The following is a 72,089-nucleotide window of genomic DNA, read 5'->3' as shown; positions in this document are numbered from 1 at the left end:
AAAAGCTTTTTACTTTAACAAGACTTGGAGCAGATATTTCCAAAATTTTCAAAGGTGTTTATACATGAATACATACATATAAAAAATAAGGTATTTCATGAACTAGAGCATGCCACATCGAAAGTTTAACTGTGGTTTTTTTTTAATATCAGCCTAGTAAATTAAATGGAAACAAAATAATTGTGACTTTATTTAAACTACTCATTTTTCTAAAAAAATATACCAAAATTATTCCCCTAGGAAAAAAACTATTATTCTTCAACAACGGTGTAGAGGAAACCTACACAACTGGCATTTTCTCCAACAATTTGCAAGAAAGCCATTACATTTTTGCAAAATGCAAGCATTTCAAGTAGATATATTACCAGGTTCTCTGAAAACAAGCTAAGAACATCCACTCATTTGCCCAAATCAGCTGAGTCTGAATAACACAAAAAGATATCAGGTCATAAACTGCACAAATTTCAGTGCAAACTGATGTTTAGAGATCCATTTGTGAACCTGGGTTAAAAAGACACTAAGCCTGGGTGCACTGAGATACGGAATATTTTTGTTAAAATTGAATCACTGTTTTAACACTAAAACTGTATTAACAGGGTTTTTAAAAAGTAACACAGTGATGTAAGTTCTGATTAGAACATATCTTTTTAGTTCTTAACTGAAAAAAAATCAATTTAAGCTAATTTTCTTTTTAGAAACCCTCCAGAATTACCCTCTTCCAGGTCCTTCAGCTAGAATTTACAGTTGAATTGATCCATTAGCCACTTTTGACTGCATAATTATGGCCAACCTTGCAATTTGATTATGAAGCCATCTAATTAATGAGTCTGCACAGCAAAAACAAATTAAGTTAAATGGAGGAATAACAATAGCCCAAGAAAGTGTACAGTGAAGTCATTTTAGAAACTTCAGTGAAAACCTACTTTGTGAATGCAATTTTCCCTATCCACAATTAGATCATTAACCCAGTGCCACTTACAAGAGCTGAGATTCAATGACTGGTGAGTTGACAACACTGCATGATTTATCATCAACTGTCTGCCATCTGCCCAAAATTAATCATTTTAGTCTGCAAATGTGGAATAAGGCAATACAGCAGTAAGCTACAGATGACTTCCTTGCATTTTTGCAATGTAACACAGCAAGGCACTCTTCTTTAGGAGAATGAGCCTGATATCTGCAAAGTCAAAGCCAAGGGCACAAGCCCAAATCCATCTGTCTGAGTTTCCAAGTCAGTGCAGAACGGTTTGGGGCTTTTTTTATGTCTTTCTAAACATTCTGCTTATCTGAACAGCTGAATAATCAGCCATAACTTCATCCATAAGTGCACAGACAGCTATAGAAACCTGTAAGGACTACAGGCATCAAACTGTAGGACAGCTCCAGCTATGAACAGCCATCAGATTTACAAACACATGGAATAAGCAAGGGAGTTATTACAAAGCAAGCTTAAAGGATACTACCTGCAAGTTCATTATAGAATGCATTTGTGTTTCCAGAAACATGAGATAGTAAAAGAATTTCACATAGAAAGCTTTAAAGTTCAGCTTGGGCAGAGAGCTAGCAAAGACAAGAACAGATTTTCCAAACGCTCATAAATAGAAGATAAATAAAATCTTATTTATAAAGATAATCCAGCTGTCCTAGGAACTAGATAGTGGTGTTTGACTTCTGTGGTTACAATAGCAACCCTGGCAAATTCCGCAGGACTGGGAATAAATGGAAAAAACAGTGCCTCTCCTACATTAGTCAAAGTCACCAGAAAAGTTAAAATGTGTCTTCATGCAAGACCACGGCCCTCTTTGTAGTCCTCAATATGCCAGGCTTTAGATTATAAAATGCATAGGGTGTAGAGGCCCAGAGACAGGACACAGATATTCCGAGTGGGAAAAAGGATTTTGCCACAGCTGGATTGACACTGACACAACGGTTATCAGCTGAATTGGCACTAAAACCAGGATGGACATCCCATGACCTGGATTTACCCTAGAACCAGGACTGCTGATCTCTTTTTCTGTCTTTTCTCCTCTCTCTCCCCCCAGTTTCTCTCTCCCCTGTCACCCTACACCTTTATCCAAAAACCACTGCTGTGTGCTCATATAGTAAACTGGGGACTAATGTACCAATTTCTATCCTAAGTGTGCAATTTGCTAATGTATCTTTCTGACTGTTTGAAGACCTTCTGACTTTTGTCACTCCTGTGAACCACAAGCATTTACAAACCTTGGGTGCATCCTTCCCCTTAAGGGTGGGTCATCACATAGGGGAAAATAGGATGAAACAAATGATGCCAGGAGATTTTGACACTTTAATTAAAAATCTATTTCAGCTGCTATAGCACAGCTGACCTCTCTCAATATTGGATATAACAGTTCCTTGCTTCCTAAGGGTGTGAAGGCCTTTCTCAGATACAGTTTGGTCCAACAGATTTCTGGGCTATCTGGGAACTGTGTGACAGGGTCTACACTTCAACAACCCGTTCTCTGGGGGTAACAGAAAACTAGTAACACAAAGTAAAACTAGTAACAAAAAACTAAAAACTAGCTAAAAAAACCTAAAAACTAGCTACTAAAACTAGTAGCTTTGATGCTCTTGAATCCAGCCAAGGCCTCAAGCAAGTCCAGCAATGAGGAGCTGACTTTTCCAGGAGGTCATTTCTGGAGACTCATGCTTCGACACAGTGTACAGTACAGGGCAGTGGTGTTACTTGTAACACTGAGATAGCTTGTACCCTGTTACACCTTGTAGGAAAGCACACAAGGCACAAACTGTCTTTCTAAAATCAGATGCTTCAACAGCAACAAGCTGGGACATGGGCTTAGGAACCAGTTCTCCACCCAAGGCCAACTTTAAAAATATTGGTTTTCGTTTCTGCAGTGCACAGAAATGCTGCTAGAAGACAAAAAGCTGGAGATTCAAATACAGCTGCCAAGCAGTATAAAGGTTTTTTGTTTTCTGGTAATCCAAGAATATAAGGCTTTCTTGCTAATATAGTTTAAAAATGTCAAAATTTTGTATTTCAGATACAATTGTGATAGTTGAGCAATCAGGCCACTTAAAATTAGATATTAAGTTCACTTTTCTGAGTCTTGCTTCATCCGAACTATTTTATGATCGTTTATTTTCCTGTTGACAGTTGAGGTCAGTGCAAGAGCAGTAAGTCATATCTCACACTTCAGGAGTTTATGCAATAGCTGGCAACCAGACAATCTATCTGACATCTGGGAACTAATTTGCAAGAAAATCTGGTGAAATGAGGCCATCCTGTGTTATAAACACAAGTCTAATGATGTCTTCCAGCTTTGCAGATTGCTTTTTATAGAGTGGAAACTATGCAATTATGTGTATAGTTTCAATTGTCATGACAAAGTCTTTCCTACACACAGCTCGTACTTAATCAATGAAATAAACCATCAGTTTACAAGATTCCCTAAAATACTTGAACAAGTTACAATACTGGATAAACACTTAAGGAAATTAATAACGAAACTTTATCTCTCACACACGCAAAGGAAAACAAACCACAGGGAGATTCAGCCCTAAAGATCCAGCTCTGCAAATTTTGGAATTTATAGAAACCAGAAGCTGCTGCTGAATAATTCTTTTGTTACAACAGCAGACACTTACATGCAACCATTTGGTAACTTTCAAGTTATCTGTTGTTCTGGCTGAAGGATCTTTTCAGATATTTGCCCAGTTTTCTACTAGCAAGCCATCACACCTTGAAGTGTTATGAGCTACCTACGCATCACAAGGTAGCCTGCAGAAGTACAGTCTTGGCTAGGCCCTTAGGAGCCCAGTCATCCCTCCATGTAAAATTATTCCTAACATAAGCATTTTGTTGGAATGCCAGGTAAAGATAAAAATCCTCACCCATCACTTACAGTTTAGGCCCTTCCTTCAGATTCCTGTATCTGTTTTGTCATTGGTTATTAAATTAATCAAAAATCAGACTGACAGATTGTTATTCTGAAAAAAAAGTGTGGCTTTACTAGCCAAAAAAATCTGTTGAAGTCAATGAGAAAGCTCAAGTGACAGAGAAACCCTCATACATAGCCCAAGCACAAATTCAGCACATTCATTTCAGGGGAAAAACATCCTCTTAGTCCAGTACTACCCTGCAGCAGATCAGCAGCTTGGAGCACCTGGTTTTGCAGGCTCTATTGTACTGTACTCTTGGATTTCTGCTTTGGTTTATTTTGGTTCCTTGAGCCTAATGTCCTGACTACATTTGCAGTTTGAAGCTGTCTGAAGGAAAGCTATCCAAAGAGCCTTTGCTGCCTGCTTTGCCAAAATGCTATCTTGGCAGCTGTCATGTGCAAAACAACCCAGCAGCACATTAGTGCTTTCCCATATGGAAGCAAACCATACTTCTGCTCCTGTTCACTCAGGAGTGACACCATCTTGTGTGTCACCCCATCACGCAGTGACACCACACTCAATCTCACTTTGATGCTGAGCTCAGTTACCAGCCATGCAAAAGGAAAACACAAAGGGAGGAGTATCCATCATGTGCTTAGCTCACCACTTCACTTTTTCTGAGTGCAGGAGGTATCCTTGGGTGCCACTGTGGCCTTCTGAGGATCTGTTTGCAGGGACAGGAGACCTGGAACAGAGCTGAGCCTGCACTCTTCTCCAAACTTTTACATGCTACAGTGCCTTAAGTGTGGCTGTTCATTCACAGTGAGGGCACAAGATTCTGAGTAATCCCCAGATTCTGGGCCTTCAAGGAGGTACTGTTCATCATCTTGGACAGACAACTCCTGCCCCTCTCATTCCCCAGGGTACCAACAGGGTTGGCAGCCTCCTGATTCTGCTCCTACGCTTCCTCATCCAGAGCAGCTCCAGCCTCTCTCATGGCACACACCAATGAGCAGCAGTACCATTTCCTCAGTGTCCTAGGTGGATTTTCTGGGAAGTGTAGGTGCTGAAGAGCTGAGGGGTCAATTAGAAATGGGAAGAATTAATAATGGTCTATTCCCAAGACGGAAAGTTCCGAAAAGGACATTGCAAGGGCAATAGGAGGAGAGTGTAAAAAAAAAATTGAAACTATAGACTGTAAGAGCTGCTGCTGGAAGACTGATATTTGGTAGCAAATAAAAAGCTGCCCAAGTCATGTGGCTCCTTTAACAGTGTAAGGAGCCTTCTCAGATTGTCATGTCAAATCAGTAACTTGTATTGGCGAACACTTTTAGAATAAAATGCAGGGTTTCACTTATTTGGATCCCATGCTTTGATCTGGACCCCTGTATGCACAATCTGTGCAGACAAAAAAGATCTTCTGTTTTCTAATCTAAGTATATATTCTGTATATGCTTGAAACATCCTGCAATCCAAGCTCTGTTCCTACCCTTTCTCCTGTACAAGAAACAAAGACACAAAAAGATAGATACAGAAATATGTTTAGAAGAGAATGTTTTTTTCTTTTCAGCTGTTTCAGTTATTTAAAATGCTTATTACAAGACTAGCACAGATGACTAGGGGGTTGATCTGCTCTATCTTCTCAGTAGATGAAGAACAATGAAGTATCTGCAGTGTCTTTAACCCCTGCCAGAAAAGCACAGACCATTATGGGTGTTCATTCTTCAAGTGTCAGAGGGTTGGGGAAACTTGGTGATAAATTAGCATTTTCAACCAGCTGAACAGACCTCTCCTTTCCTACAGTTACTCAAAATGACAATAGCTCCCAAATAAGCCACAGATCAGAAAAACCTTAAGAAATCAGTGTGGTCATGTCACACTCAGTAATAGACCCCCTTTATTTTATCCCACTCAAGAATTCTGAATCAAGATGTTCCACAGCAAGTGGAGATATCCACATGACTTGGTCTGAAACAATAGTGCTGCTTGAACACAAACACGCTTATGCCAAGGAAACCTCCATGCTGCTCATAGCAGAATAAGGGTTCCCCTTTCCAAACTTTTCTTGGCAATCACATGCGATAAAAATTAGGGAAGCTCATGATCTGGAAAATTTCTCTAGAAGACAAGTTATTCTTGATGTATTTAGAAAGATGAAATTAGAAAAAAAAACAAGAATGTTCTACTTTACTTTCTCATTTTAGTACTATACTACTTACAAGTTATGTTTGGAATGTTATCAAATTGTTCCTTTATAAATATAGAATTTTTAAAAACATGTTTCAAAGTCTTATATATGTTTCATTATATCTCTTTATATTCTAGTGTAGGTGACTAAATTGACCACAGAACTAGTAGTTTCCAAATCTTAACAAAAAAGTTATTCTTCACGTTTTTTTCCAGAAAATGAAACCAAATTTCATCTATCATCCCCAAACTTATTGCTGTTTTAATCTTCTAGGGAATCACAGCCTGCATAAAAACAGGTAACAGCTTTTCCAGACCAACTTGATCAATCTTGCCTAGATCATTTTTTATTTAATTAGTTTCAGCTGTGTTTGGAACACAGATTTCATTGCACCAATAGGCTTTTTGTTCCTGTTTTGCACAATTTTCGCAGGGGAGTTTCCCAGCAATCATTTAATTCTCTCATCTATTATAAAAGTTTTGTCATGAGATACCTTTCTTACCACTGAGTCAGATCTCTGCTGATTACTGCATTTCCAAACCAGGACATAACTCTTTATTCTCCAACTGTAAAACACCCAGCTTCTACACACAGGCAAGACCTATTAACGCCTGTACAATTGATGGGAATGCTTTTTTCCAAGAATGCTATAGAATAGTAACACTTTTACATTATTAGCATACAGTATTGAGTTTTTCCAGGCTGTGAAACTGAGAGCCACCCTCCTCCTGTATAATCTCGTTAGTCTTCAGATTCCAAGCCCAACTTTTGATTCCTCCTTTGTCACTGTAAGAAATGACAGCCAGAGCCACTCTGCCCTTTTCAACAAAGTTCAGGAAATTCTTGACGGAGTCTGATTTCCTAACAAGAACTTTAATCAGGCAAGAACAAATCATTGGCCATTGGGAGAAAGCCAGAAATGGTTCTGCATATTCTGCAGATTAGAAGAAAGAGGGGAGTATGTGGTATCTGCTGGAGGGTACTCCCTGGAATATTTTCTTATCTCAGTTGTTTAGTTTGTTTTCCCTCAGTGGATAATTAACTGATTCAGAGCCATAGTGAAAGAGAAGGAGAGAGCCAAAGGGCTTTCCTCCCAATAAAACAACTGACCAGACGGAGGTCCCAAATATGGTGCCAGCCAGGGAGCCATCCACCATAAAATCCTTCTGGCCAGGCAGATGTCACTGTGCAAACTGAGCCTTTGTGGCATGTGTGGTGCATTTGACAGCTCACAGTGTCTGTCCAGCAAAGGAACTCCCTGCTGAACAGGGCAGCACATGTCCAGTGCTCCTTCCTCTAGTGTTTCTACCAATGCTATAGGCTGGATGCTATATATTGGGACACTCCTTATGAAACAAAACCGAAAGCTTTGACTGTTCTGCTTCCATGTTGGAAAGGAACCATTAGATGGACCTGGGAATGGAGTTAGATGCACGCAAAGAACTCTGCAAAGCACATTCATCAGGATTGAGAGGGAAACAAAGAGATCTCATCGCTGTTTACCAGTTGCTACACAATGAATTAGCCAGAATACTCCAAACTGTTTGGTTTTTTTTTTCAAGAAAGAAACTTGCATCAATTCCCTACTCTACTGTATCACTTCTGTACTATATCTCCCTCGTTACAAGAATTAAAGTGATAATAATAGCCAAGGGCAGGGGGGAAAAAGAAAAAAGGCAGGAGGGGTTATCTCAAACATTTCCAACAGCAGAGGTATAAAGGTAGAGGGATCTGTTTCCATTTTCATTTTTCTTATGTTTAGATTTGAAGTTTTGTGATATTAGGACCACAAAATCAAAACTGAAACACAACGATTAAAGGAGCCCTTAAAGTAGTTGTGCTCTCAAAGAACTGATACAAGACAAGCTGCAAGTAATTTATTACCAAAAAAGTAAAACTTTGATATACTGATCTGCAATCAGTGGAAGGTTTCTAACAGTTCCTGGTGCACAAGGAGAGCATCGCAAAGGAGTTGAAGTCTGATGAAGGTGGTGGATTTTTAAATTTCTTTTTCCTTTCAAAAAGTTCTCAGTGTAACCCAAATAATCTGCAAGTACAACATGACTCAGACTGCTATGATAAGTAGGCTTGTTTTTAAACTGTCATGAGTTTATAGAATAAGAATGTGCTTTTTGAAAATATTTCCAGTAGAAGAGGTATAAAGCTAGGTTTGTTCCCATTCTAACCATACCCAGGGATTTAGATCACACACAACACAGAACTCAAACCCTGGAATTTATTCTTCTCCATCACTTCAAAATGCAGTGATTTGTCAGACATTTCACAAAAGACTTCTTTCCATTTTTCTTCCTGCATGGTAATGGACGGCTTCAGGCATTAAAAGATTTCATGCTATTAAAGTTTAACTAAAGGAATTAACAACTTCATTCTAAAATGCTTATAAAACAAGTTTAAGGACCCTAAATATAAAGTCTCCTGATTTTCAAGTGTTAAGTACCTTTACAAATCCTGTCAAACCTTGGTTTAAATACACATCAGTAAGTTTATTTTCTTTTTCTTTTTACATAAAAAAGTAAATCTAACATACATTTATGTATTTGTATATCTTCCACTAAATTCAATCTTAAGCCTACTTGTAATCATGGTATGTCTTCGCACTTCACATCCACATCTTTTCACTCTTAAGTGGAAGATGCAGATAATGTTGCAGTCCCCCCTAAGCACCAGTGTTTGACCATTTATGTACTTGGTTAACTCTCTAGGAAAATATGCAGGTGTGGCAAATATGCCCCTATGAACACAAAGTCCTCAAGTAAATACAGGTTTTTCTCTTGCTTTGTTCTAAGGGCATGCCCAATATAATCCAGGTGCTGTTCATATCAAAAACCAAATTAAAGCCCACTTAACCATACAGAAAACAGAAACAAAATAATCCCATCTTGCATTTAAAGAGTGTTATTTTATAATTGCCCCAAAACTATTCTTCAAAACTTCCCAGAAGGATCAAACAAGCTGGGAAAGAAATATCCATTCCAGTTCTGCATAAAGATCCAAAAACTCATAGAATCATCATGGTTGGAAGAGACCTACCTACAAGATGATCCAGTCCAGCTGCCCACCTGTCAATACCACAGTAACCACCAAACCACATCACCCAAATCCAGATGCCTCTTGAACACTCAAGGAGTGGTGACTCCACCACCTCCCTGGGCAACCTATTCCAATGCTTGACCACCCTAACAGTGAAATTTAATTTTTTTTTATATCTAATCTGAATCTTCTATCTCAGCTTAAGGCCACGTCCTTTTTTGCTCTCACTCCAGGCATGGCAGAAGAGATGGGCCCTCACCTCACTACAGCCTCCTTTCAGGTAGGGAGGTGAAGTCACCCTTGAGCCTACTCTTCTCTAGATTAAACAAATCCAGCTCCCTCAGCTGTTCCTCATAAGACATAAGAATATTCCTTCTGTTCTCATTTGAACATTTCTTTCTACAAAATTGAAAACAGCCTAGAATTGGAAAAGGAAGGGTGGGAAGCTATTTTATAAGCACTGGACACCATCAGGTTTCCTAACTTGTCAGATTTGTAGTTTGTGCTACTTCCCTGTTGAAACTGCTGAAGAATGCATCTAGGATTTCTTTATCAAATCAAGTTTTTTTCTCCCAGTAGCAGAACATTTCTTCAGTATTTCTCTCACCAACATTCTCTAAATACAACACTGCTTTCAGCAATCAAACACTTAGTATCATTGAAAGTCTCCTCTTGTAGAATGACTTTTTGTTCAAGTCCTCTTGTAGAATGACTTTTTGTGCAGTCTCAACATGCACACTGGCAAAAAATGAGGCTAAAAAGCACAGTTGGATTGAACTCATTAAAGAAACTTTTAGATGCTCATTGAGGGCCTTACAGTTTGAACTGTGTTTTGTTTTCAGCAGGTAGAGCAAGCAATGGGACTTATTAATAGGTTTATATGAGACCAAAAAAAAAATGTATCCAACAAAATTCTAATTACTTCATCAGGAATAACTGAACATAAAGAGGTTGAGGTGAATTTAGTAAAATTACTTTAATAAGAGGTCATTCTGCCCTTGATGGTATATATTTAATTTAAATTGTAACTGATTTTAAAACTCACAGCAGTTCCTGCAATCCCAGCATTGTTCACATACACAAAACAGAAACCTCATCATTACTTTGCATGCAAGTATGATCAAGCTTGTGGAAAATATCTTTTCGAGTGAAAATAATGATTTTGAGCATGTCTCTGATCTTATTCCACATTGTTACATTAGTAGAAGCTTGATGAAATCCCACTCAAGATGACATAAGGCCTTGTGAGCAAGACCAGTAAAACTGCTAACTGCTGGCTTTCATACTCACACTGCCTCCAATAGACACAGAGTCTGTCCATGATTTGTGCAACCGTGGTCTTACACTGAAAATACTGCAGCAAACATTTACATTAATGGACCAAGGGAGTGCCAACAAGCAAGCCTGCAGCAAATCTTGCAAAACTCAAACTCAGTTTTCATTTGTAGACACAAATGAGTATTACAATATCTGAGTAACTTGGAAGGTTCATTTTATCAAGATCTCCACAGTATTTGTTGCATCTTGATAGAAGACCCAGTCTAGACCCTGATATAGCATTAAAAACAAATTAATTTCACACAGAAGTTAAAAATTAGAGCAGCAGACATGCATGTAAAACATTTTAAAACTAGAATTTATGCTGATTTACAGGTATGAATCTTTTATTTGTGCCCGGACTTTAAAACGCATCGGTTGCATTCTGAAGATGTTTCATTGTGATTGGTCTTATATTTTTTAAACTATTTGCATGCTTTGCAGAAGCTGTTTCACAGCTCTCACCCTTCATCTGGTTCTACTAACCCTTGTATTCCCCCTTTAATTGAAAATCCATACATGTAAATTACTGAATTATATGTTAAAAATTATTACTACATACAGACTTAACTGCTCTATCCGTCCTATTCACTAGCAGCTTCTTCCCAAAATTTTCTGTCAAACTTGGGCAACATACCAAATGCTCTCCCTTTAATTATGCTTGCTCTTGCAAAGTTGATGGGCAGATTTTCCACACGCTATCTCTTACAGCCCTCAGGCAAATGTTAGTTTAGCCATTGACTACTGTCTCACTGATTTTCTCTAGAATTCATGTCCTAATTCTTGTCTTCAAGGGTTTCCATTAACACAGCACAGGAAGGAGGGGCCTGGCTTTCACAAACAGAACAAAAAGTTCCTTTTCCTAAGTACATATAGTTCTGGGGCTTTTATTCAGTGACAGCACTTGGTGAGCTCTTACAGCCTTACTGGCACTGCTGGTCTGGACACAGAAAATTCACAGATGCTGCTGCTTTTCCTGAGATAGGGGGCAGCTGAAAGCAGGGCATTCATGTTAGGCAACTGCCAAAATATATTAAACATATGTTTCATCATAAGCCCAAGCTTTCCCAAATGCAGTGCCTCTGCATCTGGGCTGTCATGTACCACTACCATATTTCAGACATTCACCATGTCTGCCTGGAACACCTGACTCACGAGGCACAGGAGCATTGTGCCATTCCACGAGCCAGCAGCCATTCCCAAGAGGCTCACTTCCCTGGCAGCCCATAAAGCACACACAGTTCTAGCAGGAAAAATCTCCCCAAGGTTTTCTGTCACATCCCTTCATGCCAGAACAGAGGCACAAATTCCAGCTCTGTATGGGAAAGCCATGGACTGGCACCCTGTGGGACTGTGGCTGTCTCCATGCCACCCCTTCTTCCTCTTTCATTTGGGTAAGAAGCAAATGATGCAGGAGAGTGAGTGGAATGCTGACATTGGAATGAGTTTTGCTTGGAAAGTTGTTAGCATTTCTGGAGCTTTGAACTTCAGGAAAATCACCTTCAAAGCTACCTCTTTGGCTGAAAACCTGCAGCACTGGCACTGAAACCAGCTGACACGGTGCGCAGTGACTACTGCTAAAATCCAACATCCAAGTAAGGATCTATTCTTCCATACCTGTGCCATGGAATTACTGGTCCCCACATGACATCTGTTAACATTAACATAAATTTAATAAAAGAAATTCACATATGCCAGTGAGAGAATACATCCCTAAATTTCAAACAAACTATGCCAGAGAGGAAACACCCATTATTTCTTATACAAAAAGACAGTTGACTGAAAATTGGTTTGATGACCATGGTGCTCTGTGATTCCTCTGAGAAATTTATGATTCTTAACTATTTTCTAGCTTCTTCGTTAACTCATTTGTGAGTCTTCACTGAAAAATTGAAAGTAAAAACACAAAAAACACCCTTAGATTACATAGCTCACAAGCAAAAACCTTCCCTTCATGCACCGTGAACACAGAAGATTTAAATGTGTAATCAACAAGGTATGACTTCTACACAAAGCATACCCAAAACCTGCTGATTGTATCTTCAAAGAAATCAATGCCTAAAGGAGAGTAAGCTAAACACACATGAAACCCAAACCAAGTTTATTCTGGATGAAAAGATGAGGAAACAGGAATAGTACTTGTGACACAAATCACCTTGTTTGTCTCTGCAGACTTGAACAAACTTCTAAATGTGTTTGGCCAGCAGGAACAAAAATATGTTTTAGACCCTACTATCATGCAGTGTATATTTAAAGACTACCACAAAAAAAAAAAAAAGAATCATAGGAAAGGGGAATTGAAGTCAGAGCATGGGAATGCAGATGTCTTGTTACTGTACAGAACGGTTACATCCACAGAGGAGTTTTGTGCCAAGCCCTCAATGTATGCAACATGGAGTTTTTCCTCATGCAGAACATTTAGGCTAACAGGAGATTTCACACAAGTATAATCTGGATGAACTTCAGAAAACTGGGCTGCTCAAACCCCCTAAAGCTCCTGTGCTCTTCCATGGCGACTGGCCTGTTATTCCAGGGGATACACTCTTAATACAGCCTAGTTTCTTGCTGCTACATGCTACTGGAGGGGTGGAGGGAGAAAACACATCTGTTCTGTTCTAGGCAGAAGAACAAATTCCACAGAAAACCTTGTGACCTCTACCACATCAGTTTGAAGCACAAGAAAGAGTAATCTTCATAAGAAATCATAAAGAAAAATTCATTAACAGCATTCTGTATGCTTGGTCATGCATTGGTCTGTCCCCAGCTAATGTAAAAGACACATTAAAACATGACATTTCATTTGAAATGAATGCATGTAAGTAGGAGTTGGTACAAAGGAGTGAGACAGCAGCATTATCTCTCCAAGTGAAACATGATAACCAAGGGTTTATGATTATCAAACCATAAAGACTTTTCAGTGTAAAACATTAATTTGAGAGGCTTAATATAGTAAAAACAAAGAATTCTGGAGAAGACAAGCAATACATGGAAACAAATGCATGTTCACCACATATTAAAAATCACTCTTCAAGCCTCCTGCTCATCAGATTTGACTTTGTGCCTGCAAACAAGACATAACTTTGGCTGAAGAAGTAGCTATGGATGGTGTACACCCTCATTCCCTAGCCTGAAAGCTGAGGAATACATAAATTAACATGAAGCTTCCTTTCCCTGAAGGTTTTGTTTAATTTTAGAAGTGTCAGGAAAATGTTAACATTACATTTTGTTGCATATTTTCCAGCAGCATGTGGCATATGCCAAGAAGGGAAATAACAGTGTTTGTCATTATAACTTCACAGCCAAGGAGGAAGAAAGAAAAAATAAAAAGGAAACTAATGGAACCTGTAATTCATAGATCTGCTAAATACTGCTCTCTGCCACCCAAATTAGATCTAATAGCTTAAGATGAATACAAGGTTCTTTCTCTATTTCTCCAAACTGCTGACTTATTACAAACTAGGCAAAAAGAGTTTTCATCCAGAGAGTCTGCACGTGAAAAATTTCACTTATCAAACTGGGGGAAAAAACCTTCGGCAATGTATTTGTAATCTTCAAATAAATCCTCATTTACACAACTTTTAAGATTAAAAATCTAAGTGATAAAATCAGTAACTGAACCAGGACTTAGGAGCAAGAGAGGTAGACCAAGATATTTAAATATTTACGGATTCAAAATTTCATGAAGTGGGAAAACTGTTTCCTATCCAGCTCAAGTGCCACTCATGACTCTCCTGCATAACAGAAATAAATTTAGGGAGACATTTGCATGTATATTGACTGTAAATGAAGAATCCAATAACACTTTCTGGTTTTCTCCCTTTGCCTAAACATGAAGAAATACCTGTATTATTTAATTTCCCTTCGGTTTCATCAGAACAGACACTGGAGTTAATCTTAGCACTCAGTTTTGACAAGATTTCACTTTTTGTTTCTTTGCCCAGTTACCTTAAACCGGTCTCTTCCTTGCAAAAATCTTGTGTCTAAGTCACTAAAATATTTCCTCCTTACTTTGCTTCCTCTTATGGTCTGCATCCAATACAGAAAAATCTTACAGAAGAAACTAACATGGTGCTGGTAACATAAATTAATGCAAAGCTTTAGTTTCAACACTTTCTAAAGTAAAACAGAGATAAAACTGTAAACTTTTCAGACTCATAGCAAAGCTGGTCACTCCAATGAAGAGTTCTTTATGTTGAAATGGATAAGAAAAATAATATTACAGGCCAAGAAAGGGGTTATTATCTGTCCTTCTGTTTCCCATCAAGATTAGTAGTAAGTCTGACTGAGTTAAAGAGTCTGCATTGTCCATAATTTCTCCTGGATAACTGCATTACAGTCATTGGGGTTTTGCCAGAGAAAGAGCACCAGTTTTCGACAAATATGGATGTTTCCACAAAAACATGATGCCCTGAAAGAAAGTAAGTAAAATTCAAATTTAAACCAACTTGTTCTGCTTTGGTTAAAGCAAGTTGTCTGTAAGGAGCATCACTTCCATTTCCCCCAGCTCTAGAAAGATACAGCACAGCAGCACTGGAAACTGAACCCAACACACAGCTGGCATGGCAAGAAACACTCCAAGTCAGAAAGATCTTTCCTGCCCATATCATTACATGTTTTATTTTTCTACAAACACACTTTGGTATTCAATAAACACAGAGGTGTTACTACCTTAGTGTATCAAAACACAGTATCAGACCATTCTTTGCACAATGGTCTCACATTTTTTCGTCATTTTTGTTTCCCTTCTCAAGCCACCTGCCTATGCATGACCAGAACATTAGAGCAGGCAGATATTGACAACTAGTGCAGAAATGCCAGAGATTACAACTGGTACAAAAAAATTTCACATATAGACACTGTTGACTGCTCAGAACACCCCCAACTTCTATAAATGTTGAGATTTCAGTGCTCTTGTATTTGAGAGGCACCTTGCTTGCAAGCACCTCACATGTGCAGATGTGACTTGCCCCAGGTGTGTCACTGCCCTTTGACTGGGCACAGCCCCAGGCACCGAGGGAGAGCACAGCCCAAGGGAGCAGCATGGGCAGCCAGCTGGTGCTGAGAATGTCACCAGATACATTCAGCCCTGCTGCTGGGTCTCTCTCAAGGGGATCTGCCTGGCAGGTCTCTGACCCACCAGCACAGCATCAGTGTGCTACACTTTGCTGTTGAAACAGAAAATACAAGGAAGCCAGTTTTGTAGGAAGACTGGGGATTGAGGCACAAAGCCAGTATGTGGAAGTTCTTGCCAACCCTTAGGCTTTCAACACAGAACCATTAAATTGCAGCATTTATAAAATACAAATTAATAGCTTAGAGAAATAAAGAAAACACTGTTATTAGCAAGGCCAACATCCTACTGCCTTTATTTCTTCTCAGTAAAGCAGCTGTTTAGATGCTCTGCCGAGCTTTCCACAGAATACCTCCAATGGATGCAGAAACCAGAAATATGACCTTTCTCAGGCTTTCCAGCAGAATTTTCCATGAATTTGAGTATAGACATCACTAGGCTCATTACTGAAAAGATACTAGCCAGAAAGACAGCACAGCATTGGTATTACCATGAAACAGAAGTGCAAAAATAAGTTTTGCTTGGAGTCATATGAGGGAAGGGGAAGGGGGGGGGGGACACCAAAAGACTGAAAACCAGGACATCCTGTAATTGTAACTGGAGGACTGGGGAAAGAAAACAATTCGGAAAAGAAATGCTAATCCCATCCTGATCACTCTCTCATAGAAGCCAGAGAAGTTGCTTTTTGTAAAAATAAACAGAAATGAACACTTCAGTATTTACCATAAATGCCAGCATATTGAAGAAACAACCTTAATTTTGTAAAGACTGAAAGGATAAGTAATAAGTTGGCAGGGTTGCTTAGACATTTGTGAACTCTCATAAATATTACCTACCACAAGTCTAAATCACTGCCAGCTCTGGCTTATGCTAGCCTATTTTAATACCTTACAAACTCCTCTGCCAGGGGATGACTGACCTTTGAAAGAGTATCTTCTAGTGTGTACAAGATAGAGTCAAATAAATGGTTATCAGTTCTCAGAGAATTTCTCTTCTAATCTTTTGGATGGATCATTACCTCAAATCACGATTTATTAGCTGTTTAAGAGCTTTTTAGATTGATGAAATCACAACATAAAACTAAATATTACAGAGCAGTAAGTCTTGCAATTAAAACCACTGCCCAAAGAATAGATGAGCAACTATTTACCAAAGCTTTGTTATGGATTATTGAGAATAATTAACCCACATAATGGCACATTCCACTTTTCAGTTGGATTCTGCTATTTGCGAAGGTGACTCATGCACACATTAAAAAAAAATAAATCTATATGGATTCAAATATACATTGCACTCCCACTGATTTAGACTAGATTTAAACAGTATGATAGAATTTGAGAATCTTTCTGAATTTTCAAACTATGTATCAGTATACCTGAACTGGATGATGAAGAAAACAAAACCCAAAACCAAAGTAAGCACACAGAGGTGCATGGCTTAAGAGCAGCATGCACCAGGTAGCAGAGCATGTGGTTTAACACATCCAGTAGCTGTACTGACAGTATAGGAAGGGCTCACTGCTGTTTTATTCTCTCTACTAGAGGAAGGGAAAAACACCAACTGTAAACGAGAGAATGACTAAATCTTGGGATATGGCTTTAATTCTGTTGAGGGAAGAAAAGAGTAACAATAATATCAGTCAAATATAAAGATCTAATTTTCTTCCTGAAGCCATATGGTAAAGTGAAGAAATAGGCTAAGCCCCATATATGTTCCCCTATCTGCAGCAGAGGCCTGTGGCCAATGCAGGAATAACACAGCAATCATGTCCACTTTGATTTTTAACTGCAGGGAGAGGAGTGAAATACAGAACAGAACAAATCCACAGCTTCTCTGAAGGTCAGCTGAATCTGCCAGGTCTAATAAACAGAAGACAGTCTCTCCTCTTATTTCTGAGAAACCCTTGGCTCTGTAGATGTGTGCAGCCACAAGATTTGTTGGGTCTTCAGATCTGCATATCTTTCCACAGTAGCACTTCTCCTCAGTCCCTTTCTGATTTAGAGTTAAACACCAAGACAGGCATGGGGGCGGCATAATGTTCTTTGTTTCTCAGGGAAAATATTCCTTCAGGTTTATGGAGGGGTTTTGTTGTTCCCAGTTGAAGGGAAAGGTAAAATTGGTCCCACAACAGAATCAGATGGCCACGGCTTAAAATTTCAATGCAAAAGGATTACAGGTTTGATTTGTAATGAGGGTTGAAAGTAAAACAGTAATAAAAAGGTTCCATATACAAATATTTACTCTGATGCAACTCCAGAACGGAGGGAAAGAAGAAACAGAAAAATCAGCCACACAGTATTACCTAATATTACAAATTCACTATCCCAATTTACAATTTCACTGTTAAAACAAACTTTTGATTTCCCACATCCCACAAGGATAACAGTACAGGCATTGCCTCATATCTACAGAGTTCTTATTAAATGAGATTCAGATTGCCTGAATTTAGATATGAGACATGGAACTTGATTAAGATTTTAAAACAAACAGTCTAAAAACATCACTGAAAAGTACAGGCCTAAACAAATTCCAGAGCAATTCACTTTAAATACACAATTCCTGCTTTCATACTACAACTGAGATAACAGAGTGCTCCATTTTCTCATTTAGAAGCTGAGTCTTTGCCATAAAGATGCTTTCCTGTTGGTAACCAGGATCTTCCAGAAGATGCAAGCAGTTGTCCAAGAACAACTTTAAAACCTATGTTTCTAGAATAATAAGTATTACTTTTGTTATTCTTATTCCCACTGCAACATTTACATACAATTGCAGGCTACAGCACAACAAAACTGAAGGATTTTTGAACTGTAATAAGAAAAAAAAAAATCATTAAAGCAAATACTGTGTTTTATTCTTGCTCTGTTCTTACCAAGAGTTTAATATGCTAAATACTTGACTCCAAAGAAACAAAGATCCCTTTGCTTTTTGTGCTCTCCCTATGAGCAAGAAGGGAATATTATGTCTTTATTTTGAAGGATGCTAAAAGCTAAATCTGTGAAATATTTGTGGGAGGTTACAGCAGAGAGGTAGAACAGCCAACAAACAGAAAATGTCTGCAATTAAGAAGGACCACAGAAAAAAGCTTGACCTACAGCTTTAGCTGAAAGTTAACACTTGAAGGTTGATCCTCTCCATTTGCTCTATTTGAAAAATTAAACACTCCTATACATCATCTCTCACTGAGAGTAAAAAAGAAATCATTCCTGTACACAGAGCCAGAGTCCCAACCAGACCCTGCCATCAGTGATTTTTACAGTTTTCTTGCTGCTGACAAAACAGAATAAGTAATTTCTTTGATTCCATCAAACCTGAGTGGAAGATAGATGTTTTTGAAAACCTTTAGATTTCTTCATTCTGTAATATATAAATAACACTGATTCATATAATACATTGCATCACAACTTCATGCTGTTCCACTAAGCAGTAATCCTGGAAAGTGAAAGTCTCAGCTGGACTGGATACTACACCACCCACTCAAAAAAGGTGCAGCAGTGTCTCCCCAGTTTTCCAGCCTTTCCCTCTGGCCACAAACAGAAGCTGCTGCACACCTTTCCATGTGTCAGAACACCTTCCCACAGCAGAAGAGCTCCCTCCTCAGCAGCACCCCTGTGTCTCAAGGGTAATTTCTGCTCCAGAGGCAGGAGACAGCCCCTCTCACAGAGATGACCTTCCCCTTTAGCTCAGCAGCCCAACGCTTCCCGCACACACCCAGGCACTCAGTGCTGTGCACCTCAAAGCCTGGCTGCTCTCACCAGCTCTACCAACCCAACTGGTGAGGCACAACCTCTGTCCACAAAACTTGTCTTTCCTCCTCATGGCATTAAATACTTTTTGCAAAAAAATATTTCATTTTTTCAAAACTTTTTTTAAAAATTATTTTGTTAAATTAATTAAATTGGTAGTTTTCTTCCAAAAAATGGCATAGCCTTGTACTAGCCACTGTGGGGAAAATTAACGCTATCCCAGCCAAAACCAGCAACCAAATACACAACAACAACAAAAAAAATCCCAGAATGCCATAACTTACTTCTTCTAGAAAGATAAACCACATGTAGAGTTTTGTGAAACTATTTGTCCAATTTCAACATATTACCATATTTACAGTTACCAGTCCAGTTCTCTGTTTTAGCAGATATAAAGCTCTCTCCTTTTTCCAGACACTGAAGAGAGTTTTCCTAGCAGGCCATTAAAAGTCTTATTTTGAAGAAATGTTGGCTGTATAGGTCAGGAAATCACTTCTTTAGGCAAGTTCCAAAGTACAGAGGAACTGAGATGCTTTGCAAGCCTGTCTGCCAGTCGACTTTTTCCCACTTTGTAAACAAAAGCAATTCTTTAGAAAGCACGTTCTTAAAGATGTTAATCCTTAAAAAAAACCCACCCAATTCCTAAATTAGCTGTACTATAAAAGCAAGCAGAGCCAAAGGAGTCTATCTGAATGGTTTACATAGCTATTTAATAGGTTGCTTCTAAAATGTACACAACATGCAAATAACTGTCACAGAGCAGTAGCACATGAAAAAACATCTTTTATTCTGTTTTCTTGAACATGTAAGTGAGCAATGTTTACTTTGTATTCAGGAAACATAGACAAGAATGACATAATCAACTAAGAAATAAAGTATTTGGCAAACAAAGATCAATTTCTTTGCCTAAAAAACTGTAAGCTTATTTGCTATTAAAGCCCACCAAAACCACAAATTAATTTATTAGGAGTATTAAGGGAGGAACTGATGACATTTCCTAACATACTAACAGTATATAACCACTGAATGCTGAGTGTTCCACACAGAACTCGCATTCTACATCCAGTTACACACCCAGAACTTTCGCCATGTTATGGTAAGCAACCTCTAAATCACCTGGAGCAGTCCCTGATTACTACATCAGCCATATATCCACACATTCTATCCATTTACAAGGTGCTGCTCAGCATCTCAAAGATAAACAAGATCATTTAAGCTGTTTATAATATACTCTACAAGACCAGAGTCAGAAAATCCAGTATCCTTTAAAATATGAAAATATGTCATTCAGTGCTGAAAAAACAGAGATAAGAACATATCACAAATGAAGAAGACTATTTTTATCTTTCAAGTTTTATCTCAAATTCAGACTATGCTCTACAGAGATACTGAAGTGACACCAAAAATTGATGCACCATTAAAGCTGCTCTAGTCGTGGTGCAACTCTTCCTGATATAAAAGGTCTGAAAGACCAGAGCAACACAGAGTGGAAGACATTCTCACAGATAAAAGTGCAGTAGCAGAAGCCACCCAAAGCAGCTGCCTTCCCCAGAACTGCTCAAAGGACAACAGTACATGTAGCTGGAAGGACAAATCTGTCAAAGTGAGACCTCACTTCTGTGGCTAGATGTATTCCCCATTTTGTTTGGTTTTTTGTTGCCTTTTGGTTTTTTAAAAAGCCTTGTGTGTCATTAAAAAAAAAATAAATTATGCAACACGATGAAGTGACCCGTGAAGGCTGTCTTAGAAAGAGTGACTTATCTCACAAACTTAATACCCAAAAAGACAAGGGAGATGGATGGTCGGATTTAATTCCAAGACCAAAAAATCTCCTGACAGTTATTTGGCCTAGACCTTTGGAAGAACCGTGGAGAGCTTCTCTTCCCTCCCTCTTCTGGGGGAGGGGGATGTTACTTCACCAGAGATACAATCCTGGCTGCTTTTTTATGAAGAACACCTTGCTCCCTTGCATGAGAACAGAACAAACCTGTGTCTTTAACTGTAGGGATCAGAAAGTAATGCACGACTCAAAGTATCCCAAATCTTCACACCACAGCTTTAAAATGTGACCAAGATGAAAGACACCCAGTGATATCCTTTCACAGTATATGCACAGATGTCAGCAAGACCCAGTCTCTCAATGTGCCCTTAAGGATAAAATATTACATTTACTAATATTTTCAAAGGACTTCCTTCTGCAATATTAACCAACTTGTTTGTTTGTTTTGCTTTTTAACAGGCTTATGCAAACTCTGTTAAACCAATAACGAAGACAGGAAACTAGTTCCAAGTCTTATTACTCTGCTCAAGTTGCAATGGGAATCCAGCTAGATGAAGAAGTTCACTGCCACACATTGCTACTCCACAACACACAAGCTGTGTCCATTAACACCTCCATGCTGTTTGAGGGGAAAAGCAAGAATGCATTAGACTGACTCTAAATCTTCTGAAGATTTGACTGGAATGAGGACCCCTCTAACTCCAAAACACCAGTTCCCATGATGACGATGTTCCTGAAATTCTCCCATGAGTGTGAGATTTGCATATAGTTAATTTCTTCCAGAATACTAAGCTAGTCACATCCAGAGAGCATCAAAGCACAGAAACCATTCATCTTGGCAAACTACTCTGGTAGCTGCAGTATTTCTACTTTGACTAAAAAGCAAAACCGTAATAAGTCAATATTCCCATTGTAGTTCACTTGTATGACAAAAGGCAGAACAGTATTGGAGTGTAACCCAAATGAATAAGTGTGAACTTTGGCTTACCTATAGTATTATTTTGTTCCATAGGGGGAAAAAAGAAAGGAGAAAGTCTGAAGGTTCCTTCACTTACTCTGGAGCCAAACTCTGAAGAAGGTGCATAAAGCTTCCTAAAGAGACCACTACCTTCATTGATATCAATAAACTTGTTTCCATTCAACAAACTGCAAGTTTGGCAAGAGAAGAATGGCTTTTTATCACTTTCTGAAGGGCTGTAATGGCTGACCTAGTTTCTATTTATTATAGCTTGGTGTTTGTGTGATGCCATTTATACCAGTACTAGCTGGTTGCAGTGCAGCAGTCAAAGTGCATCTTGTGCCAAACCTAAGAATAGCATTATATTCTCCCTAAGAGAAAATACACACACAAAAAATCTCTCACACATTTTAGGATTATGCATAGAGTAGTATATCACAGAGAGATAACTATCTGGAAGTAGAAGGGTGTTTTCTGAAGAGGCCTCTGTACACAGCCCTTTTTTTTCATAGCAGGAACAGTTTTCATTTCCTCCAGAGTCTCCCTGGAACTCTGATGAATCAACAGTGAACGTGGGAGAGGTGGGAAGAACGTCTCTAACCAACGAGACTGAACATCCAATCAAACATGTGCTTTGTATACAAAGTAATATTATCAACTAAGTATTTACAAACAGAAATTAACTATTGCATCTGAACCTTTGAACACAGAGTTGATAACTTCTAACGAGGGTATGTCCACTTGTATGTCTGCCTAGGTATGGACACTGGTATCAGGCTGCATGGTGTTTAAAAGTATAGTACAAAAAGCATTAGGAAAGTCAGCATTTTTTTCTAAAAAAGAATGGGAGTGTGATGTAGTTTTAAGGACTGTATGCAGGAAGTCATTTACCAGCTCTCCACTCATGATTCTACTTTGAACTCTGAACATCTTTAAGGGATTTGCTAGTATTTTCACAAAGAAGAACACTTATCAAATAGCCTTCCTCTGTCTCAAAGTAGTTATTAAGAGAATTAACAGAAAAGATTTAGGGGTACTTGCACTGTTTTTAGTACATTTTCTTATGCAGCATACAAGTATTTTCCACATGAAACTCACGAGTCTGAAACAATACCCAATTATCATAATCTACCAAGACCTGTATTTCAAAAAATTTTAGAAGTGGTTTGGATTGCTACTTAGCCAGCAGTCTCCAACCAGCCCAAGGAGTCAGGAGTTGCAAAACCACTGACAAAAAAATTAAGTTACAGAGTGCAATGCTGCCATCTGCTGGAAGTTTCCTGTCTAATTGACGTCTAATTGAGTTGCAGGCTTTTGAGCACTCAGAGCAGTCACTCAGACATGTTTAATCCGAGAAATTTGATGATGAGTAACCAATATTTTTGGATTTGTGCGTACAGATAGAAGGTCAACCGTATTCAAGTCCAGTTGAAGTATTTCTGTATTCAAGCAAAGAATCTGTATTTCCCTTGAATGGGATGGCCACCCAGCTCTTGGTAATAACTGCTGTTTCCATTTGTTGCCAGCAGAGCAGCACCACAGCCTAGCAGAAGGTCCTCTGTCAACAGCAGACCCCCAAAGTAATGTTTCATGCCTAGGGACAAATCTGGGAAGATTTGGACATCCAACAAATCTGGACATCCAAGCTAGCAGCTTCCCCTGGCTATGCAGAAGGCAAAGTTATACATCAGGCTGGACACCCTTCCCTCCAGCAGACTGGGCTGGTGTTCCAGGACTCAGAGGTGGCTGACTTTTTAGGAAACTCCAAGTCCATATTTTTCCCTTGGCTTTTTATTTCTCCATAGCTATTCATGGAATAAAAAATTTGTCCTCTCCAAGTGATGGATACAGCCTTGCTGAAACTGCACAAATTCATCTCATTTGCCAAGAGACAAGACTTTTCAGGTCTGGGCCACGCCAAAGTTTTTCATATAGCAAAAGTCACTAAAGAGAAAAAAAAAAAAAATTCAGAAAAACTGGTGTGAAAGCACCACAATGTCATTTTCATTCTGACCTATATTAACCATGGTTAATATAAATTTAGGTAGGCATAGCATACAGAGCTGTCCCATGGCCCAGGCTCTCATGCACAACCACTACCCATGAAGAAGTTTGACATTCATGCCCTGTGCTCTGCTGTTTGATTAGCACTTCTCAGATAAATGAGACAAAGTGTTGCACCAGGATAAACTCTTTTAAGTGCGTGCCAGATATTTTTGTTTCCGTTTCAGCAGTATAAATCTGAAATAACTCTGCTTAGCTGAGTGGACATGGACCTCAATTGCTCTCAGCGTAAACAAATCAAGTGTGTGAGCCACTGCACAGAGTTCAGTCACCCGTGGCTTTACCAGATACAGATGCTTAACAGTACAAGCCTGATTTGCCCATGCCTCGCACTGAAGCAAGAGCAGAATTATAACATATGACTACTCAATGACAATAGTAGCTGATCATGACTTTGAACAGACTGTAAGCAATCTAATGGGGAATATTGTAAAGAAGAAACAGGTCTCTGCTGTGTACAGGAGGACATACAAACTCATCAAATGATGAATGCTACACAGCCTTCCTCTTTGTTACAATCTCCCATTTCTTCAAAACATCCACTGGAAAAATTCAAGCCTTTATCATACCATCTAATTTGGTGCAGCTCCACAGTAATTATAATGGATTCATACTGCATCACTTACATTGATAAAAGGAAATTACCAGGAGATTCCAGAAGCATTTTACTGGACTTAATTCCAAGCATAAACTTTTAAGTGCTCTACTGATGTCTGTCAGTTTGATTATGGTACAAATCACACACCCAGGAATATTTTCAACCACATACTTCAAGACGGTTTTAGTTCTAGCAGTAGCACTAAGAAGATGCAAAACAGCCTTTGCTCAGAGATGTAAACATTCATCCTTATCTTTATTTTCTCATAAGAAGAAGAAAGTGAAATTTTAAGAAAAAAATGTCAGTAAAAAAGATGACATAGAGTAAGCTGGCATTTTACACTTTAGTTGATAACTTGTGAATGCTTACATTGTTTAACACAGACACAAGATGAGAAGAGCTTATCAGTAAAACAAGACACAAACAGCACGCGTGGGAAACAGTCACAGGGACACTGAGCTACAGCAAAGACTCATTTAGTCAGAGTAGCTCATAAATACCCACTCAGTAAAGAATGAGCAAGAAGAATTTTTGCCACATCAATGCTCATGTTTACAATTCCAAGCCAAGGAACAGTAAAGTCAGTAGATTTGATTACACAAGAGGCAGAAACAGCGGTTTATTTTTTTTGTTTTTGTGCACAGAAAAATGAGCAACACAAGCTCAAAGTTGCAGCGACCAATACTACAGGACAAAGGTTTACAGGTCTGAAGTTTCCTACAAACCACCAGCACAGTCAGACTGTTAACTTGAACTGACCACCAGCTAGGACTTAGAGACCATTGGTGTGGTCCATGAACATCAAGAAAATATCTGCAGAACCAAATGACCACATGAGATCCAAGCACAGGATGAACAGCACACAATGAATGAGAACGTGAAAAGGCAGAGCCAAGTCCTCCTACGATTTCAATGGATGCAATTCCACTAACAGTGGTATTTTTTTTATTTAAACCTCCCACAGAAGCCAAGCCAGATGGCCAAATGCTGCTACTACTAATGCTGCTAATACCCCTGCAGGATTATTTATTGAGTGAGACAGCTAAGACCAGCATTTTCATAGTTAGTAATCACTACCAGTTTTTTCCCCACTTTGTCTGTATCAGGTATAATTTTCTTTCAGGATATGACTTGTTAGTCTCCAATGCCTATTGTTCACATCTTCTCTGAGATTATTACTTAGCCAATGCAAGTACAATTGAATTTAGCTGTGTTATTATTATTTCAACTGTATCCAAGCCACAATTGTTATTGGAAACTTCTGGTCTAAGTTACTTTCTGAACTGACCCTTAAACCCCAATTTCTGATATTCTCCAGCAGTCATTTAATGGAGTAAGTTACAGGAATTTTCACCCCATTATCCCATGGATGAGCTTCCTGAGAGAACAAACAACTTAATTAGCAGAAATATTCCATATAAAAGTTAGACACAGTCCAATGTGTGTTTAAAACCAGTGTTCACTGGAGACATCAAGGAATTGTAGTTTTCCAATTATAACACTACATAAGGGAGCGATCTTGAAGCAACAACAGCTCACCATGGTCACATCTTATGAGCACTGCTGGCTGTTTTCTTTAGCTCCTGTCTCTAAGGTCACACACCAGTAATACCCCATCACAGTTCTGAAAAGCCTAGCATACAACAAGCCAAGGCAACCTATGCTCTAAAAGCAATTAAAAGATGTCCAAACAAGGAATTTCCTGTGCTAATGGTTCATTCTGCTATTTGCTTTCATTTTCATTTCACTTGTGACAGGGACCTGCTACTCCCCATTCCAAATGAACAAATAGAAGCCAATCACTCTGCCACAGTGCCAGCCAAACACATCTGTTAAGACCACTTTGGCTACTCTGGGGTTTTTTTTACCAGAAGGTAAAAGTGTTATCAAACAGCACATAGGAATTTTGCTTGGGTGGCTCTCTATGTTTAGAGTAGGAACCAAGCACTACTTTATATCAGCAGCCAAAGCTATTTAAATAATAACTGAAATGCAACGGGAAAGCTCAGAAAAACAAATTAACACAAAGCTCTCTTCTTCCAGGGCACGAAGCCTCTACCAATGACAAAGAAAGAAAAAAGAAAAAAAGGCCAGAAAAAAGCTCTTAAAAGTCAAGTCACGGACATTTATTAGATGAAGGAGCGAAGGAGCATTGTGGCCATTACATCCTCCCACCCAGCAGCCACGGAACAGAAAGTGCTCTCCAAAACGAGGACTGCCAAACGCAGCAGCCTCACACGATTTACTGGGCAGTGTACACAAATGCATACAAAGGAGATCATTATGCCCCTCTCAATTCAGGTGCCATCCAGGAAGATCATTTCCACAGTTTCAACAGTGACCGTTCCAAACTGCTGGTGTTCTTCCCAGCAATTGTATTTTGCGGTTGTATTTCCATTTCCTTTACCATGTATGCATAAGCAGGCCTCTTTTTGGTCTGAATTATTTACCCTATAATTTGTGCTTCTGTTTTCAACTAGTATTTACTGCTGAATCATGCCAAAAATCACACATACTGAATATTGCAGTGGGTCATACTTTAAAGCCCCATAAATTTCCTGGTTTCCTTGCAGCCAGACATAAGCTTCCCATTACTTTGGGCCAAACTTTATCCTCTTAAGGAACATGAAGCAAATTCACAGAATTCAGTGAAAATGCACCCACTCATACTAAACATTAATACTACCTTTAAAAAACAGTCACTTCAGTCTTGATTCATTGACAGGTTGGCTTCTACTTTTGGAAGTATTCACATGACAGAGATTATTCCTGCAAGAGCAACTTCAAATACATGACATCTGCAAGAGGTCTGTGTGCTAGATATGCTTTACAACACCCAGAATCAGGCAAACACCAATATCAGGCAAGGACCCCTACACAGCTTGAAAAATTAGTCCAAGTGTTACAAGAATTCTGTCAAAGGGCTACAGTTATTAGGAACCTATAATTACCTTATTTTCTATTCAAGAAATTTGCCCTCAAACACAAGGATACACAATAGCACTTCTAGAACACACAATGAAGCAAAATTCCAGAAAAAAAAAAGGATTTTCAAAGATACTATGTGTTAAGAAATTGAGAAATAGTAGCTGACAAATAGTAGCATAATCAAGCATTTCCTTTATCGTAATAAAAAGCAGTATTTTTTTGGTTTGGTTACACTGAAAGTGTGGGACAGTTCAGTAAGAATGACAGACACAATCAGATAAATCTCTCTGTCACAGAAGTATTTTAAACATATGGAGGCTACTATAGGCCTTGCAAACATTTCAATATTAGGAATCAAACTTTCAAAACTATTAGAGCATTAAATACACATGATACATATGCAAGCTCCTACAAATCTCAACAGGTCTGAAGTAAGTATTTTTTACTGGCACTGATCTCAACAGGACACAACCTTAACTTATCTGCAAGTCTCAAGGAGGAACAAGCACTACTGAGGTGTCAGGGCAACAAAGGGCTTTGGGCACTGAGCTGGCTCAAGCTGCAACCATCCAGAGCCACCTGAGCTACCCCAGGAAGCACAGCACTTCCTGCCAGTGACCAGGGATTTACAGGAGCACAGTGACAGCTGTGTTGAGACAAAGCAACAGGGTGGACCTCCTGTCACAGTGGAAACCCCTTAGAGCACTTGACCAAAGTGGCAGATGAGCTGAACCCTTCAGGAAGGAGTTGGGAGTATGGGGAAATGCAGGTGGGGAGGGAAGCATCTGAAGGGATGTTCTCACTTTCACTAAACCAGTGCCAGCTTTAAGACAACTCTTTAGCTTTGTTTTTTGAGGTTGAATCAAAACTTCCTGAGAGGAGGAAGATGGGGCAGAGTGGCCCAGAGCATTTAAGAGATTAACTTCCCAAATCTGAATCCAGGCACTTAACACAGACACCCCCAAATCCAGAATAATTTTCCTACAAAATTCCCCTAAGCCCTGAGCATTTTACTACAAAATTAAAATTGCCCTAAGCCCTGAGGCAGATATATTTTCACTTCCAAGTGACACAACAATGTAAAAAAAAAAAAAAAAAGTGAGGCAGCTCACTGACAAAGCTACATAAACTTGCACTGTTAACAGCTTTTCTATATTAAATGGCTTTTAAGTGTGCTAGCACAAGTGTGAGGTGTCTTTCCTTAAAGACAGATGCATATCCTTCTTTACACAGCATATAAATGGTGCCTGAAATTAAGATATATAGTTAATCGAGTCTCATCTCCATTTCAGTGAGTAAGATAATTGGAAAATAAATGCAAGCAGTGAAGTCAACTGACTCTGAGAACTTGCAACTGGTTTTGAACGCTTATGTTTATTGACTGACAGCTTCTCTTCACAAAACTGGTAAACCATCTAAGTTACAACACGCAGCCACATGACTTCCAGCACAATTGCTTCTTAAGAATTTTCCACCATATTTTCAAAAGACAGGTTTTACAATTATTGCTTTATCTTCTTCCATAATCTTCCTAATGTATTTTTTATTATAAATACAGTTAAATTTCCAGAAGTATTTCTTCATACTGCCATAAATCTGCTACCCCATGTATGAAGATCTCTGAACCAAAGCAGTCTGTACATGCTCAAATGCCTACTTCAAGGGAGCATCCCTTCCCCAAAATTCATAATTACAGACTCTCTGACTACCCCCTTCCATTTCAGCCACTTCCCCAGCTTGTTCTTCCTCTGGGTTTGGTTTAGTTTGTTTTGCTGTATTTTGAGACTTCTCCAAGGTTTCAAATATTTAGGCTGCACCAAAACTATTTGAAGAAACCAAGAGTCTTTTTCCACCTTAAAAGCAGAGCCTAACACAGCAAACTCAGCACAAGCAAGAAAATTAAATGGGCACGAAATCCAGGACTGATTGTCCATTTCCTTCCTTTTCCAAACCAGAAAGCTGAGCTCTCTAACCCTCCCAACACCAGCTTCAAACCCTAGAGAGACCAAGGGGTCTCTTATATTGCCACACTAAAGTAACCACTCAAAACACACAGAGAAGAAAAACCTGCCTCTTGAGCTCTCTGTTTGCTCAAGCAAAACGGACAGGCCTATTTGCTTTCTACAGCAGCTCCATCTTAGCTTGGCTTGACTAGCTAACACTTACTCACTTGTTTTCCACTGCCCTAGGCAGCACACTCATGCAGCTATAGCCAGACAGGAGGATTTTTTTTAAAATTCTTTTTAAGAACTTCCTTACCGATGTTCTTCTATCTGACTCCTCCATCTTCTCCTTTTTTGTGCCCATACCTTTCTCTTTTAGTTCCCTCCTTGTAGCATCCCCTTCACCAGTTCCAGAGAGCAATGCATAAAGCCTTTCTCTTTGTGAGCTTGCTTTTCTACTCCTCTTACAAGTTCTTCCACCTCTCCACCTTCTATCAGCCTCCATCAGCCCCACTGTCCCACTCATCTCTCAGCCCTTCTCTTCCTCGAGGAGGCTTCCACATGAATTTTTATTTTCCTTTTCTCACCACCATTACCTTATTTCTCCACAAAAACAAAGTACTTCTATTTGGTTTAAGAGTTCTTCCACACAAGTTTGCAAGCACCTACACTTCATTTCTCTCCTCCCAGCTACTGTTTCCAAGCCTAATGCCTCCTCTCTACAGTGGGAAGCAGACACCTGGACTTCAGGTAGCCCTGCATGAAAACCTCTAAAACCAAATATTCCACAAAAAAAAAAAAAAAAAAAAAAAAAAAAAAAAAAAAAAAAAAAAAAAATTAAGAGAGTCTAAGTCAGGCTTGCTACACTGGAACTTTGACACAAGACTGAATTCATAGAGACTTAAAAAAAACCATGATACCATTCACCTCTGCTACTCCCAACACAACAGATCAATAAACTTTAATTTCAGAAAGCTCCTCAAGATGTTACATACAAAGGACAAAGGTGGTGGTGGTGGAACACAAAACAAAACCAAAATGCATCTATATCTCCAGAGGACTCGGTTTTCTAAGCAACCTTTGAAATTCTGGCCTATTGTTCTCTACAGTGCACAAGAGAGCATTCAGCAAGTGGTTTCTATTTTTAGGACGCCTGGGAATGTTTTGCGTTCATCTTTTTCACTCTGTGGGACCACAGTGCCATCTATTGGGAAAAGCTATAAAGAGCAGACATTGGCTGTTTATTATCTGCAAAGACTCCAAGTATTTATTACTTTGATTTCCTAACAATTAGGTAGGCCAAGTCCTTCCTATAGGCTTTTACAGGTATTTGCTAGGATATGCAAACCTCAATATTATGGAAAATTTCAGACTTTTATATTTAAAGTAACTTAAGGAAACACTTCAGACCCTCACAATCACAACTGTGCTAACATGCCAGAGACAAGGGTTGCCACTCTTAGAAATAAACATCAGGAAGGTCTATCCTGCATAAGCCTTTCTTTCTTAATCCTACACCTGGCATTGCAGTGAGGCTCCCTGTTTGAGTGAGATCATACAGGGATAAACACAAACCCTGCTCCCCAACCTGCTCGTTATTAATCCTCCAAGATCAGGCAAAAGATACATCTTTGAAAATTCTCTTTCCATCAATAAGCAGCACACATCAAACTTTCCTATATCTATAAGCAGTAAGTGGGAACTCAGAGCAGCCAGAATAAGCCTGTAGAGCACTCAGAGTCCATACTAAACATTAAACAAAGAGCAAGACAAACTTTAAGAAGAGGGACCTTTTTAAAAAGGATTGCAGAAGAATTCCAGAGGAGTCTGGGAGACTTATTTTGAGGAAAAAGTTGCAAATGCAAGCAACAGGCCTAGGCTCTCCTCATTTCACTCACAAGAGCTGCTGTGGCCATGCTGGAGCCCAGCTCAGCATCCCACAACAAGAAGCTCCTCACACACCCTGGAGAAAACCTGCCCAGGTCCGACTCTCGTCCCCTCCCAGGGACACACAGCTCACCTGCTCCCACGGCAGCCCCTGGGGAAGGGACTGAGGTGGAATCACTGAGCTGACCCCAGCACAGCACCCTTCCAGCCAGCAGCACCTGGGCCCAGCAACCTCACAGCCCTGCCTCCAGGGGAAGGCCTCGTGCTTTAGCAGCCAGCTAATACTTTATGTCATAAACAGCCATCAGATAAACAACATTCTCATCTTCCTGGGATTTCCAGTCAATCCATATATATTTTCCTGATTTAGCATGATTTTCAATGTGAAATGCCCATCTTGGAACATGTTGCCCTTCAGGTGTCAGGCACAAGTGTCTACCCATAAGGAGGAGCAGAAACTCAAGAGTTGCTTCACGAAATCATTGTTTCTTTTTACTTTTTTTCCAGAATCAAGACAAAAATCAGTAAAAGCTGAGGTAAAGACTGTGGGAATGAAGGAGATCTTGTGGAGAAGGTCAGGGCACTGTATGGTCCCACTGCATGTCCGGGCTGCTCTCTGGCACCACCATAGAGGCAGGTCACAAAACAGCTGTGCAGACAACAAACCTCATCTGCTTCATGCACCCTGAATGTGGCAAAAATTGTATAATCACTCGCCCAGCAGGCCAGAGCAAGACCTCAAATGTCAAACTAGCCATTCCTCCTTGGCAGGAGCTCCTTGGAGGGCAGCACCCTCCTTGGAGGGTGCAGGAGCTGCTGCCTGTTCCTGGAGACCCATCAGGGAAGAGAGAAAGGAAGCAGCACTGTCCCCACTCAGTTTCTTAAGAGGTCTCGGTCCAAGGAATGGAGTCCCTCTCCCTTTCTAATGATTTATGGCTTGGGTTCTTTTTCCCTAGTACACAAAACCAGCACTTTCATTTTTTAGTATTCCCAATACTTGTCCAAATACTCCTCTGTACAGACCTCAGCACTGAGACACAGATATCTGGCATGAAGGAGAAAGAATGAAACTCACTGCAAGCAAAAGATTAATTTTATTCATCCTTTGACACATTACAGATGTCTCTGGCACACTTACGCTTCCTTCTACCACTATGGCACCTGCTTCAGGGATTGCCACTCCAACATTGAAAGCTGAAGTTAATGCAAAATGCAGAGGGGACAAAGACAGAAAGGATAATTAAGAGCCTTAAAGTGGTACTTCTAGGAGTTAATGCCTGCAGTAGAGATAAAGGGCTGATATGGGCAATAGAGACATCTCTGTCTGCATGATCTCGAGGGCCTTTTTGAACTTTTTGGTATAAATTGCACTGTGAAAGCAGCAGACTAGATGTTAACGTAGAGGGGAGCTCGCAAGATCTGGGCCTAAACCTCCAGGAGGCGTCCTGCCTCATCATCCAGGAAGTGTCCTGCAGCCGTCTCCATGACAGAGCTGCCCTTTTCCCACGGCCCTGCTGCCTTCCTTGAGTGGTGAAATCAGAAATTATTTCAAATACTTTCCTTCCTGCTACAGTGTGTGCATTTGTTAAGCGCTACCCAAGCAATGAGCAGTTACAAACACTGTCCCCACCAAAGAGAAATATGTTATCACCATTGCAGCAGCTGCATACACCAGTCGAGCATTTACTTGCACTCTGTCTGAAACAACACGGTATAAAATAATCTTTATTTCCTGCAATTTCTCACTCACAAGCAGCTCTGAGATGACCACGTTTGTTTCTGCGCAGGGACAGGGTGCCGTGAATGCCGTCCCTTTCAGCGGGGACAGTCCCTGTAGGCACACAGACACGCACACAGGTGGCACTGAGGCACAGGCGCTGCCGGTGCGCCCCGCAGAGCCCCTCCCCGGGCCGCGCTGTGCCCACTCCAGCGGGCCCACGCTGCCGCCAGCGCTGCATAATTTTTCCCCGCACTTCTGTCCCTCTCCTTCCGGAGCGCCGCCAAGTCCCAAAAAAAGCCCCTTTTCTCTCCCAAAAAGCTGTGTGCTCCAGGTGAGGCTCGAACTCACAACCTCGGCATTGCTCGGCTTTGTACTGCTGTATAAGTACCGCGCGCTAACCGATTGCGCCACTGGAGCCCTGACACCATCCCATCCCGATCGGTTTATCAAGGGCTCGCCCGGGCCCGGCAAAAAAGTGCGTGGCATTCTTGTCTGCACCCCGCGTCGAGCGGCGGCCCGAGGCCGCCCCGGCACCCTGCCCGGGCCGCACTACCCCGTTAGCGGCGCGGAGAAGGCATGACGGCGCTGGTGGACGCCGCACCGTTCGGGGAAGGCGGCGCCCGCGAGCAAGGGAGAGAGGCGAGCGGCGGCGAGGCCCGAACAAACTCTCCCGCCCCGGCCTCCACGCGGGCGGGCGAGCAGGCAGCCGTGGCAGTGCCGGCAGAGCCCGGCCCCCTCCGCCGCCGGGCAGGGCGGGGCGGTCGTGGCCGGTGACGGGCGGCAGCGGCGCCGCCTGACCGCCCTCCGGCAGCAGCGGGCCGGAGCAGTTCTCCGTTTCATTCTCTGGGGACGAGACACACGGAGGCCGGCCCTGCGTCGTGCGGGATCGAGCCCGCTGACGGCCTTCGGTAAAGGCTTGGGCCGCTGGGTCAGCGAAGTTCAGGCTCTCGCTCACGGGCACCCTCGGTCATGCTCAGGACCAGGCCCCAGCAAAAAGTGACCGGTTACTGGCAGGGAGCTAAATGTTGATAGCTGTAGCATCGCCGCTATGTGTGACAGGAAGGGAGCCTGGCACTCTCAAAACAAGTGTTCGCTCAACACTGTGTCTGCATTGTTAAAGGATACCTCCAACATGAATTTATTCATCAATCAGATCTGTCCTACCTTATATGGCAAAAAGATGGTAAATGTAATCATCATCAGCAGATACTTAAACCCAAGTGTGACTCCACTGCCTCTCTTCCCCCATGATCGCCATGGTCAATGAGGCAACACTTTTTGGATGGAGAGCAGGTGCTTCACACTTGCCAAGAAAGTATTTCTCCTTTTGGTATTACTGTGGGCATTACCTAAAATATATTTCTGTGATATACACCATTGACAGGTGAAGCAGCATGCGAATGCTGTATGTGATCTTTGATGAAGGTGTCTGGCTTGGAGGAGAGAACTGGCTGTTCATTTCTGGAGAGAAATTTTTCATCATTTAGGTATACCTATGGCATACCAGAAAATGGCAGCAGCCTTCATTACCCTTAACATCATTATGGTAACAAAATAGTCTATACTACACAAAGATTGCTGTGGGGGGGAAAAAAGGTAGTATGGAGAATATACTTTAAAAAATATATAGCCCATTGTCAATATTTAACTTGTATTTTTTTTTTGTTAACATATCTTTCTTGCTGGACACAAGCTGGTAAATGTAAGTCTTTAATGGGTTTGGTGATTGAAGAAGGTAGAAAAAGAGAGTAAGTGTTGTCCAAAATGCAACTTTTCCTGTATCCTCAGTGCGATAAACAAATTATTTTTATGTAGCAGTTTTGTGCTTCAGTACTCTTGCACTCCTCTGGCAGCAAAAGGTTACACATTGAGTCCTTACCTTTGCATAAAAGGAAGGATCAGGACCAGAAGGGAGAACAGAAACCCCTGGTGCTGAACAGGCTTTGATGGATGTGAAAAGCCATCATGAAGCAGACTAGCAAGTAAAATCTAGGCCCCAGTCTGTTCCTGAGGTGTATGAGATGAACTTATTTACTTGGGTGTCCCAGAGACTGCAACACTGGTTCTTTCCTTTGTCTCTCCAATACCCTCCACAGAAATAGAGTTTTATAGCCTTTCATGTCATGCTGTTATCTGCATTTCTTAGCTCCACTATTATATGCATGAAGTGGAAATTAACTTCATTTTTCTAAACCTACTGATTTTCAGAAGGCTGCAGAAAATGCTACCATGTGATAATAGCCTCAGCCTTATATTAATGGTGAATTTTTTAAGTGAACTTTGTTTCCTCCTTGAGTAGATTTAACTGTCAGGTTTTCATACCTCATACCAGCCACAAAATGGATTTATGAGCCTGCAACTGAGAAAGTTTTCTCTGCAGGTAATAGTACCTTGTATTCTGCCTGGTGGGAAAAAGTGGAGACAAGGGATTAGAGCAGTGGTTGTGGACAGGAGCCCTGCAGTTAAAACCATGATGAACAAGGATTGGCTCAATCAATTCCAGGATCTGTGTTTCTTCCTGCTGTGACTCTGGAGATTCTCTTGGCTTTCATGCCCAACAAATGGAGTCCTGCTCTGAAATACAAGTTACTAATGATGGGGCAGAGCTTTACAAAACCACAGTCATTACCTGTGATGGTGTTCGCAGGGGTCCCAGGATGAGGGAAGAGACAAGAATCTTGACTCCATGTTTCAGAAGGCTGATATATTATTTTATGATATATATTATATTAGAACTATACTAAAAGAATAGAAGAGAGGGTTTCATCAGAAGGCTAGCTAAGAATTGAAAAGGAATGAATAACAAAGGTTTGTGTCTGACCGAGACAGTCTGGACAGATGGACTGTCATTGGCCCTTAATTAAAAACAGCCACATGAGACCAATCACAGATCCACTTGTTGCACTCCACAGCAGCAGATAATCATTGTTTACATTTTGTTCCTGAGGCCACTCAGCTTCTCAGGAGGAAAAAATCGTAAGGAAAGGATTTTTCATAAAACATGTCGGTGACAATTACCTAGTGTCTGCACTTCTCCAGTCCTGCCAATCTGGGTCATAATCCCCTAAGTGAAAGTGCATTTTAAATAGAAGTTCTCTTTCCTTCACAGCTAAGAACTGAACTGCTAGCAGCCCGCAGAACAAAAAGTACCGAAATGTACCTGTCTGTAAGTTCAAAACCAGGCCTTATGTGTTTGCTGTGTGGCAGTGTCTCACTGCAGCCATAAATTGCTAGAAATTTCATGTGCTACATAAGTGATGTAGTGGTGGTGTTTTGCAGTGGAATGAAACAATAATTACTTTGGGCTTATTTCAGAGGAAATTACAGCTAGTCCCATTGTGATTGTATCAATACAGTGGAACTGTAATCCACATGGGGATCTTTTTATCTCAAAATGAACGGATTTTTTCCTGTTCCATAAATTACATAATGAGTTTAAACTAAACTGCAAAGAAGTGATAGAGACAAAGGTAAGACAGAGTCATTCTTACAAATACTTGATAAAAGCACAATATTAGTTCAAAGGCGCACTCTGTTGCTTTCTTCTGGTGGAAAATTACAGCAGTACTAGTTAAAGAACTCCCAGTTTTGTACTGCTCCTCATGCTGAATTTTTGGGCCTGTAGCTGCACTGCTCATATGTGCAAGCCATGGAGAATGTACCACTCACTTTTAACCAGATCATTTTATCACCTTATACACATACACATCCACTAAGCACAGTGTAGATAAAAGTGGAAGACTGGGATACGTCAAGAGCAAAGTGCTAAGATATTGTAATGTCTTGGGATTTTTTTGTTTACCCACTCATCTCATGAGTTTGGAGTCTGTTTATAGATTTATTTATTAAAAAAAATTGGGGGTGGCAGGGAACCGAGTGAGCAGTTCTATAGCAACAGTGTACATCTTGAACAGCAACTTGTGAGGGAATATCGACTAATAAAGGTCTGGAAAGTCTGGTTCTTCTCAGTTTCTTTTTTGCCTGACAATTTGATGCACTTTCCCAAAGGGCATCACAGAATGAGGGTCAGCTCTCCACAAGCCCTGCCATAACATTGGCAGAGCAGATCAAATTAAGATGAGCATTTATGGACAGCTACTCTTGATCTTACAAATGCAGGAGACGTCTGTATTTTGGCTACTTGGCAAAAGAAGATCCCAGTATTTTCAAACAAATACACATACCACAAACATTCAGCCTTAGAATGTGGAAGGGAGGTTTCTATATTAGACTTGAAAGGAGTGAATGCCCCAGCCTCGCCCATTTTTTCTGACAGTGTAATAAGGCCATTTTTGTAGAGATAACGTTCACACTCCAGTTGATGCAATAAAGTGAATTAAGAAACTCTCTGTAGACAAAACCCAGTCTCCAGTAAAAATATATATTTTAAAAACACTAGTCAATTATTAGCCAAACTGCTGGAATATTAGTGCTCCCTATGAAGTAACCTTTGGCTGATGGACCTGTCCCTTTTGACACTGAAGCCTGAAGACACCTCTCCTACCAGCCAATCCCCTGAGCACTGGGGTTGGAATCACAGGCAGTCTGCTCACAGAAAAAGCACTCTGCAAATTCTGATATCTCGGGCAAAAGTTTCATAGGTGGTGGACCATGGAGCTTCTTGTGAATGTAAGAAAATGGATAGAAGAAAACAAGACTGCCTTTTTGCCACCTGTTTGCAATAAGCTTATGTAAGTAAATGAAGATTTTTTTTTACCAAGTTATCATATATAGAAATATTCCTAGCTATAAGAGGAAGCTGCAACAATGCATACATGGTAAAGATTAATAAGGAACCATAATTCCTTTCAGGCTGCAGCCAGAGTACTGTTCCAAAGAACAGAAAGTGAGTGAAATCTGATTTGCAATAACTCAGCAAAATCTGCAAAGATCAACTTGCATACAAGATACTTGTCTCAACTCAAAGTTACTTGTAAGCAGGGAGACTGAGTTAAGAGAATTTGTGTCAGGCTCTGTGACAACAAACTCCTAGAAATTGGAGGACATGACATCGCATCCAAAACCAAATTCAAACCTGAAGTAGCTAAAGCTGCTGAAAACCATTCCAACATCACAGAGGAGCCAAAGCTTCAGCAGCAATCAAAATCAGAAGTATATATAGCTGAAAAACAAGGAAAAAGGAAGAGCAGTGGTAGCAGAGGATCAGATTTCCAGGGCATTTCCAGATCTGTCAAGGCAGGAGGGTAGGGAGCCTGAAGGGGCAGTTTACAGCCATTTCCAGTATTCTGAATGAGACAGCCAGTATAAGGGAAAAAAGTGTGGGCATTATGCAATTTTATGTACGCCATGCATATGCTCTGTGTCAAAGTTTGTGAACAAATTCCAATGTAAATTATTCAATGTGTCTCAAAATATTAACGAGGATTTCTTTGTCAGTGAAGCTGAGGAGAAAATATTTTGTCTAAAACTCTGTGTGCAGAAGGCTTTCATTAGAAAGTATTCTCTCTAAGGAGTGACATAGACTCAGGTTTTATATAAAAATGAAAAAGCATTTTCTTTCTATAACTTTAATTAAAAAAAAAAACTTTCTTTACAATTTTAGTCATTAAAAAAAATCAAAAAATATGCCTCTCACCCTTCCCTTAAGTGCTATCTCTGATGAAAAGCTGAATGGGCAGTAATGTATCAGCAATATTAATTTCCATTCACAGGGGTGAGGGTTACTTTTCAAAGCAATGGTTACAGACAAAGAAAAGGTAAAGAGTACATCATTACTGCCATGTCTGTGTTGACATTACTACAGCTGTGTGTAGAACTGAAAAATTCTGAAACTTGAATCACTACAAGTGTTCTCATTTCTTTCATTTTCAAAATGGATTTAAGGAAGAATTTTTTGAAGCATCTTAATTTCTGAAGCTTACCAATGATAATGGGAAAATTTTAGTATTTTATGTATATGGAATATTCATGTGTTTCTTTCCTTATCAGCACAATGAATCTTCTTTGTGTTTAATACACTGTTCTCTATTACTTACTACTAGTTCTGTAAACCTTGAGTAAATCTGGAATGTGGCATCTATCATAGACCTTTGCCCATAAACATTTTAAGAAATTACAGTGAAACAAGAAACATTCTTTGTGATAAAAATTACATCGTTTAAAACAAAATCCATTTTTTCAACATGGCTTTAGCCTGTGTAGAAGCAGAGTAAAACCATCTACTGCATGGGTTCTGAGTCTACCTCCACCTGCATCTGGTGCTACCTAAATATTTTCAGGATTTTCCAAAAGGTTTTAGGTGATTTTTCAAGAAGCAACAAATACATTTTCAACATTTTTTCAAAGGCTTGATCCTTCATGTGCTGTGTAGAGATGTGTTGAGGCATTCTTCTCGCTGTCCTACTGCCTCATGGAAGGCAACCACCTCAAAATATAAGTAACTTACTTTGTTTCAAGGGAGACTTAGCAGTTAAAACTAGGTCTTACAGTAAATCAGTAGGGCTCTTGGTATCTTTCAGGCTTTTATGACATTGTGTTCCATACAGTTGAGAGGATCACAATTTTTAAATACCTGTTTGGGATTGCAACATGAAATCTCAGTTCCTGAATTGCTGCCTATTCAGAGTTTTACCGAAGTAAAGAAAATGATACATCTAATAAAATTGCAGCTCTGACATTGTATTTTAATGACACTATCTTGTAAGTTTAAATGCTTTTTAACCTCAACAATGAGCAATTAGTGCAAAATCAAACCCCTTGACACAGCTGGTTTTCACAGGTGCTTCTAAAGCTATTCTGAGTTCAGATTATGATGCTTACCAAAAGGACTACTAAGTATGTTCATGGACTATCTGATTCTTTGTAGTCTTATCATGTTTTTAGAGGATTACCTGCTGGTACCATTTTCTTTATGGGGATGAGAAGAGGAATGTAAGAGCATGGAAAACTTAATACTCCATTAATTAAGTCTTCATTCTAACAATAGTACAGTCAAGTAATTTTCACATCCCTGAAACCTTTACAGTACTCCTATCTGCATTTTAGCAGTCTTAACTGAAACTTTTCTTTGTTATATTTCATAACAATAAATAATTGTTAAATATGATAACATTTAAAGCAACTATATTAACCAGATAACTTTATTTAGCAAGGTGGGCAGACTTACCTATTGGAATTCCTGCTCATATTTCATAGCTGGAATCTTTTGATGGTGTCAGTATATATTTGTTAATGATTGAATGATTAACCCATAGCCTGTGTATTACATAAAGCCCAGGTAAATCTATGGGATAATTAATCATTGATTTGCCAAATTAAGAAGTCAAGCAGTAATTGTTTTAAAGCAGTATTTTCACTTTTACTTAATGAACTAATAACAAAACTGGATGTTTATTTAAAAAAAACCTAACCCATCTTAACAGCAGATTACAAGATACTCACAGACTGCCTTTCTCTTATTTTATTCTTCAGGGTTAGTTTTCATATATTTCATTAATTATTATCTGTATTGCTGCTGTTTGGATCATCCTGCCCTTCTTTAGTAGAAGTGTTCGTTAATGCAGAAGAATTGCAGTGTGCTGTTGAAAAGGAACATTAAATCTTCATGGTACAAACAATTTGGATTTCAGTTCCTTATTTTATGATACAGATATGAAGCCCAGTGCTGTAAGATATACAGCTTCCTATGGAGAGAACAGTCAAATCTAATTCTTTAGTTTTATTTGACCAGCTAATTTGTCACTGTTACTTGTTAACTGCTTTACTAGTCCCTGCTGTGTTGGTCATTATCATTTAAATACTCTTCACGGAAGAAGTGATAGCGGTAGCAGATTGAATATGTATGTGCCACCACTCAGAACAGCCTCTCTCAATTCAGGCTTTCAAGGTGCTGACGCAGGGACAGGCTGTTGTTGTTCCCTGTGTTTTAGGGGATCATGGCCCTGTTGGTTCCACGTTACTGCCTAGAACCTCCTCATTGCAAAGCAGAGGCTAATACACCTCAGTTCACTTGTCAAACAGCAGACAAATAAATTTTGATTCACAGCTAGCAGGTCTGATTTTGAGGAGTTTGTTTAGTAAAGGAAAACCTACTACCTTTCCATTATATTAGTATGAATGGACTGATAGGTAGTTGGGGTGATAGCCATTCCTTGTGATAGCTGAGAGGAACGCTCACTGGGGCTCTTAAGAGGGGCAGAGTTGAGAAATGGCCTGGAATCTCCTTTTCTGAAATAGCCACAACCACAATGAAACCATTGTAACTTTATTCCAGCTTGGCAAAACTAGTGTAAGCAGAACAGAAATTAGCTGGCAATTCTTACCATTGTTATCGCTGGTAATTCTACCAATGTGGGGGGCAAAAGTATTGTTTTTACCTTTGTTAACTTTTCAGAGTTTTACCTTTACATAATCAGCTCAGGTTGAAAAGCCACTTTTCTAGTTCCTGTCTCTTAGGTAACATTCTTTATCTTTTCAATTCAAAGCTCTTTTCACAGCCAGCAGCTATTGTTGTCCCCTTTTCATAGCTGAAGGCATTGAAACACCAGGAGGGAGGTAGTTGGCCTCAGGTCACCCAACAGGACAGTGCCAGAGCAGAGAGGTGCATCCAAGGTCTGTGAGTTCTTGTACTGGCTGTTGCTTTCCACTCAATATTGTTTCATTGACTCACTGTCCCAAAAAGAATTAAAAATAATAAATGAAATAAAGAATATCATGAACAGAAGTAGCTTCAAAATGTCACTTTCTCTTCTAGGCATCGCTATCAATTAAATGTGATGTTTGTTGGAGGGCCAAATGAAAGGAAGGATTATCATATTGAAGAAGGAGAAGAGGTAACCTATAGGTTGTTTATATTACTCTGATTTATCTATAATGATTAAATGTAGCCACTTTTGAGGCTACAGATTAGCAATGCCAGGCTCAGTGCTGTTGTATTTATTAGATATATTCATAGGCTTAAACAGAATCATTCACCAGAACCATACATCATCTGTGCATTTTGTTTGAAAAAAGCATGTGAGATCAGATTATCTTTTCCAACAGGAAATTAGAGAAGGTATTCTGACATGTCCAAGTGTCTCATTTCAACATTTTGGAATAGAACTTTAATGATATTTGATAATGATATTTTATATCCTGATATTTTATTTTTATTCTGGATATTTTTATATCCTGTTATATTTTATTACCTGATATTTTATATCAGGTAATGATATTTTTAAAACAAAAATATCATTGCAGAAAATCGTTGCAGAAAATTGGTCTGTATTTCAAAAGTAACTTTGGTATTCAAAAAGAAATATTTTAATTCACTAGAAATTACTTTTTTTGTGGACTTAGTGAGAATCATCAGCTCTTCAACTTTCATTTGAGTTTGGAAAGAATAGAGTCTTTAAATATTTTTCACATCATTCTCCTGTGCTCAAAGCCATTCCAAAGTCCAAATGACTTCATTTTCTTGAAGTCATTCCAACTTTTGCGTTGTGAGTAGCCATTGAACCAAATGCAACATGGAGGAAGAAAGAGTAGAAACTAACAAAATTGTAACAATTTACAATTGTTTACTGCCTTCTTTGTTTACTGCCTTGTTCTTGGAGTTGCTTGCTCTGCCTGGGGACTTCTCCACCACTTTCTCTGAAAGAATCCTAAGGGAAAGTGATTACTAGAGGCCTGGAAGTAAGGGTATCAGGATAGAGACCATTTTCCTTGCTTCCCAGCAGAATAATTTAACTTCATTTCATTCCAATGACATTTGGCAACCTAATTTTAAGTATCTTTAGAAAGTCAACCTAAGCATCTGCATAAAGGCAGAAGTGGGTCAAGTTTCTATAAATCCTTTTGAAGAGAAAGAAAAATTCATTTATTTATCATTGAATCATTTCTCCCCAAACCCTCCCCAGCATTTCACAAGAGCCTTCATTGATTTCCTGTTCTAACTGTGCTCTGCAAGTGTATGTAGTCCTTACAGACAAACAGCTTTGGAAGAGCAGATGCTGAGTTAACCCTGGGTGACTCCCACCTGTGCTGGATTGTCACTACCATCTCCCAGCCCACCTGTGGCTGTGGGCACAGGCACATCCATCGCATGCCATGTTACCAACACAGTGCACTGTGTGTCCCTTCTCATGGGCTGTGCAGGGAGAGCTGTGGCAGCACCTGGGACCAGGCCATCAAGCTGCTTGGGATTCCTTAAAATCAAAGTTAGGCTGATTTAACTTTTTTTTTTTCCATGTTGCAAGATGCTCCTGTATTTGTAAATAACTTGGTCTACCCTTTAAAAACTCTTAATATGACTTCTCAACAATATAAAAAGTTAGCCATATCTCTAAAGGCATAATTTTTAATTTACTGTTGCATATTGATGTTGTTGCTAACTCAAGTGGAAACAAGGTTTTTTTAGGTATCAGTACATGCTCATTTACATAGTAAGCCTCCCACAGTTATTCAAAAACCAAAAATGGAAACAACAACCCTATAACATCAGAAACTTGGCAATAGACACATCAGAAGCATTATCAGTTATGTACCAGTTAAACATATGGGCCAATTTTGTTCAGTTTTATAAAAGTACATTATAGTTATTCATTGCATTTTACCATAGCTTTTTATCAGACACATTTACACCTTCCTGTGATCTAACTTAGAACCATGTTTCTCATTAGAGAAGAATTGTGAGGTAGAGAGTATCCTAGCAAAAGGGCATATTCCTAAATTAGACTTGGAATTTCAGAAACCATTCAAAGCCATGTTCAGCTCATTATTTTGTCAGAAAAAGGGTAATTTATAGTTCTGGGTGATAATTTAAAGGCAGACTATACAGACATACTGTCAGCAGGCCAAATCACGAATGTGAAAACCCCACAAATCCTTCAGGCAAATTTAGCTGATGTTGTTCTGCTGTTAGTATTCCCTTAGCAAAGAAAGGTTGGTTTGGAGAGAAAGTTAAATTTAGGATTGTTTATATCTGACCACTCACTATCTCGTGCCTGCTATCACACAGTTTATGGAGTGTCCTATGGCAGAACTCGTGCTTGAAAGCCTGCAGTTCACAGCAGCAAAGGGTTGGCATGCAGAGATAAGGGCTGAGGAGCATCCTCCTGCTCCCAACCTGCTCTCTGCTGGTGCCATTAATGTGCAGGTGTATCAGGAAGATTAGGTCTGACTGGCTAATTAGGAGGAAAAAAAATCCAGTAGCTTGATTTGAAGTCTCTTCAAAGCCTTTTAGAATTGCCTCCTGAACCCATTTAGGCTAAAATGACAGCTACTCCAGCACAATTTCTTTCCTCCTCTCAACAAGCAGGCATTTCCTAAATAACTCTTATATTTTGTTCCTTCCTAGTTTTCTCTGTAGCTCTTCACTGCCTTCTTAAACTTTTCTGCACTACTTCTTTGCCACCATTCTGCACAAAAAGAGTCTCATACCTGGGACTGTGTTACATTGGACAGGTTTTTTAAAGAGAAATATGAAACTGTAACTTAGAAGAGTTAAACCATTCACAGTCTTTGGCTGGAATTTACCAGGAAGTCATATTCATTCTTATTTTTAAAGTTCCCTTTTGCTCCCTTCTCCATCAGAATAGAGGTAGTCAGCAAACATCTACTCAGATATTCTCTGCCTCTAAATTAGGCTCATTCAAAATGAAATGCTTTGGGAAATGCATCTTCTGTTGGAACATGGCAAAAAAGTGCTGTGGGGATGAACCTGTATATCTAATACTGACAGAACTTTCCAGGAAGTGTTTGAGCTACATAACGACTTCTGAGGGTTTCAAAAGAATCATTATTCTGATGTGCCTCATTTGTCAAGAGAGTTTTGGGTTCCATGGACTAGTGACTACAATTCTTGTGTAGTCAACTTGATGAGGCCACTGAAAGTTTCTGTGGCAGCCCTGACATGATCACAGGCAACCTTTGACTGAAACCACCTTGTCATCTAGACCATGGCACTGAGTATCATGTCCAGTTGTTTCTGAACACCTCCAGGAATGATGACTCCACCACCTCCCTGGGCAGCCATTTCAATGTCTGACAACCCTTGCCATGAAGAAATTCTTTCTGTTGTCCAACCCAAGCCTCCCCTGGCACAGCTTGAGGCTATGTCCTCTTGTGCTCAAACCCTCACAGCTATGGGGTAGCAGGTACTAGGGAAGAGTCCTCAACATATCTTTGTCTTGGATTTTTCGTACCGTAGAATTTGTGACAAGAAGAGCTTCAGTGTTAACATAGCCTACAGGCTTCATGGTGTATTTACTGCATTTTTACTTACTTGTAAAGCCTGAGGGTAGAAAAAAAAAAAAACAAACCTTCTTCCAAAGAAATAAGTGAAAACTCAAGGGGACCATATATTTTGGAGAAAGTTAATGACAGAGAAAACCCACAATCATAACAAATCCTAGCTCTAGTACAAGAATTCAGAATTTACTGCATTGTGTGGGCTGCTTTGGGAAATAGTGAGATATGCTAACAGCTAAATCTAGGATTACAAAAGTAGTTAGGCTGCTATCTCTTTACCCACCTCAGTCCACCACTTACACACAGTGAATCTCAACTGACTTTGATTTTGCTGACTTTGATTTCTTAACAATTTACATTTTGATGTTGAGTCTATGTAAAACAGCGCAGTTCCATGCAGAGAAATTCAAATCAGCTTTTCATCTACCACCTGCAACACATTTGCATTGGCACAAACCCCACTTGGATTTAGAAGTCCCACTTCTCACTGTGCTGTATTTTACCCTAAGTTTCTGCTCTTAGCATCTAGATTGTTTCCTGTGGATAGAGCCACCTAATTATTGGCACAGCCCCACAGACCAAAGCCCTCATACTGCAGTCCTAAGGAGATCTCTCAGAGAAGGAGTTCTCCCTCCTTTGATCATCTTGGTGAATCTCTTCAGCTTCTTCTAGCACATTCACATGGTCTGAGATACAACTTCATGCTTTGAAACATGATACAGATTTGAGGTCACATCTGCCACATCTCATCCGAGTTTCCTTGACCTGAGTTTTGATTTCTCTTCCTCTCCCTCTCCCACAGACAGCACAAGTAAAGACTTGGCTCCAGTTTCTGACAGATTATCTGCCTAAATGCAGCCTGACCCCTTCTAGTGTGTGCTGCTCTCCAGTCAGCATGCTTTTGAGAAACTCTCCCCTATCAGATCAATTTGCCCTTTGCATTTTACAAGGATAGTGGATGTCTGAGAAGAAGGGGAAAGTGGGGCTCGATGAGCATTCCCGTGGGCTGTTTTGTGGTGCTTATATCCCAAATAAATCTGAGAACCTGAATCACAACAAAGCAAGAGAGACATTATTGCTTCTTTACATTTGAAAACCCCCACATTTATCTGGTAAAGACTCTTGGAATATTTTAATAAGAAACAAAGCTCCTATTAAAATGTAATGAGAGCAATGATCCTTTTGCATCAGAAGGAGATTGTGTCTTCAGAAATAGTTTTGCTGCATAAGGTTGTTGGTTTGAGTTTTGGCTGGTATTCAGGTCTCACAGATGACATGTAAATGAGCAGAGGGAAATAAAAACCAAACCACACCAAAAGCCTTCAACATAGCTTTCTCTACCTTCCTCATCTATTTGTCTTGTAGACTTCTGATGGCTGAAAAACCCTTGTGATGAGAAAGGGAGAAAATTATTTTTCTGTACTCAGATCAGTCACCACTGAAGTCTGGAGAACACCCAGGCTCTACTCCCACATCAGAATTTCATTTGCTCTGCAAATTAATCTAATGCTTAGCCATATGACAAGCAATACAAGCCAGGATATACCAAGCCAGAGCCTAATCCCAGAAGTGGTTGAGCAATCCCAAATTCCATTTTTAGATGCAGTCAGAACTGAAAGTATCCTGCTAATTACAGATCTCGTTAGGGGTCTGTAAGTAAGCTGTCAGCTATCAAAGCCCTCATGGAGCTCTGGGTTCCTGTGTCTAGGCAGAGTTTGATATCAAAGGTGTATCCAAATAAAATTACATACACTGCTGTACATGAAATAAAATAGACTTGTGGGTTTTTTTATTTAGTCAGTACAAACCAATTACAAATCGTGTATTCTTCCACTACTAGATGCTTCTTTGCTTACTCTGCTAGGATACACATACCTATGATGAAGGAGCAATTCTCACCACGCTAATATAGTGAGGATGTTGGTGCTTCTTTTAAGGTGGTACCCACTGGTTCTGCTACCCTGTTGAAATTTCTGTCAAGACAAGCGGCTTCAGCAATACTTCCACTGATGGCAACAGTGAATTCCCACCTCTGTGCACCTCCTCTTCTTGCCTCCAGAAATGCCAGCATAATTTATTCTATGAGTATTCATAATTGACTGGAATATCCCTGTACAGACTTGAGAGTGATTCAGCACTGGCCACTCTACCTTCCCCTGCAGTCATAATACTATCAGGTTTGAAGCATGATCAAAAAGGGTGAAGCAGACTAAGAAAGGAGGATGTATTTCTCCTACAGCAAAGAAAATTTCAGGGAAATTAAATTAATTTTAAAAAACCCTTTCAGTCTTAAGGTGTTTTCATTTGAGTTTCATAGGTATATCTGCAGTTTTAATGATCATAATGAGTAATGGTATGAAATAATGTTATGCTTGGGGCAAAGAAGCACTCCTAGCTGCTTCATAACTTGTAGGGGTAAGATGAGCATTAATAAAGGAGGTGTTTTTAGTGGGATCATAATGAGAAGATGCCACATAGTAAGCAGAAAACTAAACAAAATGCTGAAGTCTGGAAAAGAAGAAGAAAGGAAGAAGATACAATAATAAATAAGCACTTTTAGTAACAAAGAATAAAAAGAATGGTGAACAACCTTTGTTTCTTCCTTGAGACACATTTTTCACTGAGAAAGAGACAAAATGCATGCCCAATTGTGAGCCATTATGCAGCAGCAATATACAAATCTAGGTTTTTCTACAAGAAGAAATATATACATTTCGTGTAACAAGAGGCCTTGTCATTAATAAGATGATAGTAGAGCAGAAATATTGCACATTTCCTCAGTTTTTAGTACTGCTGGGGAGAATAGATACTAGATTATTCTAGTAAGAAAAGTACAGCTGGGAAAACTTATATTTTCAAGTGGTAGGAACTCTATTGGCTTACAATCCTATGGGAGACTAGGTGTATATATTTGTGTGTATGCAAACATGTACACCTGAATCTTCTAACTTTTTGTTTTGTTTTTTTTTCCAAGAGAGACTTAGGAAAAGATAAGATTTGCCCAAAAGGCAAAAGTCAGTCAGTATTTAGAAAAAAGAAGTTTCCAAGAAAAAGATAGTACTGTGTTGCCAATCTGGCCTCTGAAATGGGCATGGGCTGTAACTCACTGAGATATTAAATCTGATTAAGCTGACAGTTTCCTTGATAAAAAGTTCAGGTTATATTATAAGCAAAGCAGTATATTCACTAATTTCTGCCACTTGTCTTAATCACAGTTACATCAGATGATTTATGGATGACTGAAGCACTCAGGCAATTAAAAAGAAAAAAGTTTTGAAGAAAAGACCATAATTTTCAGTGAAAGGTACTATTTAAATTCAGTCAGAAAAACATTTTCATTGACAATGTGCAGCCCACATCATTCCTTCTCTCCCACTGCAAAACAGTTCTTTTAATTCATAACTTACTGTTCATAATCTTTCCTTATGACTGTGATGCTTCATCTTTGAACTAGATAGCTGACATCCACTCTCAAGTTTTTCATCTCCAGTAAGGTTTCTCAGCTGCATTATTCATGTCAGATCCAGGATAGTCTCTACCTCTCCTGCCCTTTTCCTCATCTACATGTCCTGTGCATGTGTTCAGTAATAGCTGCCCCGGTAGCTGCAGGGGAAATAACACTCCAAAGCTCAAGATTTTCAAAATTATACTTTAGTTTTCAGCGTTATCAGTGCCTTAGGACCTGCAGCTGGTGGGACAATCCATCTAGATCATACAGTCTTAGATGAATCCTCTATGAACTGAAGAGGCCATTTCCCCACACAGATCACTCTCGGTTGTGCAGGGAGCAGCTGGCTCTGCCCAGTGGAAGGAGGGCTGCTGTAGCATTGGGTGCTGCCCTTCAGAAATGCCAAAGTGATCCAGAGCAAAAGAACACAGAGGAATGGACTGCAGTGAGGATCAGTAGCCTGGCACTGTGGCCTTCTAGACAAGAGTTATAATTTATCTGTAGTGATGTCCCTGGTACGAGGTGAACTTTTCACTCATGTAAAATCTCTCAGCATGAGCTTTTTTCCGGTGTATCTTCAGTTCTCCCTATGGTTTTGTCCCCTTGGCAGCATATTTATTCTTTCTCATGTTCACAGAGGTGTTTCTTCAATTCCAGGGGGCATGTATTAATATTTCAAAACTCTTTCAGAAATAATACTGATTAAAAAAATTGATTAAGCTTTTCTAATTTTAGAAAGAGTTCAGTTCAGGGGGTTTTCACAATTCAGTGGTTTCTTCTTTCCCCTATTTATTTTTCATTTTGATGAAATTGTAGTGCCTTGCTATAAATAAGGGATTTTTTTCAATTATAGTTCTAACTTTGAATCATGTTTCAGACTACTTTAGCTGCACTAACACTCTGGTTTCTAGATGCGGTAAAGATAACATGGGAAGCATGGCAGAATTGACTTCTAGAAATGCTATTGCTCTGCACTACATAAAAAAAGAGGGGGAATGTGCCTATTATTTCAGGTCAAAGATACAGATCTGCTAACAGGTGATAACAATTCTGTCATGAAACATGAGGACCTGAGCACTTCAGAGCCCCCACAAAAAGCAGATCTGGTTTTGGTCTGACAACAGCCATGGAAAGGTCACCAAAGACAGAATTTTGGGTTCAGTGGTTCTGTCCTTGTACATACTTCGAATGTAACCCTTTTACATATACACAGTGAGAAGAGCAGCAGCTGTTGCTGGGTTTGAAGGTATCCACAAAAGTAAAGCAGAACAGCTTCCAAATGGGCAATTCTTCCCAAATGAGAAAGCAACATTAAAAACCTGAAAAAGTACACCAAAAAAACCAGTGTGTGCATATTTGGAGCTTATTTGGAGAATTGGCATATAATTTGATTGATTAAAAACTCTACTACATCTGAAATTAAGCTTTCTATATAGTGTAATTAATGGATGCCTGAACTGTAATGTTGAGCCCTCCAAAAAGTAATTCCAAGGGTAAAACCAGGACAGTGGAATTGCACCAGGTCTGGAGGATAGCTCTATATGTAGTTACAGGCCTCTTGGATAGATTAATTCTTAGCAAGATAATAGAAATAATACATTTTCTGTAACTTTTTTTAAATCAACAGATTTTAGAAGCTGTTTTTTGTTAGAAAAAAAATCTGCAAATACTTGCAACTGCAAATTGAATGTATTTATATATGTATTCTTTGTATGGAGAATATAAAGTACAGAATGTTTTGGAGTAGCTGCCTTAATGCTATATTTCTATTTCTTAAGCTTTTTTACCAGATTCAAGGAGATATGTGTTTGAAGATAATTGAAAATGGGAAACACAAAGACATTGTCATCCGAGAAGGGGAGGTAAAACAGGATTGTTTTTCTGTTATAGTTGTACATAAGTATGTTAACTGAATGTTTTATGTGTTATTTAGAAACCAATTTATCCCTGTTGTGCAAGAGACAGCATCAGGATTTATTAAAAAAAAAAAAACAAAAACAACAAAAGCTTGAATGTTGTATAGAAAATAATAGGAAATTACAATAAACTGTGTTCAACATTTGGCTGCTTCAATAACAGATAAAAATCCCTCTGAACATCTGGGGCATCTATTCAGATAGTTATAGAACATAATGAGAGAAGTTCTTATTCCCCTGCATTGCATGGGATCTGCCATGTGAATTCAGTTGGATCAGTCTTTTATTTACACCTTGCCAGGTACACACCGCCCACCCACCCACACACACCATTAAGCAAACTGCCTAAACTGAGGAATTGAAATGAATTGAAATGATTCATACATTTTCAGCCTTCTTTAGTCCTCATAGCTCGCCTTTCCAACCATCACAGTAGGACAGCTTTAAAAGAGCAGTTTACAAATAAAACATATGCAATTGTTCCTTATAGTAGTACACTCTCTAAAGCATGGATTGCAGTGCTTTTACCAAGAGCATGAATAGACACTGGCTGTTACTACCACTTAGATGTACTACAACTGCCACTCATGGTTATTGACACAAGCTTGGACTGCATTCAAGTCTTGGAAAGGATTATTAGGTCTAGTGGAGATAGCCTTTAAAATGTTAAACCCAATAGCTTAATGCCATTGAAAGCATTACAACTTTTTCAGTGACAAAACAGAGCCTCGTTTTCCAACTAGGAGGTTCTGGTATTACACTTCAGGAACGCACCCAGCTGAGATCTCAGCATGTAAGAGAAGTGCTAATGAAAAGGAGCACACAGGACTTGGTGGAAAGACTGACACTAGCACTGCTGAGGCACCCTCATTAGCTCTGTTTTGTAGACAGAGAAACTCGAATGACTGCCCAGCCTTAGCAAAAACATCTATACTGCTGAAGAATACAGGCTTACCAGCTAGCTGCTAGGAAAGGGTTTATTCTCAAGCTTCAGAAATAGACTTCTCTTAACCACATGTTGCCTATTCACTTTGTCACTTGCATGACTAAATAGCCCCTCATATTTGGTATTTATTTTCAGAGAGAGTAGCACTCCTCATCATGCAATCAAAGGTGCTCACTGTGTTTGGAGGATACATGTGGCTGATTAGTTTAGACATTTTATTGAGCAGACAAAAAAATCTGCTTTTTTAGTTCCGTTTCAATTACTCAGAAACTGCAGTAAGTGTATAAATTTCAGATGAGTAATTGATTAGATTTTCATTTCAATTGTGTCTAGCAATGATGATCAAACCAGAAGGAGAGAACTCGCCTGCCATCAAGGCAGTGCTGATTGCAGTCACAGTGTCATGATTCACAGAGAAAGCAAGAAACAGCGTTTGCAGGGCTGTGGGTACCACAGGGTGCAGCTGCAAAGGAGCAACACGGGATCAACAAAAAGGGGAGAAGCAGGGAAAGGAGCAGAAGACTTTGCAGGTTGAGGGGCAAAAAAAGGACAATGCAAAAAACAAAGACTTCCGGATGCTTTCTGATTTCTTTTAACAGATGTTCCTGCTACCTGCCAGGATACCTCACTCTCCTCAGAGATATAAAAACACTGTGGGTCTTGTGATCGAGAGGCAAAGATTAAAAACAGAAATGGATGGGCTGAGGTGAAGTATAAACTATTGACTAATCTGTTAGAATTCATAATATAACTAATTTCTCATCTCAATACAATGCTGTGTTTTAATTTCCTGATAATTTATCAGATTCACCCTGGCAATTTTGTACTAATTCTGTCCACACATCTATTTATCTATACATGCATAAACAGAGATCTCATGTAGCATTTGCTTTAGTTAAACAAATGACCATATTGAAATTTCTGAAATACATGTAGTGGTTATAGCAATCTACTTATGTACTACCTACTGCTATTGCCTTAAGTTTTAAAAAAGATCTCAGACTTCTCTAACAATCCAAATAAAAAAAGATTTTTATCAGTTCTGGCAAGCAGAATATTAATTCCTTTGTAAGCACTGAAAGCAAAAAGATGAAGAACAGCTTTCTTATCAAGTGTGTGGGAAGCTTGAAACAAAAGTCAGTTTCTCACGACTAGTCCCTCTACATTGAACACACCTCTGCCTAGGTTTTATTGCCTATTGAGAAAAACGTCTTCAAGTAAGTGAGTGGTTTGCTTTGTATTCCAGAGGGAGCAGGACTAAGCTTTGTCTTGTGCCCATACAAAATTCACAAGTCTAAGAGGGAAAGTTACAACAGTAGAACATTAGAAAAATCTAGAAAAGCTGTCTTGGTATTAACCAGAGACCACAGACCAAGCAGAATTTATAGCTGTCCATATAATCCATACAGATTTAAAACTGCAGTGATATCTGAACAGTGCTGTTCCTGTCCTTTCAGCTACAATTTTGATTGTTGCATGGGTAGTGTCACAGCAGGAAGATTGCAAATATGCAGAGCTAGAAATATATACTTTTTCATTCAAAGAAAAAAGGCTGTGGAAAGAAACTGAGAAAGGGACCATTCAAGAGAAGAAACCCACAATTAAATTCTGAGCAAAAAACAGGTCCAGTTCATTTCAAGTATTGTTTACCTATGCACTTGTCTCTTTTTTCCTTTCATTGCAGATCTGTAGATTGTCTGGATTATTTAATTGTCTGATCCATTATTTAAAGGATACTTTGAGCTAGAAAAAAATGACCAGTGATTTAGATTAAAAGGATTATTATTAAAATAAAAAGAACAAAATATTTAAAAAAAACCCTTAAATTGTAAAGTAAGGTAAACTTTACTTAAAGTAAAACAACCTACCATGTGATGTCTGTGAATGGTATGAGAGACAAATGCTGAATGCCTTTTTAGGGATTCAGGCTGATCTAAAGATTTGCATTCCAATATAGGCATTCTCATGTGGAGAAGCTAAACTAAAAGCTACCTTATAGCTTGCAGGTGGAAATTAGCACATCCTCAATTCAAACTATCTAATCGGATGCCTGAAAATAAATCAGGTTTTTAGTGCCCTTGTGTTCACACTGATGTGGTGAATAAAGACAGTTGAAGTTTTGGAAGTGAGCAATCTTGTCATGCTTTTGAACCTACATTCCCTCTGTGTGCTCCTGGGAGAAAAGGGAATTTACAACCAGAACCCCTAGTGTTTTCTTACTTTTTTTAATACCAGCAGGCTGCACAAGAGGAAATCATAATGCACTTTGAAGTATGCTGACTCAAAGTCTAATCCTGTGTTACTGTTCCATTATTTATCATGTCTACAAACCATAGTCATAAATCAGAGCCCCCAGCATGCTGATTACTGCACAAGTGAAGACTAAGTAGCCTGCCCCAGTGTTCCAGCCTAAGTAATGATTACGTGTCTTGTGCTATGAGAAAAATGATCTAGCTAATCTCAATTCCAAGGCAAATAAGTACAAAACCAAATAAGGTTGATGTTATTCATATTGTGAGATACTTTATTTGTACCAAACAAGATATATTTAGCATCTCCCTTCTCTGTACATTGTCTGTGTTCAGAATTTGTGCTGGCAGCACTGCTTTTTTCTAAATTGGAGGTATAGATACTGTTATTCTCTTTTTGCAAAACATGAGGAGCCAGGGAGCTCTTAGAAAATTTCTGGACAATATTTGTATAGATACATAAGACAGACATGAACATACAGATATGCACAGGATAATTACATGAGTTTTGTTTTCCTCTTCATACACACATTCCAATAACTTTAACCTAGAAGACACACGGGACCTTTTTAAAACTATTGACAATATGAGTGACAGGAATGGAGCATCATTCCTTGCCAGTCTCTGCAGTCTTTTAAAAATCTGAGTGTAAATTCTCTATTTGCCATTCCATAGATTGATTCCATACAGGAACCTTGACTTGTTGACCTCACCAAAATTAATTTATTTTTTAAGACAAGAAATTAATGCAAGTGAAGCACTAAATTCCTCTTCAGAGGGTGACTCAAACACTTCCCAAATCTGTGTAGCTGAAAACCATCTATTTTTCACTAACAAGTCCATAAGCCCTCTTGTTTTCTTATCAGCCCATGCATGGGTATTAAGTAAGCTGACTATCAAATATGGATATTTATGTCATAGCTGCATGGAAGCAGTTACTGGAAGTGGTATTTGGGTCCAGGTTTTTTTGCAGTAGCTACATCCAAGGTGAAAGTTATTGGTCCCAAGAGATTATGACTGCAATCACTTCCAGAATGAAATCAGGAAAGGTTGCTGAAGAAATTTGGGGAGTTGTGATTGATCAGCAGAACTACAAGGCACTCAACAGAAGTTTGAGCACCCCACCACCAAGTCACCTAACCAGGGAAACAGAAAGCTTTCCCAAATAACCATTCCTCAGAATGAAGCACACCAGGCTTGACAATGAGTTGCTCTTACACAACACTGAGTAGCTATTTTCTTCAAAACACTGAAACTGCCTGATCAGTTATTTAATAAAAAGATTAACTAATGTGTTTGCTTTATCAGATACTATGTTGGAGAATCAACTGATGTCCTCTTTGAAAAATGGTTTCACTGTGAAGATCTTGGCACTCAACTAATACCAATAATTCAAGAGTAAGCTTTTTCCTTTGTAAATGTACCAAAAAAATTTATTTTGTAGATGTTTGTCAGTCTGTGGTTTATGTATTTTATTTGCTATTTATGCTGCATTTTACATAGACTTGTTAAAAGTTAATTACTGCTCTATAAATTTTTAATCATGTCTTGTATGCCCCAAATTCATCAAATCAGATTAAAAAAAAAAAAGAGAAATCAGGTATTTCACACATCCATCTGGAGCACACTTTTTTGAACCAGTAAACTTAGTAGCACACTGCTTCTAAGTGCAAAAAGAGTTGAGTGAAAAATTAACACTGACTAATGCTAGGTTATCAAGGTGAACTGCTTTAAGGCTTCTTTCACTCTGGCTTTAATCTAAATACTTTTAATTGTCATTATTTATGCATGATCAGGACTGTGGCAAATTTGGTAGAGAGCTACTTTTTAAGAAACATGTGAATGTCATTAACTAATCAGTTTGTTAAATGGTTACTAAAGGTGAACAAGGGAAGTGTTTAGTGACATTAATCTTGTAGGACTTTCAGACAAATCCTGTCACTAAAATAGATATAGTCTTGCATAGATGTGAAAGTAGCTGAGGATTTGGCATATCCATTATCAGCACAAAACTTACTGGCCAGTATTACTGCCTAGTCTTTGTTAACCTACAGAACATAACTTTTTTACTTCTGTTTTAATGTTCATTATTCCAGGTTTTTCAATTCAAGGCAACATAAAACTGGAAAACCAAACCCAGGTAATACAAATTAATTTCAGAATCAGAACAATTGGTGATTGAAGAGCAATGATTCTCACCACATAAAATAAGGATCTGTTTTTCTTTCTGGCTGTGTAAATTAAAGTTATTTTTGGGAAGTAATTCCTTTCATTACCCCGACCACAAGGAAATTCCATGTAAATGATTACCAACAGCATCTTGCTTGGTCTTGTGATGCCATCATAACCACCTATCAGGTAACTATACTAATGTGAAATGCTAGTATCTCTATCCTTACATGCCTTTCAAGTCTTATACTAACAAAATGTCACTTGTGACAGCCCATAAAGGGATTTTTGCAATTAGAATTAATACACTTTATGTATTAATTCTAATTGCAAAACTTTACCTTTAGTTTTACCTACAGCTGTGATCGACTCTTGGGAAACCTAGAGAAAACCAGATGATTTTAGCTCCCATAGGGTCTGATCTGTTTAACATTTTATTGCCATGCTGTCTTGTCACATTTTTTATTTTGTCTCTGTTGTGGATAGTGATTGCAAATTCCACACTGGAACATATACTCCAGTTGTAACTCCACTTAAATCTGTTGGAAAGAGACATAGAACAGAGAAAGTGACTTCTAGGAAGCAAAGTTGTTAGTTTTAGCTTTAGGAATCAGCTCTCTCAATCGTGATGGTGCCTTTCTGCATGGCAACAAAAGCCTCAATTGCAAGGATATTGCAAGAGCACCTTCAGTGGGAAATTTGTATTGCTGAAATCTTACAATCCTGCTGGCCCACAGCTTTAAATGAGCACCCAGCATGTGCATGATCCATTGCTATTGATTAACATAAACTATGCCCAAAATATCACCCTTACATCTTAATTAAGTGCAAAAGACCACACTATACAACCATTTGTGCACCTGCAGGAACAGGCTCTATAGACTATTTGGAAGTGCTTTAGTTATGTGCAGCCTGGTCAGTTCTGCTGCAAGAACTACCTGGAAAGTCTCCATGATATTACCAGGTTTTTAACTGACACATGGAAAATCATAAGAACAGCAGAAGCTGCCTGTGTAATCGCCAGAAGAGTCTGAGATTCCTTCCTGGAGAGTTCTTACACCAGTTAGCCAAATGCTGACCAGCTCAGTGATTCCCACTGCTCAGCTAGGTTTGTTCTTTCAAATCTCTCTACTGTCTCATCTGTGCAACTGAGGGACATCCTGCACCAACCAAGAAATGTATGTATGGTTCAGGTGCACTGCACCCAGCTGTGCTGCTCTTGACCTCATAGCCAACTTGAATGTCATCTTCCAGTCACACTCAAAACTTGAATTCCATAGTTCTTGTCACAAGAGAAATTTTAGTTTCCCCTCTCTAAAAGGTTTTTGGAACCAGCTGTTCTTAATCTCCACATCAATTCCTAAACATCTTAAGGTTATTGTTATGAATTACTCTGAGACAAAAGTTTCAGTGAAACATTACATCCACATCTATCCCATTTCTCAGCTTGATTGTCACCATAAAAAAAAGTCACTGTCTGTCATCTCAATCAACAACAGAACAAAGCTCTTACTGAAATCTTAAAATTGGGTTAAGCTGTTTTTTGCCTGAATATCAATGTTACTAAAAATAGTTTACAAAAACATGGTTGCCAGCATGAAGTTAAGAGAAGATTCTTCTGTATGGGATAGCAATCTTAAAGCCCTTGCAGTCAGCAAGTGGCAAAGCAGTCAGGAGCCCTGCCTGAAAACTTTGCTGAACCAACTTTAGGCATTGGTTCTTTGACTGCCTGGGGAACGTCATTCTCAGGGAAAGGCTCCATGTTTCTTATAAATAAAATGAGGTTGTCTCCAAGATCTTACTTTTATTTCTATGCACTCTCCAAATCTGTTTTAGTCTGAGCATGTCACCAGTGTTCGGGTGTTGGTGGTTTGGTTTGTTTGGGGTTTTCTTTGCATGGGATGTGTGAGAGCTAGGTAGAGCAGGTACTGCCTCACTGTGTGTTCATACAGTGTTTAGCAGAGGAAATATAATTTCAGATGAAGCCTCTAGATGCTGCTGTTATAAAAAAAATATCATGCATAGTATCCTTGTTCAATACAGGGATTTGCAATAAGCACCCCTCACCAGGCTAAGAGTTTAAATGGCAGTAACAAGTTAATAATATCAGAAACAAAATAACATGAAAGATTTATATTTTTAAAATTTTTGCAGAGGATTAGGGCTAAAGAACAAACCTGACAATCAATCAGAAGCTACAATATATCTTTTTGACACTTTTTTAAAACAAGTAATTCTGAGAAACTGTTATTAATAAATGTAGTACAGAAGCTCTTTCCTTGTAATTTACCTGGCAGGTTTTCAGCCTGGTGAATAGCCCCCTTTTTCCAATTTTCAGGTTTTGTGGACAATTACTAACCCAACATCTCAGTGAGGAAAACACCCCACAATTTATTTATAAAAGTTTTAGTTTATAGCTCCTGTAACTCTCAGTGAGACTAACAGTGTTTAAAAAAAACAAAAACCAAGCAGTTTGATTGAGATAGAAGTAAGCTATTACTGTGTTTGCTCTGAAGGCATACCCAGCTGATATAAAAATAATGCATTGGATTTAATCCCTCAGCAGCTCTTTCTTTTTTTTTTTTGAGAAGTAGAGTTCAGCAACCAGCATGACATTTGTAACATCTAACAAGCTACCACCAGTTGCCATGATGTTTCACTCAATGCATGTCTCAACATCATTTGAGCTGGCTTATGCAGAGGATGGAGTTTCAGCCTTTTTTTTTTTTTCAGTTTCTCTTCTGAAAATCCAGAATCGCTTCAATTTAAAAGTGCCAGCTGAAGCATTCTCAGGTTCCTCTCCACATAAGCCTGAACTAGTGCCTCCCCTTCTTAGAGAGAAATGGAATAAAAATTGAGGAAAAACATCCTCAAAGAAATCCTGGATTGCAGCTCACTCTTAGAGGAAAGCTGTAAATGGAATCAATCAAGCTCCAATAGATTTTTTAAAAAAAAGGAAAAAAATAAACCTAAGTCCAGACCTTTTCTTGATTTTTTTATGGTTTCTGGCTTAACCAAAAGCAGGGAAAGTCCTTCTGAAAGCAGGGCAATCAGAGTATAAGAAGACACAGAAGAAGAGGGACTCAAATGCCATCAGGAAAAATATAATCAGAAATATATATTGCATGCAATCCTTACTTGAGGCATCCTCCCTGGAACTGTTTTGTATTTTATTACTAGTCTCTTTTGTTTCCATGGGCAGATGTAAAGTCTGAGAATACTCTCCCCCCTTTTTTTATCAAAAAGGGTGAATATTTTTAGGATATAGGCTATACAGGGAACTCTCAAGATGGGCTGGTTTGGGTTACTTGTCATGCTTTTTGACATGAGGAATCATAGGTATCAAAACAAGCCCTTCTACTTTCAGTTGAATCAGCCTGAGAGCAAGATTATCCCAATGTAACAATTTCATCCTACTTTTCTAGTCAAGAGGACAAGAGATGGTTCAGAGAGAAAACCTTGGCTCTAATATGGAGTGATGGCTAAATATTCTTTGCAGCAGTAACCAGAAGCTCCAAAGCTTTACCTGCCATGCCTGAAATAATCCAGACTACTTTGTGGAGTAATTTGATGGGAAAAACAACTGCAATAAAATTTTTTTCTACAGTTAGGTGTGTTTGAACATGAACTCCATGAACATTAATGGTGTAGGTAGAATGTCAGGAATTTGTTTATCCAAACTACTCAACTTCTAATTATCAATAAAATTTTATTTCCCAAACAAGCTTTCTTGTGAGTGAACATTCAGCTATGTAATGTAAAAACCAGTCCTGTAGTGACTTCACTAGAAAAAGTTTCATTGATTTTTGGTGTATGTAGGGTGACTTTCAGTCTAGATTGAGAATCTTAGTACAGTTAGAATACAGTGCAGTTTTATGTTTGTGATTCAGAGAAAACAAGACCTAAGCAACTGAATGAGCATGAAAAAATAAGTATTTTCTTCAGTCAGTGAAGCAGAGGTTACCATAGAGCCTAGGGCATGCTCTGTAAATGTTCTGTGGTCTCAGCAGTGCAATCAAAGAGGTTATAAGGGTAAGCTCAGCACTATAAAAACCAGCTTCTGTGTGGTCATCCTCTGTAGCTAATCCAGTAGACCTCCATGGACAATATTTGCTGGTCAGTCTTGTTTCACTGATGTATAAAAAAAATCAGATCTTTATTCTTCTATTTTTTTCTTCTTTTCAGTTAACTGGCTAGTGGGCAATGTTAATTCAATTAAAGCTACTTCAGAAAACTAAAAACATGCAGGAAGAAATTCTGTCTGAGGTTATTTTGAAGTTCAAAAGCCATGCTTTTGAACTTCACATAACTGTATAAATATTTGTGCCTTTCTGTTTTAAGTACATTGAAATAATTCTAAAGATACTGTCTCTCTGGGTTTTTTCCCCAAATAAGAATGCTAATTTTGAACATAAAATTTATTTTCTATGTATCTGTTCACAAAATTGACTATTTGATTCTCTTTAATCTCATCTTGAAGGACTTCCAACACACCTAAATGGATCACTCCTCTTCTATAACATGTACTTCTTTCTGCTCCAAGTACATGTATTTAAAAAAACCCAGTATATGAGCCTCCAGATATTAAGGACTATGCTATTTAGGACTAACCAATACACAGACTAAATCATTTTAAACTGTCTAGACCCATCAAAATTGTGCAGTTTCCCACAACACTATCTCTGTAACTTTTATCAACAACATGAATCTTTTCTGTATCATCCTCATTGCTCTCTTCTGGCAAAGATGACCATATACACACACTATTCATCTTTAGCCTGTCATATGTAATCCTTTCAGTAACTTCCAAGTCATGTTTATATCTCTCCTGAAGCTGCACCTAAACTGCAAAGGATATGTAGGTGGAAAAAGGGGATAGAGACATATATTAAAACCCTTCAATTGTTATAAGCATGTTACCTCTCTCTGGTTTCATCTATTTCCTCTCCTCTCATGTTTAAATGAGGACACAAGACCCTAATGAGTACAGAGCTCATAATGAAAATGAGCTACTCAGACAGACCAACTTAAGTCAGCAATATTTAATGCAGAAATAAAGTAGGATTACAATGTCTGGAATGGGGCTGCTATCATGTTTCATTGAAAACTTCTGAGTTTTTTTAGTTCCAAACTATCATCCAAGACTCAGGACAGCAGGCTGCACATTCTCTGGAATCAAAATGTTCCTTAGGCTCTCAGAGCCCAGAGCTGCTAAAGACAACACCAAAAAAAAAAAACCCCAAGAACGTCTTCAGGAAGAAATCTGCTTCTCCCACAATATTCTCAAGTGAGCCTCCTCATAGAGGGACAGAACATAAACTGCAGGCTCTGGGAGCTCTCCTAATGCTTCACCACGTGAACCAAGCCACTACTGGTCTATACATACCTACAGTGGATAATGTACACAATAAACCTATCAGGGCAATAGGAAGAAATGCCCTATAGAGTTGTTTTCCTTTCTGTTCAGACTTTTGTGAAGCAAATAAGAAATATCTAAGAGCTATAAAGCTCACCAGTTTCACAGCAGGTATGTCCTCTCTAATAAAGTAGCTTCTTTCTTCCTTACATTCTTAAATGCTCCCCAGACAGCAACATCTGAAACAGACAACTCAGTAATGGAGTTTGTCTGACATTTTCACTAGTGTTTCTAAGGCTATTTAGTGTCAATAGCTCACACATGCTGTAAAAATCCTTGTCTCACCAAGAGAGTGAGGTCTCAACTCTTGTTATAATTAAGTATTCTATTCCCATTCTATGCAAACTGAAGTTACATACAAAGAGGATAAATGAAATGCCCGGAGTTATAAAAGGCAGATTCAGAAACAGAATTAAGATTCTTTATGTTAGGATTGGATAAGTGGGCAGCATTTCTCAATACAATTTGTCATTCTTAATTACAATAACCTAGCTAGATCATGAAAAACCTTTAAAAAAATTATGTCCTAAATAGCCACTCTTTTGTTTGTTTGTTTAATTTATTCCTTTCCTTCTGGCTGATGACATCTCCTTTTGAAAAAGCTATGTTTCTTTATTACAAAAATATTTTTCAAAGCTTTTCTCAAACTTCCTAGTTTCAATTAGGAAAAAAAAGCTTGTTCAGTTTCCAGCATAGATTTAATGACACAAAGAAAAATCTGCCTAGAAATAATTACATGGACAAGTCATAAATTAGCAGTCATGACAATTCTCAGAACATGCTACAAAAAAAGAATACAGTTACACAGGGAAATGTATGGTTGCACCAAGTGAGTGCTGTATTTTCAACTAAATGCTTCTGCATCTATATTCCACAACAGGGAAATGCACCAACAACCCTCAAAGTAATCAGTCACTTTCAGTGCTTTCACTCTGGATTTTTATATGGACTGGGCTAAAACCCAGATGTCTGAAATTATTTCCCTCATTTCAGTGGTTTTATTTGCAGAGGTATTAAAATCATACTAGTCTCATTGACTTTTCTGTTAACTTGGAGAATTAAACAGAATTTTTCATAGAAATTAGGTAGGCACATATGGGAAAAAACATCCTTGGGAATGTATTTTTATTGGCATTGGCAATTAAATGTGAAATGCTGCAAACTCTATCACTGGAATTATTCATTATGATATAGTATTGACGATATGGAAATGATGATTAGAAAGTGTGCAGAAATAAATTAATACATAATTTTAAAATAATTTACGAGTAGTCTGAACCATTTTACACTCAGTTAAAGGATGAAAAAACAAAGAGCATTCAGTCACTCTACTTTGAATGATGTCTTCTGCTGCTATAGGGGGAAACAGCCTTTTTCATGGACTGTGTCACATCCTAGCATGGAGATGGGGCCCAGCATGTAGGGACAGACTGAGGCAGCACAGCACCTCAGGATGGTGGGATAATTAGTAAGAATATATGGGGATTTAAAGATTTGAACCTTGTTCCATCTAGAATGCTGTCTACAAGTGAAGGGTGACACATCACTGAAAGATACAGTTTTTCATAAAGCCAATATGAAATTTGTTGAGCTTATTTTGACATAGTTAAGTGCTTTATTGCTCTTTTCCTTCAAACAAATCTTGAGGAAACAAGAGCTATGGGAAAAGCTTGGGGACAAGTAGGGCTCAAGAGAATGAGACAGTTTGATTTCTTCACAAAAAAGCTTAGGAGCATCACCAGGGAAGGAAAGGGGGGGCCTTCCATGTTATGTGTGATTTAAGCAAATCAGCCACATACAACTGGTAGGTCAGTGTCAGTCTTCTTTACCTGCTCTCTTTACTGCATCAGAAACACAATACTCCCAGCAAGCCCAAACTTTTCTTTAGATAGTCTCTGTTGAGGCTGTAGCTACTTGTACATTCAACTTGCTCTTTTCTAGCAAGCTGTTCTCTCCTTCTTTGCCCAGTTTTATATTCTCAGTCTCAGTACAGTTCAGTATTGTTTCACTGAAGTCAAGTTCCTCTAAACTTGTAATTTCCTTTTTTAAAAATTTACAAACTCATTCTGTAAACATGACATTTTTTCAGCTCAACATGATATCATCACATTGTAACTAAAATCTGAAAAAAGCTATAATCCTGTAAAGAACTGTGATATAAATTTTTAATAGTAATGATCTGCAGAAATGGACTTTAGTATTGAACCTTTAAATGGATGTCTGAAAATGTAAAAAAATATTAGATTTGATGTTTCACATGGTGTTATATTACTTGGAAAAACCTACACAAGACTATTAGCTGCCTAGCTTAGAAGTGCCATTTTCTTGCATTTTGCTGGCATATTTTTACTTTTCCCATCATTAAACATGTTGTCTCCTTGTCTCACAGTATTGCTAGAACAGAACTCCAGAAACGCAGGCTTGCACTTCCTCAGATACTGTTGAGAGCAAATGTACAGGCTAAACAGAAATATATGCAACAATATCTAAATATAAGCCATTAGCCCGATTAGAAATACACAGTTCCTTTAGAAACACCAGGCTTCAACTCCAATATGTGTGGAGCTGCAAGAGCAGTAGCTTGTTAGCTCAAGTTCACAAGCATTAGGACACCTACAGCTTTTGGCATCACGCAAGGGATCAGCATCAGGGTTAAATAAGGACTCAGTCAAGCAGTCAATTGATAATGTCACACATCTGTCACCTACCTCATCACCACAGAGCTCTCTCATTTGTTCTGCAGTAACAGATAATCAAGTCATCATAGTGGGTCACACTAAAAGCTTAATTCCATGCAGGAACAGCTTTCAAAAGCCATTACGCTGTCACTGAGCAAGTGCCATTAACATCAAAGATAGCATTAAGCCAAAACCCCATCACAGGCTACGTCAAAAAAAAACAGCTCTGAACAGAGAAATTTAAGGTCTAAATAAAGAAAAGCCCACCTTCAACTGAAAGCAAAATAAACTGTTAGATGGTGGCTGTTTATCACAAGCAAGAAAGGACAGTGCAGCATAGTAAGTGCAGGATGTATTGCACTTTACACTGACCCTGAGTAGGCACAGGCCACTCTGTGCTCTTGTCCCCTGTGTGTTGTCTCAGCTGATCAGAGCAACTGGAGTCAGAGATCAGCAGAAAGAGGAAAATAGCAAAATTATGTTTCTGGAGAATAACAGACAGAAGTTAAACTACAAACTTAGACTTATTGCTGGATTTGTGTTGCTCCTTGGTCAAAATATAAACAAGTACTTTGGCTTTCTTTTTTACCCCAAGTTCTTTGCAACTCATGGGGAACATTTACAATTTGCCTTGCATAAAACACGATAATGCTCATCCTTGAGACTCAGCTTTTTGCTATTCATTCTCCAGCATATAAAATCTGAACTTACTTGTCAGCTAGATGCTGGAATTCTTAAACTGTGGAGAAGAAATATTCCCCAAGTTGAACAGGATACTGACAGCATCTCAGTATTTGTCTCTAATGCTACCAGCTTCCATATGCTTTTTTTTTTTAAAAAGCAAAACAAAAAAACACCACCAAAACCCCTTGTACCTCTCACAACCAGGACATGCATTTTAGTAGAAAGCTCTACCAGTGGGTAACTTTCTGGTATTCCAAAACTACAATGAACTCTTCTGAATTCAAATGATGAATTTTAATCTGAAAACAAAATAAAACAAAGACAACTGGTAAAGACTTCAGCTATTAATAGAACAAAATATTTTTATGTCTTTTGGAGCACCAGTCGCACCAAGTACCTTCTCATAAAATTTCTGATAAATTTTCTTTACCTCCTCTTCTGTGTGTGAACATACAACATTTTAGACCTTTGTTTTACATCAGTCCCTAGTCAAAAATGCAATTTTCCACTGTAGCCTCATTTTCACATATCCATAATTTAAGGACAAAGTGTGTATGTGTAATTACCTCCAAAGGATGTTTGATGAACCTGTGAAAATTAAGGAAAAAAAACCCCAAGCAGTCATATTTCAGTGAGAAAAATGAAGCACCAAAACTAAATCACCAAATACTTTTACACTGCATTTTAGTGTTATTAGACAATCTATAGAACATTCAAGAATAGATCACGTTAATGCTTATAAGTTCAGAAAAAAAATCAATCTAATGTAAAGACTTTCTTTTTTCCTTTGGTGTTTCTTAGTTTCTCTGGACAAGTTTGTTTTTCAGTAAAAGTTGTTTTAAATATTTGAGTTAAATAATGTAAAAGTAAGAAGCTTAAAAAAAAAAAAACAATTTGAAGAAGAAAGTTTTCAAACAAAAAATGTCTTCTTTTGCTACAGATTTCTTCAGATTGCTTTCAGAATTTCCTGAAAGAGACATTGTCAAGAGAAATTATTTTTAAATATATAATTATTTTAATATCACAAAGTCACAGTATAGATAAGGTTAAGGGACCAGAGTGGGTTAGCAAGTCGAACCTCCCAAAATAATGGAGAAGAAATTTGAATAACAAAATTTTGTTTCTACAACAAAAGGAGTAGGATCCCACCCAGGTTGTCTGGAGATGGTTGTACCCAGAGCTTACTGGGATCCCATGAGCAGCAACAGCATCTTCAGCATGCTGGTATCCCCTGCATACACTGACCCTCCCACATACTGTTCAAAGACTGTGTACAAAACAGTCTTTAATGAAAAACAGGAATGGTACATTCAAAACACTGCAGAGCAGTGAAATTCAGCATTAGAACAGAACCAAAACAATATTGCATAATGAATACACTAATACTCATAAAGAGCTGTTCTATTACTAGCACCAAGACTGAGATTTGGCTGCAGGTTCATTACCACAATACATTTGGGAGCAAACCATCCAGGGAGTTTTTCCAGCATCTGGTTGGCATTACTGCTTGAAATTACTCAATGGGTGTTCCGCCATGGCATCTCAGAACAAACTACACAGAATCACCAAGGCAATTGCTCTGTCTCTGCACTTCCCTGTGAGATGGTGAATAAGTAAAGCTCATTTCATATACCAGCAACATGAAGCTTCAGTTTTGCCAGCTATACTGCAATTAGTCCTCCAGCTATTTTAAATCAAATTATTTAGGAAGGAGAATTACTGGAAATTAAATCCAGCTACCAAAACCAAAGACACAACACGCTCCAAGAACTCCACAAAAAATACATTGTATTAAATTTTAGGTTGTACTAATCTGTTTGATTCACTGTGGCCAATGTATTTAAAAACAGTGGACCCACAAGGGAGAAGAAACATAAAAGCCAGTACTAACTATGTGAGAGATGTAGAATAAACTTATTCTATAGGCCCAAGTCCTCTTTTAGAGGGATGTGATATGAGCAAAGGCTCAGAGATGGCACATCATATTTTACCTGTGCAAAAGGTGGTCTGAAAGAGCATGAGGTCTGTGCCAGGAAGAACTAGATACTGTACTGCATACTGTTTGAATACACAGTTCTGACAACATCTTTGGAGTTGGTCCATAAAGACTCACAAATAACATGTGCATCTGGCAATCTCAAAATGTCCTGATAATGACCATAACACTGCTCACCATTAAAACTTTTGGCTAGATAGTGTCTGCAAATTGATCCCTCAATTAAAATGTTTGCAAAGACCAAGGGAAGCAAGGGCTATCGCTGATAGCCGTCTGTCTTGCTTTCAGATGAACTCCTGAAAGAAACACCTTTCCCACTGAATTCCACTTCTGTTATGGAGCCATTTTCCTTCTCAAGCTGGTTAAATGATCATCGTGGTGAAATAAAAGAGAAAAAATCCTTGAGTATGTTTGGAGATAACTTTGAAACAGAGGTAAGGGGGTATCATTTCTCTATAAAAAAAAAAAAATATATTTTTAAAGGTACAGATTATTGGTGCCTGTTGTTCAGAATGAATGAATCCAGGCTTGGGATCAATACACAGTCAGCAGACAAAATTATGCACCCCTCTCTGTGGTCCATTGATTTGACTAGCTTAGGGCGGGAGCTTTCTTTTTTCTTTTCATTACTTCCATGTCTAGAATCAACTTGAACTTTATTTCTGTTCATTTCCTTTGGGATTAAAACAGCTCATTCATTCCCCAGTCCCTCTCCCCATATTTCCCAAATCAGAAGGACCAGTGTGATGCAAATCAAGCTTCTTTATGTGTTTGAGCAGCACTCGTGGTCCAAGTCTAATCTGGGTGTGTAAACACGCTTTTTTTTTCTCCCCCTCCATCTACGTAAAGTGGAAACAAGGAAAACTGGACAGCCACCAGAGAGCCTGGGCTGCCCTAAAACATTCCACTTCACAGTTTAGTCAAACACAGTCTAGTTTGGGTGTAAATGAAGCTGTCAACATTTGATATCTGTGCTGTATGCGTGATGTTTACAAAACAGATTCTTCCCCAAAATTACTTGGAGTCACACTCCAAAGAACCCAATACAGCTGACAGCCAAGTGACAGAGTGTGGGAATGTCAGGAAGAACACAGAGGGGGCAGAAAATGAGAAAGATGAAGTCCTGTCTGCAGCATTTTTAATGTTAATGGAAGAAACTTTTCTACTTCAACAGGCTCTTGACAGGGCCCAGAGTTCATGAGGAGGAAGTGCCTGTTCCAGGAACAGAAGCAGGAAGCATATAGTTGCAAAACTGAGAGTGGGAGGAGGCAGGAGGAGTAGATAAACGAGGATGCAGAGGAGCATAAGGAGTGGCAGGTGTGACCAGTTCCCTTTTTATCAGTAGGAATCAATATGAGAATACCAAACATAGTGTGAATTTTAATGTCTGTAAAAATAATGTCATCTCCTATGAATATTCTCCTGTAAAAATAGAATGTTTTAAATGCTGTTGGAAGATGAATATGGACACTTTGGTCATTTGGATGAAACCATTACTTTTTTTTTTTTTTTTTAGGCTATAGCTTATGGACCAGGAAAAACTGAGAAAAGTAAAAAGAATTCAGATATCTGGATATGGCAGCTGGTATGTGGCAATTCACACTTGTTAACTGATGAGTTCATGTTTAAGTTCAGACTGAACAGTAGTAAAGCCTTCTAGCAACAGAAACTGGAATGATTCCCTTCCTTCTCACAGAAAAGATCACCAATAGGCACCACCTTTCAGCTTTAAACTGTAATGAAAAATAACTGTAAAGTTCTGCCACAATAAAAATAGCCTCTTTTTCCTCATCATGTGTGTTGATGACAGAGATACTGGCATCCATCCTTGTTGGGAATTTTAATGCACACTACCTAGGCAATATCCTCTATATATATCAGATCAAGCAATAAAGCAACACCACCTCAGATCTCCTTTGAAACATTTGCCTCATCCTGAAGTCAAACTGGAATCAAGAAGAATAAGCTAATAAAAAAGTCTGAAAACTTGTTTATATTGACTCAGAATTGCAGGTGATCCAGATGTCCATCATTCAAATTGCTTCTAGAATGAGTTTGCAACCCAAAGAAAAAGGAAAACTAATTTTTTGCTTACAAAAGTCAGGCTAGCTTGGGAGGTAGATATTTCTATTAGTTCCTCTTCTGTTGAAATTCACAGGGACTATCAAATACTAATTAAAGAAGTCATAGTCTTGAAGGACATTAGTTAACACTGCACCTTACATCAGCCTGTGGAATCAAGATCTTGTGGCTGGCAAGAACCTGTCTCCCTTGCCTGACAAGATGATAACTGGTGCATTCCAATATGGAGAAACTCAGCAATTTCAGTCAGCCCCCTGCTGACTTGTGACTAGCTCCTCAAGACTTAAAGAGCTATGAGGAATCAGAAAAGTAGAAGAGGAGCTTAAACTACTCCAGAAGATTCTCTCTGGAATTTCTGGAGCTGTCCCAACTGCTAGCTTAGATTGGTGGCAGTGTACCCCAAGAATCAGGCAATGGGTTGCTGCGTTATGATAGTAAACAATGAACAATGAAACATATCTTTATTGATGATAATAGTGTTAGACAGACAAGTTCAACTAAATATTTAGCTAGACCTCATGAAACAGAACAGGTTTGAGGTGTTCTTTCAGTAGGAAAGATTTCTGTACATGCAGCATTTTCTTTCTGCTGGGAACAGGACATGGAAAATTAAAAGCATTCTTTCCTTTCAGGAGGGCACATCGACTGTTGCCATGGATGGTAAAACCCTGACTCTCTCTGCTGGTGACAGCCTGCTTGTCCGTGCCCAGTCTGTGTGAGTAGAGATGAACAGGGGTTCAGAGCATGATCCCCCTGCTTCCAGCAACATAAATTGTGTGTATTCAGTGCACACCATGTTGGGCATCACTGGTGCAGAAACACAGCATCTGTGAATGCAGGATTTGCAATAGCCTCTGTTATTTCTCGGGGCAAAAGTGTTTTCAGGAGGAAATGCCAGACATTCATTCTAGTTCACCTCTTATGATAAAAGCTGGAGAAACTAAAAAGAAAAAAGAATAAATAAAGAAAAATAAAAGGAAAAAAGAAAATTAAAAAAAAAATAAAAAAGAAACACCACCAGGAAAATGCAGCATGGAAAGACCATGAATAAAGATACATTGCCCAAAGCTACCCGCTGGCACTCATAACTCACAGCAGATGCTAGAAGCATCAGACCAGGCTTAATCAATATCAGTGCATGAAGATTTGGGGTTCAGGCTAAGAACACAGCTCTCTTCCTGGAGTAGGATGCACACAGCTGTTTCATAACCTTGACACATGTGATACACATAGAGGAAAATAGCTTCCAGAATGGAAAGGAAGAGCTAGAGCATGGGTAAAGCTGACAAAGTGCCCACTCCTCCTTTTCAATATCATCCATGTTTCATTTGTTGGTTTGAGTGTGTGATTTCCCTCTGTACACATTGCACCATCTCTCTTTCAATTCTTCCAGGTACTGCTGGAAAAGAGCAGAAGACTGTGTTGCTCTCTGCATCGCTCAGGATCCAAAACGCAAGCAGCCTTATAAATAACTCCTGTGTCAGTTGGCTTTGAGGATAACAAAGTTGTAACCTATCTTAATTATCTTTTGCTCAGAATGCCTGGAAATTTGAATACTCTAACACAATGATTAAGTGGAGTCAAGTGCTGCGCCCAATTAAAACTTTTTCCCCCCCAGTAGTTAAAGTTTTAGCAAAATTTATAATCAGTATTTTTTTAAGATCTAGTGTTTCGTTTGATTTCATCTAAAAGGAAATGACAACATATCCAAGTAGCAGGATTACTTACCTAATAATACATGATACTACCTAGATTAAACTAGAGTCCCTTGAAATGCAAGTCTCTGCCACAAGAGGTAGAAGAGGAGATGGGACAGATACTGTTACACTTCTTAGGTAGCAGGCTGGGTGCTGTGCACATGCTACACTGAACATAGCACTGCAGTGGGACCAAACAGGAGCACCTGGGTCACGGGTGTGCTCCTGTGCAGCAGAATTCTCAAGTCAAATTTGCCTTTAGAGGTATGTTAGGGGATAAGAGAGTAGAAAAATTATTATAATCAGTTTCTATTAACTGCTTCTTCTTTTTGAACAATGAAGTTTCTTGAATATAATGTCAAATTATATTTTGCTGCTTTTCTTCCAAGAACTCTGCAGAAGAGTTTTTGTTTTGGGTTTTGCTTTTATTTAATTGTTCTTCACATTGTCATCAGAAAACAGGTTGCTTAGATACCTGCAGGTATTATCAATTAAATATTTGAGGAAGCAAAAGTTACTGATTCCTGATCTTTTTTTTTTAAATTCTAATTAAGTTCAGAAAAATATTTGTTTCATCTATCATCTACAAAGCTCATTAAACTGAGATGGCATATGTGTTTTATTGAAGTGTTCATTCTTCTCATGAGAAAGACACAGATGCCTTGGCTTTAATCTATAACTTGTATTTAACATCAGCAGCTTTTTTAGCAAAGCATACAGCAAAACTCTGCTTCATCCTCCTGATAACAGGGGGCCTAATTTGAAAAACTGAATCCAGTCCTTAAGGCTGTTATAGGTGTGAGCTGTCACACAAAAAAAAGAGCTGTATCATTCCCTTTGAACAAAGGCGTCATTTTTTTCTGATTACCATTGGTACTGCTGTGTTTATGTGTCTGCAGAATTGACTACTCGAGTGAACATCTGTGATTGAGGGATCTAGGGTACCAAAGTGTTATATTTTTAGTCCAGCAGTTACAGGGTAATCACAGAAATATTTCCATATTTCACACTGAATGATAAGTGAGTAAAACACAGCAACATGTAGAACACCATCCAGATTAACCAGCAGCTCTTCATCCACCCAGAGACACTGAAAACCATGGAACTTTCAGAATAAAAGTTAAGGCATCTGCAGATTAGATACCTCCCGTGATATCCACTCATACTTGTGATGCCTTTTACAACAACTTGTGCTTGAGGACCTAAATTCTGTCCAAGTCACATACTAGGTGCCAGACCAGGAGTGCTAAGCCAGAGCTTCATCATCCTCAGTTTTGCCACAGCCCACAGTCAGAAACCAGGACTAAGTAATTTCTATTGAGGAGCTTCCGTCTTCTAAGAACTAGGTAAGAAGTGTTAAGGCCCATAAGCATGGAAAAGAATCAGGATCAAAACAGCAGGAGAGGGTTTGTGAAAACAGTGAAATACCGAGTACCAAGATTAAATAATTTTGTTTTCTAGATATATTCTCTTTTGAGAATTATTTCTGTTGTTTCAGTGTCAAATT

The 72,089-nt window shown here is 38.9% G+C and overlaps 1 protein-coding gene and 1 non-coding gene across 2 annotated transcripts; one reads left to right on the top strand and one right to left on the bottom strand.

Annotated features, from left to right (window-relative positions):
* Positions 1 to 33,432: 33,432 nt before the first annotated feature.
* Positions 33,433 to 33,526, bottom strand: TRNAI-UAU (transfer RNA isoleucine (anticodon UAU)). Its single transcript has 2 exons — positions 33,489 to 33,526; positions 33,433 to 33,468 (listed from the first exon to the last, which is right to left on the bottom strand). It is a non-coding gene; the product is annotated as a tRNA-Ile (tRNA).
* A 4,042-nt stretch (positions 33,527 to 37,568) lies between these two features.
* HAAO (3-hydroxyanthranilate 3,4-dioxygenase) lies at positions 37,569 to 71,175 on the top strand. The gene is made up of 10 exons (XM_059841160.1): positions 37,569 to 37,800; positions 41,823 to 41,901; positions 50,528 to 50,611; positions 52,211 to 52,317; positions 55,169 to 55,258; positions 55,957 to 56,000; positions 67,092 to 67,237; positions 68,320 to 68,388; positions 69,518 to 69,600; positions 70,279 to 71,175. The coding sequence occupies exons 1-10, from the start codon at positions 37,721 to 37,723 to the stop codon at positions 70,355 to 70,357; spliced, it is 861 nt and encodes a 286-aa protein (XP_059697143.1). The 5' UTR covers positions 37,569 to 37,720; the 3' UTR covers positions 70,358 to 71,175.
* Positions 71,176 to 72,089: the final 914 nt, after the last annotated feature.

Source organism: Haemorhous mexicanus, chromosome 3 (genome assembly GCF_027477595.1).
Source record: "Haemorhous mexicanus isolate bHaeMex1 chromosome 3, bHaeMex1.pri, whole genome shotgun sequence".
Classification (NCBI taxonomy): Eukaryota; Metazoa; Chordata; class Aves; order Passeriformes; family Fringillidae; genus Haemorhous; species Haemorhous mexicanus.
The sequence above is the reverse complement of the archived record's forward strand: the minus strand, read 5'-3'. Positions and strand labels throughout refer to the sequence as shown.

Bases quoted from the DNA above. Each gene is read 5' to 3' on its own strand.
- HAAO (XM_059841160.1), top strand. From the start codon at position 37,721: ATGGAGCTTCTTGTGAATGTAAGAAAATGGATAGAAGAAAACAAGACT. The intron at 55,259-55,956 runs GTAAGCTTTTTC...TCATTATTCCAG, and splicing joins CTAATACCAATAATTCAAGA to GTTTTTCAATTCAAGGCAAC. The intron at 68,389-69,517 runs GTATGTGGCAAT...CTTTCCTTTCAG, and splicing joins ATATCTGGATATGGCAGCTG to GAGGGCACATCGACTGTTGC.